This window comes from Triticum urartu, chromosome 4, assembly GCF_003073215.2.
Source record: "Triticum urartu cultivar G1812 chromosome 4, Tu2.1, whole genome shotgun sequence".
Classification (NCBI taxonomy): domain Eukaryota; kingdom Viridiplantae; phylum Streptophyta; class Magnoliopsida; order Poales; family Poaceae; genus Triticum; species Triticum urartu.
This window is the reverse complement of record NC_053025.1, coordinates 334,855,997-334,928,085: the sequence shown is the minus strand read 5'-3', so window position 1 is coordinate 334,928,085 and position 72,089 is coordinate 334,855,997.

Genomic DNA, 72,089 nt, shown 5'->3' with positions numbered 1-72,089 from the left:
CAAAGATCTGTCCGGGGAGAAAAGTTTCTCCTTGGACGGCATCATTATTGACGATTGAAGGGGCCATCAAACCTTTTAGCGATAGCACAGAGGAACTCTCAATGAAAGCACCAATGTCGGTGTCAAAACCGGCGGATCTCGGGTAGGGGGTCCCAAACTGTGCGTCTAAGGTCGATGGTAACAGGAGACAAGGGACACAATGTTTACCCAGGTTCGTGCCCTCTCTATGGAGGTGATGTAGGGTAGGACCCTAATCGCCCAATCTTTCACGAAAGGAGCAGAATCCCGCGATGAACACGAGGAACACAAAGGGGAAAATGAGGGGAAACACAAGGGAAATAGGAGAGCAACACTCAAACCAACAAGATAGTCACACACGTGCTAGGTCCTCGAATACATAGAGTAAGATACACGATCCACGATCAACTAGAGATGATACACGGTAACCGGTCTTCTCCGTGAGGAGGTCTTGATGTTCTTCCCTAAAGAGGGGTCTTGAATCCGCTTGGGCAATCTTCTCCGAGGAGGTGCGATCTCCGAGGAGAAGGTAACCAAGTGGATGAGCAAAGCTCTCACACAATCATGAGCTATCTCTTTGCTAACCCTAAAACGTAGGTAGGAGAAGAGTATTTATAGTCTAGGTGACGAAAGGGTACACGGGCCTTGGCCCAAGTCGCTGTGCGCAGGCAGGGCCAGAAGTTCCGGGCGCCGGAGGTTCCGGGGAGGGTCCGGCCTAACCCGAGCGTTGGCGTGGGTGGAGATGTGTTGGCATCCGGGGGGGCGGGAGGTCCAGGCTGGCCGGAGGTTCCGGGCGCCGGAAGGTCCGGGACGGGGCCCGGGCTAACCCGGGAGTTGGCACGCCTGGGCAAGTCGAAGTCATCGGCGGCCGGAAGCTCCGGGTCGGCCGGAAGGTCCAGGGGCCGGAAGTGCCGGGCTCTGGCCAGAGGTTCCGGGCTGTCCAGAGTGTTGACGCCTGTTTTTTCTTCTACAACCCTCGGCTCCGTGTCTTGAGCGTTGTACCTGATCACACATAGCATCTCGGACTTAGGCAGTAGCCATCTCTCACTTGAAGAGGAGGGAAACTCAAGTAGGAGTGATGTCACCCCAGATTGAATAGCACGTGCCCTACCCCTTGTCATGGGCCCACTTGGAGCTTGGATAGTTGAGGTGGCGTCCATGGGGATGGTCATGGGATGCTCCGCATCATCTCCCCACCCTTGGGGAAGATCCATCCTCGGATCGAATTCTTCATCACCATGGACGGGAGAGAGATCTTTGATGTTGAAGATGTCGCTCACGTTGTATTTGTCGCGTAGGAGGTCGATCTTGTAAGCGTTGTTGTTGTAGCGTGCGAGCACCTTGAAGGGTCCATCTGCTCGTGGTCGAAGTTTAGACTTGTGTTCTTGTGGAAAGCGGTCCTTGCGAAGGTGTAGCCACACGAGATCACCAATGTTGGAGACCATAGGTTGCTTGTTGATGCTGAGCTTGGTCGCAAGGCGTTGCTCTTGGCGCTCGATGGTGTTTCTTGTATCTTCTTACACCTTCTTGAGATGTTTCGCTCGTGCACTTGCATCCAAATTGATGCTCTCTTGGAGTGGTAGAGGAAGAATATCCAATGGTGACAATGGGTTGAATCCGTAGACGACCTCGAAGGGGGACTTGCCGGCTGTTGAGTGTCTTGCCCGATTGTAGGCGAACTCGGCGATAGGTAGACACTCCTCCCACTACTTGATGTTCTTCTTGATGAGTACTCGAAGTAGAGCGGAGAGTGTGCGGTTGGTCACCTCCATTTGGCCGTCGGTTTGAGGATGGTAAGCCGTGGAAAAGAGTAGCTTGATTCCGAGCTTGGCGCATAGAGTCTTCCAAAAGTAGCTAAGGAACTTGACGTCGCGGTCAGAGATGATAGTCTTTGGCGCACCATGTAGACACAATATTTCCCTACAAAAGAGATTAGCAACATATGAAGCATCGTATATCTTGTTGCAAGGAATGAAATGTGCCATTTTAGAGAAACGGTCCACAACGACAAATATGGAATCTTTCCCATTTCGAGTCCTAGGCAAACCAAGTACAAAGTCCATGCTAATGTCTTCCCATGGTTGGTATGGAATTGGTAGAGGCATATAGAGGCCATGAGATTGAGCTTTGGACTTAGCTTAGCGACATGTAGAGCAGCGGTTGGTGAAACGATTGACGTCCCGAAACATCTTGGGCCAAAAATAGTTCTTCGAGGGCGTGGCAAACGTCTTGTCGCGTCCGAAATGTCCCATTAAGCCTCTTCCATGAGATTCCTACAAAAGCAACAAACAAAGAGAAGACTCGGGGATGAAAAGTTTGTTAGCTCGCATAAGATATCCATTTTTGATGTAATAGCGTACCCAAGAGGTGTGCGACAAACACTTGGCATAAGGAGTAGCAAAAGTTGCATCATGCTCATACAAGTTTTTGATATGCTCGAAACCAATGACATCTAACTCAAGTTGTGTAACAAGCATGCATATGCGGGAAAGAGCATCTGCTACGATGATTTCTTTACCCTTGATGTACTTGATGACATAAGGAAAAGACTCAATAAATTCACTCCACTTAGTGTGACGCTTGTTCAACTTGGTTTGGCCCTTAAGATACTTGAGAGTCTCATGATCGGTATGAATGATAAACTCATGGGGACGAAAGTAATGTTCCAATTCATGAAAAACACAGACTAAAGCATATAGCTCTAAATCATAGATGGGGTAATTGAGTTGCGCTCCGAAAAGTTTCTCACTAAAGTAAGCTATGGGGCGCTTCTCTTGCGTTAACGCACCGCCTATGCCATTAGCACTAGCATCGCAATGAATCTCAAAAGGCTTGTCGAAGTTGGGTAAAGCAAGCACGGGAGCATGAGTAAGCAAATTCTTAAGCTCATTGAATGCAGTATCTTGGGACAGTCCCCAAACGAAAGGCGCATTCTTCTTGCTCAAAGCATGTAAAGGTGAAGCAATGGTGCTAAAATCCTTCACATAGAGATGATAGAAACCCGCAAGGCCAAGAAAACTAAGCACTTGTTGCAAGTTGGTTGGTTGCGGCCAAGTCTTAATAGCATTGATCTTGGACTCATCAACATGAACACCCTTAGAAGAAACAACAAAACCCAAGAAAACGAGCTTATCAACACCAAAAAGGCATTTCTCCATATTAGCATAGAGGCGCTCTTTTCTAAGAGTTTGCAAAACGGCCCGGACATGGGAGACATGCTCTTTGATATATTTGCTAAACACAAGAATGTCATCGAAGTAAACCACAACAAATATACCAATGTAAGGGCGAAAGACATGATTCATAAGGCGCATAAAAGTGCCCGGTGCTTCCGAAAGGCCCATAGGCATGACTAACCATTCATACAAACCAAACTTGGTTTTGAAGGCGGTTTTCCATTCATCACCTTCTTGTATGCGGATTCGATAGTAACCACTCTTAAGATCAATTTTGGAAAATATAGTGGCACCACTAAGTCCATCTAGCATATCATCTTGGCATGGAATGGGATACCTATAGCGAATGCTGATAGCATTGATAGGTCTACAATCGGAGCACATGCGAAAGCTACCGTCACGTTTTGGCACAAGAATGAACGGTACGGCACAAGGGCTCAAACTTTCACGCACATGTCCATGGTCTATGAGATGCTTTACTTGCCTTTGTATTTCTTTGGTTTCTTCGGGGTTGACGCGGTAGGGAGCTTTGTTCGGAAGCAGTGCTCCGGGGATGAGGTCGATGCGGTGCTCAATGCCTCGTAGTGGGGGTGTCGGTGTCAAAACTGGCGGATCTCGGGTAGGGGGTCCCGAACTGTGCGTCTAGGCCGGATGGTAACAAGAGGCAAGGGACACAAAGTTTTACCCAGGTTCGGGCCCTCTCGATGGAGGTAAAACCCTTCGTCCTGCTTGATTAATATTGATGATATGGGTAGTACAAGAGTAGATCTACCACGAGATCGGGAAGGCTAAGCCCTAGAAGCGAGCCTATGGTATGATTGTTGTGTATCAATGTGTTGTCCTACGGACTAAAACCCTCCGGTTTATATAGACAACGGATAGGGTTAGGGTTACATAGAGTCGGTTACAATGGTAGGAGATCTACATATCCGTATCGCCAAGCTTGCCTTCCACGCCAAGGAAAGTCCCTTCCGGACACGGGACGAAGTCTTCAATCTTGTATCTTCATAGTCCAGGAGTTCGGCTGAAGGTATAGTCTGGCCATCCGGACACCCCTTAATCCAGGACTCCCTCAGTAGCCCCTGAACCAGGCTTCAATGACGACGAGTCCGACGCGCAGATTGTCTTCGGCATTGCAAGCCGGGTTCCTCCTCCAAGTACTTCATAGAAGATTTTGAACTCAAAGATAGTGTCCGGCTCTGCAAAATGAGTTTCCACATATCGCCATAGAGAGAATAATATTTACACAAATCTAATCTGCTGACGTATTCCATAGTGTGACATCACACCATGGCCAAGCCTTTATTCGAACCGTTTTACTGTCCCATCTCAGCGTGTTATGCGAGGCGGTTTCCTTGGCATGTCTTATTAAAGCAGAGATCGTGTCCCCTTATTCCGGGATTCTCATCAATACGGTCATGGGTAAACCAACCGCGCCATTGATTACGGCACTTGGGAGATAAGCGAGTTTTACCAGGCTAGTGGGGACGCATAGTCGCGTCAACCCATATAAGGGGCTAAGGATCCACCTTTTAACCTACGCCTTCTTCCTCCTTTACCTATCCATTTTCGCGCACTCGAGCTCCAGCGCCCAAGTCCGCACTCCCCACCTCAACCTTCTCCAGTCATGTCCGCAGCGGGAGCCAAGTGGATGGTCTCCTCCGTTACGGAGGGACACAACAAAAGACTAAGGAAGCCCGGATACTTGTCCAACGACATTTCACACCGGCTTCCCGAAGAGGGGCAGCTCATCCCTACCCCTAGGCCCCATGAGAGGGTGGTGTTCCTCCCCCATTTCCTCCGCGGACTGGGTTTCCCTCTCCACCCATTTGTCTGGGGGCTCATGTTCTACTATGGCCTGGATTTCCATGATCTGGCCCCCAACTTTGTCCTCAACATCTCAGGGTTTATCGTCGTGTGCGAGGCCTTCCTCCGCATCCGCCCCCATTTCCGCCTATGGCTCAAGACTTTTAATGTCAAGCCGAAGGTGGTGCGCAGCAACCAGGTGGAGTGCGGAGGCGCCATGGTGGGCAAGATGCCCAACATCTTAAGGCTTGAGGGCTCCTTTGTGGAGACCCTGAAGGGGTGGCAATCAGGGTGGTTCTACATCACCGAGCCGCGCGATCCTAAGTGGGTCGCAACCCCCGAGTTCTGATCCAGACCCCCAATGCGGCTCACGTCCTGGAAAGAGACAGGCCTGTCGTGGTGTAAAAAAGGAGAGCTGACCGGACTCCAAACATGCGTCCAAACCCTGGTGGACAAGCAGCTCAAGCTTGTCAACGTAGTCCAGGTTATGCTCATCCGCCGGATCCTCCCGTGTCAACAATGGGCTTTCAACCTGTGGGAGTTCGACCCGACGCGGCACCGAACTCTGAGCAGGCTCTTTGACACGACGTACGAAGATGCCTGGAAGGTGCTTTTCAAAGGCGCCGAGGCCCCCGCATCCGCTACCGAGGATCGCGGATTCAGCACGCAGCGTCACGCTCGTGCGGTAAGCTATTTTTACCTTCTACAGGGTATCCGTTTTTCATAGTTTGACTCCATGCGGGATCTAAGCTCCCTTACCTTTGACAGGATTGGCAGGAGACGTCCGGACAAATCAACTGTCCGGCTCCTTTGCCCAAAGGCCCAGCGGATGCCTGTTTGGCGAAGCTGCTGGTTCCGGCACCCGATGTGGTGCCGGAGAAGAAGGCCAAGAAGAAGGCCGCGGGGACTCGAAAGAGTGCCCGACGCCAGGAGGTGTCGGATCCATCATCCGACGGCTCCAAGACGCACTCCTCCCATGAAGACGAGGAGGAGGAAGAAGAGACCTCTCCCCCCCAGCGGGGGAAGGGAAGAAAAGGAAGCCCGCCCCAACTGGGGAGGCCGAAGGGTCCAAGAAGGGGAAAACCCTTCCTCCGGACTAGTCCACCGACGCCAACGACGGCGAAGAGGAGTGGCCGCACAGGGCCAAGCCCCTGGCGAAATCGTAAGTATCCGGATACCAGAGTAATTCATAGTATTCCTTTATTGCACAGCTTTCCCTTATGTCGAATACGAATGTGCAGCCCACCAAAAGACTGGCTCGACGTGTCGTCGAGCGGTTCACTGGACTCGTCGGACGTGAATTCGCTTTCGACAACTTCCTCCCCCCGCCATACGGACGACGCCGAAGTGTTGTCCCAACAGGTTCCAAGCCAGGAGGAGGTGGTCCTGGAGGCGCCGCAAGGCGACCTCCCGGACTCCAGAGGTGAAGGGGATAAAATCTCCCAGGGCTCCAAGTCCGGCTCCAGGCCGAACACCGCTCCGGAACCTTTAAAGGTTCCAGAGTCCGGCGGGCGACCTCCTTCCAAGAGGAGCGAGCCCTCCATGCCGGTGACCCCCGTCCAACCGGAGGCACCGGACAATCTGTTGGAGGCGCTCCAAGGCGCCTCCATCGATGAGGAGCACCGCACCATAATGAGTGCGGTGGTCTAGAAGGTTCAGTCCGCCAAGAGCGGACTGACTGAAGCTTGTGCTAGCCTTTTAACAGGCTTTGAGGTAAGTAAAGAATGTGTAAATAATATTACTGCATAGACAGTAGCCCCTGATGCTCTGTTTGGCATTCAGGAAGAAAAGCCGAATAGAGGATCAAATGAAATTCGCAGGAGTCTAACAAAAAAGAGTCAATATGCGTATGCAGGCTTCTCTGCTGGTGTCTGCCGCATAGACTGCGGAAGTGGACATGCTAAAGCAGAACCTCGAGCAGTACGAGCAAGAGCTCGGGCGTGTCAAGAAGCAGCTCGAGGACAAGGAAGGTAAGAAATACCTTGTTTAAATATATATAAAAAGGTGCAATTTCAAAAAATGACAGGATTATCGTGGCTATTGTAGGGGCCATGTCTGAGGTGGCGACCCTTAAGCAAGCGCTGCTCGAGGCCGAGAAGACGGCGGCCACGGAGCGCACCGAGCGGGAGAAGTATGAGGCCGAGGTTGGCAAGGTGCGGCAAGAGCTCCAGGCTCTCATGAAAAAACATGAGAGTTTGGAGCTTGACTCAAAGACGCGAGCGTCCGAGCTCGCGGTGGCTATTGAAAATGCCAAGTCTGCCAAGGCCGAATCCTAGAAGGCCCTCCAGGAGTTGGATGAGGTGAAGAAGATAGCGGTGGGTAAGGCATTCTTTATGCAAAGCAAACACATAAACGTAAGTTACTTGTTAATTACCCGAATCCGGAGCTCTCCAGGAGCGTTCGCAGATCTTCCCCTTAGTGTGTCCGATGCCGTCGCATTCTGTCGGGCCGAGGAGGGCCGCTCGACAGAGAAGGTGTTCTGGTCTCAGTATGCTGAGGCCGGACACCCCTGCCCCTGAGCGACTAGCTGAAGCAACTGGTCGAGCTCCACAAGGCGGCCGAACAGGCCATGAAGGGCCTCATAGTTCGGCTATGGCCTGGATAGGCTCATCCTGGGAGCTATTTCGGGCTGGTGCGGCGGCTAGTGGAGGCCTGTCCAAGGCTCGAAGTCATCAAGCGCTCCGTCTGCATTGAAGGTGCTAAGGTGCACTGGGGCAAGCTGGATGCTGAGAAGCTTGTGAACGATGGGCCACCGCCGGGGAAAGAGCATCGCAAGCCCGAGAATTATTATAAGGATGTTCTAAAGGGTGCCTGCCTTGTGGCGGATGAATGTTCCAGAGATGTAATTTTTGAGTAAAACTCGCTCGTTTTGTCCTGTGCGCTGAAAACTTGTTCATATGCGCTAAGCAATGCTGTTGGAATTTAAAATATTACCTTCTGTGCGGCTGTTTATCAATTCTGAGAGATGGCGAGTCGTCAGCTTCTGCCCCCGTGCCGCTAGTGCTGGGGTGTTCGTGGATAAACCTGAGCACTCTTTTTCCCATGTTTGGGTCCTTCGAGGGAGGCGCTCAGCCCAACGAACAAGGCAATCAGACTATAATGCGTGAACACTCTCACTTAGCCATAGAATTCTATAATTTTAAATTTCGGCGAGGCCCCTGGTATTCGGAAGACCGAGTTCGGGGCGCTATCCACGCCTTGGCCGGACAGAGCCGACTCCTCGTTCTAAGCGACATAAGTCTTTAAGGACTCGAAAAAACCTCTCGAACAGCGACTAGCTCTCGCTTCATCATGACAGTCAGTTTTAGCTTTCTCCACTGAGGTGCTCGACCCAGCTCAACTGGGCACAATCGCAGTGGTTCTCCTAGTGCTACCTTAGCCGATATAGCGGAACATAAGGCACCAAACCATAGGAGCCGAGCAAACCCAACTATTGACCCAAGACATGATTCAGAGCCGATGCATATAATGCTATAAGTTCGGGGTGCCGCACTTGTTAAAGTGTTCGGACTCTCACACCATATTGAGGGGTACTAAAGCCCCTGGCATATTTTGGCCGTACCAAAGTGTACGGGTGCAACATGTCGTTAAGGAACATATATTTACAGAAAAAAGAGTAATGCAAAAATAGACAAAAGCTATGCATTGTTTATTAAAAAGGGCTGCCATCAAAGCAGAACGATACAAATAATGCGAGATGCAAAGGGTTGGACTATTTAACATGTCCGTTCCAGGGGCAGGCTGCGGAATGGTATGTGAAACAGGTATACTGCTCATGATAGAGACCACCTGGGAGTTCCGTAATGCGGCGTGGCTTGTCTGCTTCCCTGGTTCTTGCATCATTTGTGCGGCAATTGAACTGCGGAATAGGCCTTCCGAAGAATGGAGTCCTGAAAGTAAGAGAAAATTAAAAAATCGGCAGCCCCTGGTGCTGTTTAAGCCGTGTTTCGGGCGTGCCGTGATGGTGCCCCTCCCCCTGTACCCATGGTATTTCTAGAGCGTAGTTATGTACGCGAAGCACTGGTGTCGCCTTTTTGCGAGGGCTGGGGTTGGGGCCGCATTGCTACGCCTGATCGGATCGTGCCAGATGGTCTTGTTGTAGGTTACTCCGGGCGCGCTTGACGGTGTCCGGTCGTTTAGTGGCCGGACTGGAGAACTGCCTGGAGAGGCTGCTTTGTACTTCCGCTGCAAGGGCCGCCTTGTGCTCCTCCGTTCGGAGGAACCGTTCGGTGTTTCCATTGACCGTAATTACTCCTCGAGGGCCTGGCATTTTGAGCTTAATGTATGCGTAGTGCGGTACCGCATTGAACTTGGCGAATGCGGTTCGCCCGAGCAGTGCATGATAGCCATTGCGGAATGGGACTATGTCGAAGATTAACTCCTCGCTTCAGAAATTATCCGGAGATCCGAAGACCACTTCAAGTGTGACTGAGCTTGTACAGTTGGCCTCTACACCTGGTATTACGCCTTTAAAGGTCGTTTTGGTGGGCTTAATCCTCGAGGGATCTATGCCCATTTTCCGCACTGTATCCTGGTAAAGCAGGTTCAGGCTACTGCCGCCGTCCATAAGGACTCTAGTGAGATGAAATCCATCAATAATTGGGTCTAAAACCAATGCGGCGAATCCGCCATGACAGGTGCTAGTGGGATGGTCCCTTCGATCAAAGGTGATCGGGCAGGAGGACCATGGGTTGAACTTTGGGGCGACTGGCTCTACCGCGTATACATCCCTTAACGCGCGCTTCCGCTCCCTCTTGGGGATGTGGGTTGCGTATATCATGTTCACCGTCCGCACTTGTGGGGGAAAAACCTTCTGTCTATTGTTGTTCGGCGGCCGGGGCTCTTCATCGTCATCGCTATGTAGCCCCTTGTCTTTAGTTTCGGCATCTAACTTGCCTGCCTGCTTGAACACCTAACAATCCTTGTTGGTGTGATTGGCCGGCTTTTCAGGGGTGCCATGTATCTGGCACAAGCGGTTGACTATTCGGTCCAAACTAGACGGGCCCCTAGGATTTCTGTTGAATGGCTTTTTCCGCTGACCCGATTTATAGCATCTGAATCCGGCATTAACTGCCGTATCCTCAGTATTGTCACCATGAATACCACACTTTTGCTTGTTGCGACGTGACGTGCCACTATTGTCCCTGGTATCCGAATTACTAGGGTTCTTGGTCATATTGTTGCTACGAGCAAGCCAGCTGTCTTCTCCCGCGCAAAAGCGGGTCATGAGTGTCGTGAGTGCTGCCATAGATTTCAGCTTTTCCTGTCCAAGGTGCCGGGCAAGCCACTCGTCACAGATATTGTGCTTGAAGGCTGCTCGGGCCTCTGCGTCCGGACAGTTGACTATTTGATTTTTCTTTGTTAGGAACCGTGTCCAGAATTTCCTGGCCGATTCCTCTGGCTGCTGAATTACGTGGCTTAGGTCATCGGCGTCTGGTGGTCGCACATAAGTGCCCTGGAAGTTGTAGCGACCAGACCTCAAACGGTCTGATCTCTGTGCTCCGGTGTCATCCCTGCATCAGTAATGATGACACCACACAGTACTCGGAGGATTTATAGCAGAGTAGCAATCACACACTTATTACATCGAGTGTCTCAAAAGAGAACTTATTACAGTAAATATGGCTTAAGGCCATCTAATAACGATAACAGCGGATGGCTTGGAAGATGAGTGAGTCCATCAACTCCAACGACATCACTGAGTATAGGACCACGACCTAAAAACTCCTTAATCGTCTTCTGAAAAGTCTGCAACATTAACGTTGCAGCCCGAAAACGGGTCAGCACATGGAATATGCTGGCAAGGTAGCACATAGAGAGTAATGGAATGAAACAACTATACTATATGCAAATTTGGCTGGTGGAAAGCTCTATGGTTACAGTTTTGCATAAAGCCAATTTTTCCCTACTTCAAAGGAATAAATTTATTTAACTATCATGGTAGTTGTTAAACATTGAGAATGGTTGACAGCATTCTCAATCCTAATTAAGCATCATCATTAAACATAACCCAACAAAATTAATTTAGAGTAACATGTTGAGATTCACATGATAATCCAAGTACTAGATACTCAAGATGTCCATAACCGGGGACACGGCTAACCATGATTAGTTTATTACACTCTGCAGAGGTTTGCGCACTTCTCCCCACAAGGCTCGGTCGCCTCCGTTTGGTTTCTCGCACTACATGGTGTTTGAGAAGACGGATGAACGAGACATAGTCTTTCAGAAGCGCTAGCACCTTACGATCGGGTAGACCGTACCACCTACATCCCCTACATCTGCTAATCTACCACTGTAAGAGTTCGCACGACTTAGTCAACTATGCTAGAGCCCATAATAGCTTGTGGCTGCACATGGAAGTTTCTAGTATGAATAGTCTCATGATCCCTTTGAGCCTGGGTGGCGGTCCAAAAGAAAACAGGGAAGTCCTGGAATACCCAGGTGCCTCAATCCACCCAGATGTGTGTTTAAGTTGTCACCTTAGATAAACCATTAATTAACAATCTCACATCTGTCATGGATATCACTCACCCAATCCACGTCTGCTAGCATAGCATGGCATAATAAGCAAACGCAGAAGTAACACCCAAAGGTTTGATAATAACAGGTAATAGGTACTACCTCATCTACTTCCCATCCCACAATTTAATTAGATCCTAATCATGCAATTTGTGAGGATTGATCTAATGCAATAAAACTGGGTTGTAGAAAAGGTATGATCAACGTGTTACTTGCCTTGCTGATGATACGGGAAACCTAACGATTCGAAGTAACAGGCGGCGCACTCCGGGTATTCTATCGCAGACAAACAAACAAGCATACAATAAGTACTCATCTAATGCATAGGTAAAACTCAAATAAGAGATCTAACCAGAAGGTTCAACTTAAGAACTCCAGTTGGCAAAAAGAATCAAATCGAACGAAGCAATGAAAATCAAATGGCGAAAGAAAACAACTTCATTCTAGTAATCTAGATCTAGGGCAAATTTTACAGTAGCAAAATCTTGTTTAAGTTGGTTAAATGGATAGAGGGTTTCGAGCCAAAACTCTAGGCACTTGAATTGCCTGATTCTGATAAACAGGCGAAAAGTTATACTAAAACAAAAATCGGATCAGGAATCGCGATCAGAAAAATCGTGGATTTAATCCGAGAAAAAGAAAAATGACGAACGCTCGCTAGAACGAACGAACGGATGAACGCTCGCTATTTAAAAAAACCGGAAAAGCCAATCTATTTAAAAAATGAATCTAAAAAAACCTACGAAAACCGATATATTTCTTTAAAAAAACCGTTGGCACGGAAGTCGAGGCGCGGCGAACCTCGGCGGCGGCGGCGTCCGGCGACGGCGGCGCGGGGCGGCGCGGTGGCGGGCGGCGGTGGCGCGGCGGCGGGCGCAGGCGGCGGCGGCAGGACCGGGTGGCAGCGCGGCTTGGGGGCTGGGGCGGCTAGGGTTTCCCCGGGGCTGGGCCTCGGCTTATAAAGGCCCCCTCGGGCTGGAGTCCTAGTCGGACACGGCCCGTAGGTCGGTTCGTTTTTTATTATTATTATTCCGCTTGGAAGAAAAATAAAAAGAAATACTAAACGGAAATCAAGCCGCACAAGGTGAACATTTATTTGGGACCTAAATGCAATTTTGAAAAACGCACATTTTTCCTAAATTAAAATAAAACACCGAAAAACTCTGAAATAAAATCTTATTTGATTTTATTATTAAATCCTCAATATTTCTTTATTTTGGGAAAGTCATTTTATTCCCTCTCTCATATTTTTGTAATAGAAATAATTGATGATAAAATAAATAAAGTCAAATGATCCTATCCTCAAAATTTGAGAAAACTCAAATATGAAAATAACGAAATCCCCAACTCTCTCCGTGGGTCATTGAGTTGCGTAGAATTTCTAGGATCAACCAAAATGCAAAATAAAATATGGTATGCATTGATGAACAAATGTATAACATTCCAAATTGAAAATTTGGTATGTTACAAACCTACCCCCCTTAAGATGAATCTTGCCATCGAGATTCGGGTTGGCTAGAAAATAGGTGAGGGCTGTCTTTGAGCAAGTCTTCCTCTCGCTCCCAGGTGGCTTCATCCTCTCTGTGGTGGCTCCACTGAACTTTGCAAAACTTGATAACCTTGCTGCGGGTAACTCGGCTGGCAAACTCGAGGATCTTAATTGGTTTCTCCTCATAGGTCAAATCGTTATCCAACTGAATAGTTTCCAAAGGCACTGTGTCTCTGGTATGTCAGCCATCTCCGCGTGGCACTTCTTTAACTGAGAAACGTGGAACATATCATGAACTCCTGACAATCCTTCGGGCAGTTCCAACTTGTAGGCCACTTCTCCCATACGCTCCAAAACTCGATATGGTCCTACAAATCGTGGTGCTAACTTCCCTTTAACTCCAAAATGCGTTGTTCCCCGAAGTGGAGATACTCGAAGATAAGCTCTATCTCCAACTCCGTAAACTGTCTCCTTATGTTTAGAATCTGCATAACTTTTCTGTCTGGACTGGGCTACCTTGAGCCTATCGCGAATCAGCTTCACCCTCTGTTCAGACTCTTTAATCAAGTCAGGTCCAAAAAACTGGCGGTCTCCAACTTCGTCCCACGACAATGGTGTCCTACACCTTCTTCTGTACAAGGCTTCGAAAGGGGCCATCTTTAAACTGGTTTGATAACTGTTGTTGTAAGAGAACTCTGCATATGGCAAATTATCGTCCCAACTAGATCCATAATCTAGCGCACAAGCTCTCAGCATATCCTCCAAGATCGGATTGACTCTCTCGGTCTGTCCATCTAGCTGTGGATGAAAAGCTGTACTGAATTCTAGCCTGGTACCCAAAGTTTTGTGCAACTGCTTCCAGAACTTTGAGGTAAATTGGGTTCCTCTATCTGGTACGATACTCCTTGGAACTCCATGCAAACATACGATCTTGGTCATGTATATCTTTGCCAACTTAGCACTGGTGTAAGTGGTCTTTACTGGGATGAAATGGGCTACTTTTTTCAATCGATCAACTACAACCCAAATCGAATCATAGCCTGAACGAGTCTTGGGCAATCCCGTGATAAAATCCATGCCTAACTTATCCCACTTCCATTTGGGTATCGACAATGGTTGTAACAATCCTGTTGGCTTCTGATGCTCTGCCTTTACTATCTGACATACATCACAAACTGCTACGTACTCCGCAATATCCTTCTTCATTCCGGTCCACCAGAAAATATCCTTCAAATCCAGATACATCTTGGTATTTCCTGGGTGAATCGAATACGGTGAGTCGTGTGCCTCTTGCAAAATCAACTTCCTGATCTCCGGGTCGTTGGGCACGTAAACACGGTCTTCAAACCATAGTGTGTCGTGCTCATCCTCACGAAATCCTTTAGCTTTTCCTTTGCTCAGTTTCTCCTTTATAGCGGCAATCTCTTTGTCAGCTTTCTGAGCTTCCCTGATTTTATCCATCAAAGTTGACTGAATCTCCAATGCTGCTACATAGCCTCTCGGAACTATTTCCAAACATAGTTCACGAAGATTTTCAGCTAACTCCCTTGGTATTTCTCCCGTCATTAATGTATTGACATAGCTCTTACGGCTTAATGCGTCAGCTACTACGTTAGCCTTTCCAGGATGATAATGCAATTTCATATCATAATCCTTGATAAGCTCCAACCATCTCCTTTGTTTGAGATTTAATTCCTTCTGTGTGAAAATGTACTTCAAACTCTTATGATCCGTGTACACCTCACAATGATTTCCAATGAGGAAATGTCTCCATGTTTTTAGTGCATGCACTACGGCTGCTAACTCCAAATCATGGGTGGCATAATTCAACTCATGGGGCTTCAGTTGTCTTGAGGCATATGAAACAACTCTCCCTTCCTGCATAAGCACTGCTCCAAGTCCTCGATGTGAAGCGTCACAATATACCTCATAATCTTTGGTCTGGTCTGGCAAAATCAACATTGATGAGGTAACCAAACGTTTCTTCAAATCTTGGAAACTAGCCTCACATTTCTTTGTCCATATGAACTTGGTATCTTTCTTCAGCAACTCCGTCATAGGCTTCGCAATCTTTGAGAAATACTCAATAAATCTCCGGTAGTATCCTGCGAGTCCAAGAAAACTCCGGATCTCTCCAACTGTTGTTGGGGCTTCCCACTTCGTCACGGTATCAACTTTAGTGGGATCAACTGCTATACCTTCTCCAGATATAACGTGTCCGAGGAATCCTAGTTCCTTCAACCAAAACTCACATTTGCTGAACTTGGCATATAATTGATGTTCTCTGAGCTTTCCAAGTACCAAACGCAAATGTTCCTTATGTTCCTCTTCATTCTTCGAATAAACCAGAATATCATCAATGAACACTACGACGAACTTATCTAGAAACTCCATAAACACTTTGTTCATCATGTTCATAAAATAGGAAGGTGCGTTAGTCAGACCAAATGACATAATGGTATACTCATACAGCCCATACCTGGTGGTAAAAGTTGTCTTCGGAATATCCTGTTCTCGAATCTTCAACTGGTGGTATCCTGATTGCAGACCGACCTTGGAAAATACCTTAGCTCCTTGCAATCGATCAAATAGATCATTGATCACTGGTAGTGGGTACTTGTTCTTGATCGTTACTTCATTCAGTCCTCGATAATCAACAACCATCCTTAACGATCCATCCTTCTTCTCCACTATTAGTACTGGCGATCCCCAAGGCGAAGAACTTGGGCGAATATATCCCTTATCCAGTAACTCCTTAATCTGCTTCTTAATTTCCACCAAATCCTTTGCTAGCATCCTATATGGTCTCTTTGATATTGGCCCTGTGCCTGGAAATAGCTCAATCAAAAACTCAATATCTCTATCCGGTGGCATGCCTGGCAACTCCTCTGGAAATACATCCGGAAAATCCCTTACCACTGGTACTTCTTCCTGCACAACTCCTGTTAAGCAATTTACTTGAGTCCTCTTTGGCACATGCCGGGATACATACTTGATCCTTCTCCCTTCTGGGGTGGTAAGCAAAATTGACTTACTAGCACATTCAATATTCCCTTCATACTTTGATAACCAATCCATGCCTAATATCACATGCAATCCTTGAGATTCCAATACTATTAGGTCTGAGGGGAAAACATAGTTACCAATCCTTAATGCTAACCGATCACACCATAAACTAGCCACATACTCTACTCCAGGCGAGGTTACTAACATAGGTGACCTAAGGGCTTGGGTTGGTAGGTTATACTTATCCAGAAATCCCCTTGAGATGTATGAATGCGATGCACCAGTATCAAAAAGAACGAGTGCAGTAAATGACTTAACCAAAAACTTACCTGTTACTGCATCGGGCTGAGCTTCAACCTCCTCCACACTAACGTGGTTCACCTGTCCCCTGTTGAAAGGGTTCGGCTTCTTCCTAGAACTTCCATTGCCATTTTGGCCTTCAGGACATTCATTGGCATAATGTCCGGTCTTCTGACACTTAAAATAAGTGACTTGGAATAGGTCCTTCTTGGCTGGGGTTGATGGGTTGGTGCGGTTCTGGCAGTTGCTTCCTCCGTTACTGTTTCCATTCTTGGTGCCATTGTGATTGTGCGAGCTACCTCCGCCATGGGTATGCTGAAAATGTCCTCCCGGTCTAGGGGTAAAACGTGGCTTCTGCTGAGCTCCTGAATTGTAATTCCCTTGTCCATACTTCCTCTTGCGATTCTCAATTTGCTGCTGCTTGCCTTCAATCATAAGAGCACGATCTACCAACTCCTGGTAGTTGTTGAAGGTGGCTACCATCAACTGCATGCTCAACTCATCATTCAGTCCTTCCAGAAACTTCTCCTGCTTAGCTGCATCCGTAGCGACGTCATCTGGTGCATAACGTGCTAACTTACTAAATTCCTCCACATACTGGCCAACTGTCCTTCCTCCTTGGCGCAAGTTGCGAAACTCACGCTTCTTCATGGCCATAGCTCCTGCTGAAACATGGGCAGTCCGAAAAGCCTGCTGAAACTGGTCCCATGTGATAGTGTCGATATGAAATTCTCCCACCATGATGTTGCGGGTCCTTCTAGCTGATGTGCGGCAAACTTCACCTTCTCCGCATCTGTGCATCCTGCTATGGTCAACTCCCTAGCTGTCTTGCAGAGCCAATCATCTTCTACTATCGGCTCGGTGCTACTGGAAAACACCGGCGGATTCAGCCTAAGAAAACGGGCTAAGTGGTCAACAGGTGGTGGTGGTGGGTTGTTGTTGTTGTTCCCTTGATTCTGATTCTGGACTAGCAACTGTATCAATGTGTTCTGCTGCTAGATCAACTGGGTGAGCTCCGGTGGAAAGGAAAATCCAGGGTCACGTCTCGGAGGCATCTGAGGGTTTAGAAAAGATGAGATATAAGAATAGAGGGGGTCTAAAGAGAAAACACTACCCATATGCACATGAGGCAAAAGCAAACAATTCACTTCAATCAATCAAACAAGAGCATACCATCGATCTAACTATCGCAAAAGTGCTCGGACTACTATATTTACATTGTGGACTACTACTACTAATGAGGTGGTCTACTAGAAATATTCTTCGGTTGCAGACTCCATGACATCTGCTCCAGCTTCATCAACATAGTCATCATCGCTACTATCTGGTTCCGAATCGGTGTTGTCGATGATGATGTAGTCTTTCGGGCTAATCTCCTTGGGTTCTTCGTATTCATCTACTGGCGTAGGGCCTCCCATAAATATTCCAATCTTCTTGATCAGGTCGTCATTCTTCTCCACCAATACTTCAATTTCCTCTTCATAATCTTCACGTGTAGCCTTGAGTTCTTCCTCCAGTTCCTTGATTCTTGTCTTAGCCTTCTTCAGATCTATCATGTCGGCGCACATCTGGTTCTCCTGTCATCGAATGTGCTGATTTAACTCCTGGATAAAAGCTGCGATTGACCTATCCTTCCTGGTGCTGATCATCTCCCAGTGCTCATCTCGGCGCCCACAAATCTGGTAGATAGTATCCTTGAGATCCTTGCGGTAGACTTGTCCAATGCGTCCCATGGCGATGTGAGCTGCAATGCTATTTCCTAGACTCCAAGTTGGTGCTTCAGAAGAAAACTCTATGGGCTCAGTAACTGGCATGAACGTCCTTCCTAGAACTTGAACTTGAATCATCCAGCGCTCTTCTCCAGGTAAAGTGGCGTTGTAGGTTCCCGTGAAGCTTGGTACTCCTATGTTCAGATATCTAGTGACTTCCTTCAAGTGATGTCCAAAGGGTGTATCTTCATCCGGTTGTGTGAACTTGTTCCTTGCATCTGCCATCCTAAAGAGTAGAAAAGATGAGAAGTCAGAAGAGAAGAGAGTGAATAGTGATCTAGTGGTCATATCCTACAGTCAGCATGTGCTCTGATACCATCTCTGTAGCAACCAGACCTCAAACGGTCTGATCTCTGTGCTCCGGTGTCATCCCTAGATCAGTAATGCTGACACCACATAGTACTCAGAGGATTTATAGCAGAGTAGCAATCACACACTTATTACATCGAGTGTCTCAAAATAGAACTTATTACAGTAAATATGGCTTAAGGCCATCTAATAACAATAACAGCGGAAGGCTTGGAAGATAAGTGAGTCCATCAACTCCAACGGCATCACTGAGTATAGGACCACGACCTAAAAACTCCTTAATCGTCGTCTGAAAAGTCTGCAACATTAATGTTGCAGCCCAAAAACGGGTCAGCACATGGAATATGCTGGCAAGGTAGCACATAGAGAGTAATGGAATGAAACAGCTATACTATATGCAAATTTGGCTGGTGGAAAGCTCTATGGTTACAGTTTTGCGTAAAGCCAATTTTTCCCTACTTCAAAGGAATAAATTTATTTAACTATCATGGTAGTTGTTAAACATTGAGAATGGTTGACAGCATTCTCAATCCCAATTAAGCATCATCATTAAACATAACCCAACAAAATTAATTTAGAGTAACATGTTGATATTCACATGATAATCCAAGTACTAGATACTCAAGATGTCCATAACCGGGGACACGGCTAACCATGATTAGTTTATTACACTCTGCAGAGGATTGCGCACTTTTCCCCACAAGACTCGATCGCCTCCGTTTGGTTTCTCGCACTACATGGTGTTTGAGAAGACGGATGAGCGAGACATAGTCTTTCAGAAGCGCTAGCACCTTACGATCGGGTAGACCGTACCACCTACATCCCCTACATCTGCTAGTCTACCACTGTAAGAGTTCGCATGACTTAGGCAACTATGCTAGAGCCCATAATAGCTTGTGGCTGCACACGGAAGTTTCTAGTATGAATAGTCTCATGATCCCTTTGAGCCTGGGTGGCGGTCCAAAGGAAAACAGGCAAGTCCTGGCATACCCAGGTGCCTCAATCCACCCAGATGTGTGTTTAAGTTTCCACCTTAGATAAACCATTAATTAACAATCTCACATCTGTCATGGATATCACTGACCCAATCCATGTCTACTAGCATAGCATGGCATAATAAGCAAACGCAGAAGTAACTCCCAAAGGTTTGATAATAACAGGTAATAGGTACTACCTCATCTACTTCCCATCCCACAATTTAATTAGATCCTAATCATGCAATGTGTGAGGATTGATCTAATGCAATAAAACTAGGTTGTAGAAAAGGTATGATCAACGTGTTACTTGCCTTGCTGATGATCCAGGAAACCTAACGATTCGAAGTAACAGGCGGCGCACTCCGGGTATTCTATCGCAGACAAACAAACAAGCATACAATAAGTACTCATCTAATGCATAGGTAAAACTCAAATAAGAGATCTAACCAGAAGGTTCAACTTAAGAACTCCGGTTGGCAAAAAGAATCAAATCGAACGAAGCAACGAAAATCAAACGGCGAAAGAAAACAACTTCGTTCTAGTAATCTGGATCTAGGGAAAATTTTACAGTAGCAAAATCTTGTTTAAGTTGGTTAAACGGATAGAGGGTTTCAAGACGAAACTCTAGGCCCTTGAATCGCCTGATTCCGATAAATGGGCGAAAAGTTATACTAAAACGAAAATCGGATCAAGAATCGCGATCAGAAAAATCGCGGATTTAATCCGAGAAAAAGAAAAACGACAAACACTTGCTAGAACGAACGAACGGACGAACGCTCGCTATATAAATAAACCAGAAAAGCCGATCTATTTTAAAAAAACCGAATCTAAAAAAAACCGATGAAAACCGATCTATTTTTAAAAAAACCGTTGGCACGGAAGTCGAGGCGCGGCGATCCTCGGCGGCGGCGTCTGGCGACGGCTGCGCGGGGTGGCGCGATGGCGGGCGGCGGCAGCGCGACGCGGTGGTGGGCGCAGGCGGCGGCGGCGGGACCGGGTGGCGGCGCGGCTTGGGGGCTGGGGCGAGTAGGGTTTCCCCGGGGCTGGGCCTCGGCTTATAAAGGCCCCCTCGGGCCCGAGTCCTAGTCGGACACGGCCCGTAGGTCAGTTCGTTTTTTTATTATTATTCCGCTCGGAAGAAAAATAAAAATAAATACTAAACGTACTCCAAAAATTCCGATATAAATTTTCACGGGCTTCTAAAATCAAGCCGCACAAGGTGAACATTTATTTGGGACCTAAATGCAATTTTGAAAAACGCACATTTTTCCTAAATTCAAATAAAACACCGAAAAACTCCGAAATAAAATCTTATTTGATTTTATTATTAAGTCCTCAATATTTCTTTATTTTGGGAAAGTCATTTTATTCCCTCTCTCATATTTTTGTAATAGAAATAATTGATGATAAAATAAATAAAATCAAATGATCCTATCCTGAAAATTTGAGAAAACTCAAATATGAAAATAACGAAACCCCCAACTCTCTCCGTGGGTCATTGAGTTGCGTAGAATTTCTAGGATCAACCAAAATGCAAAATAAAATATGGTATGCATTGATGAACTAATGTATAACATTCCAAATTGAAAATTTGGGATGTTACAGAAGTTGTCGAGGAATGCGGCTTCCAGGTCCTCCCAACAACTGATTGATCCTGTTGGCAAGATGTTAAGCCAATGCCGAGCTGGTCCTTTAAGCTTGAGTGGGAGGTATTTGATGGCGTGGAGATCATCGCCGCGGGCCATGTGGATATGAAGGAGATAATCCTCGATCCATACCGCAGGATCTGTTGTGCCATCGTATGATTCGATGTTTATGGGTTTGAAACCCTCGGGGATTTGATGATCCATTACTTCGTCTGTGAAGCATAGTGGGTGTGTGGCGCCTCTGTACTGGGCTATATCCCGACGTAGCACCAATGAGCTTTGTCTACTGTGGTCGGCCCTACCGGATTTGTATCCGGCGTGACGGTTATCGTCTCGACTAGTGGGGCGCCCACGCGATCCGTAGATCGATCTTGTTTGCCTTGCCTTGTCCTGCAACATATCTCGCAAGTCTGGTGCGTTTTCCCGTCCCTTGGTACGGGGTGCAGCTTGAGGGGAGGGCCGAGAGGCCTCTCTGTCGCAGCCACGAGGTGGCCGGTCGACCATATCAAGTGCTTCCTCCTCTAATCGGGGTAGAAACCTGCGCTTTGGGTAGCTCTTGGAGGGGCGTTCGAGTTTATGCTCTTCGGCCGCAAGGACTTCAGTCCATCTGTCGACTAGCAAATCTTGATCAGCTCTATGCTGTTGCTGTTTTTTCTTGAGGCTTCTTGCCGTGGCCATAAGCCTGCGTTGAAAACGCTCTTGGTCAACGGGATCCTCTGGCACGACGAATTCGTCGTCATCGAGGCTTGCCTCGTCTTCGGAGGGAGGCATATGATTATCGTCCTCGACCTCTCCTTCTACCGCTTTCTCATGAGGACTGGTTTCTCCATCCTCCTGTGCTGAATCTTGCTGGAGGGGGTTTTCTTCGGCACTCTCCGGAGTATTATTATCTCCCGTGCTGGAATCGCTGTATTTGTTTTTGCGGGATTTTGAGCGGCGCCGCTGATGCCGGCGCTTAGGCTGTTTCTTGGAGGGGTCATCCTCCGCTGTTCCATCGCCATCTCCTTCTTTTGGGGTGTCCACCGTGTATATGTCATATGACGAGGTGGCTTTCCAGGGCCCGATAGGCGCTGGTTCTTCATTGTCTCCTGCATCGGCGTCCATACCGTCGATGTCTTCGGAGTCGAAGTCGAGCATGTCGGTTAAATCGTCGATAGTGGCTACAAAGTGGGTGGTGGGTGGGTTTTGAATTTCTTCATCGTCCGTATCCCAACCTTGCTGACCACAGTCCGGCCAGGGCTCTCCTGATAAAGAGAGAGACTTTAGTGTCTTCAGAATATCGCCGAAAGGCGAGTGCTGAAAGATGTTCGCGGCAGTAAACTCCATGATCGGCGCCCGATCGGATTCGATCGGCAGGGGCGCGAGGGATTCGGATTTCGGAGAGGAGTCCGGCTCCTTGGAGTCATGGGTTTCGCGGAGTGCGGGGCTGGTGTTCAGCTCGATCACCGTAGGGATCATAGCCCTCGAGGCGGTGTCCAACCACCCGCCCTCGATCGGCGCAGTTGGCTCCGAATTAAGGGTCGAAGCCGATGCGGGTGCGGCCTCTAGGGCACTGTTAGGTGGCAGAGCTAGATCATGCTCGTCATGACAGTGCGGCGCGCTCGGCAGTGGCTCGAATCCGTCGAAGATCAAGTCCCCGCGGATGTCAACCGTGTAGTTTAAACTTCCAAATCTGACCTGACGGCCAGGGGCGTAGCTTTCGATCTGCTGCAGATGGCCAAGTGAATTGGCCCGCAGTGCGAAGCCGCTGAAGAAGAAGATCTATCCAGGGAGGAAGGTCTCAACCTGGACTGCATCGCTACTGATGATCGTAGGAGCCATCAAGCCTGACGGCGACGACACAGAGGAACTCTCAATGAAAGCACCAATGTCGGTGTCAAAACCGGCGGATCTCGGGTAGGGGGTCCCGAACTGTGCGTCTAGGCCGGATGGTAACAGGAGGCAAGGGACATGAAGTTTTACCCAGGTTCGGGCCCTCTCGATGGAGGTAAAACCCTACGTACTGCTTGATTAATATTGATGATATGGGTAGTACAAGAGTAGATCTACCACGAGATCGGAGAGGCTAAGCCCTAGAAGCTAGCCTATGGTATGATTGTTGTGTATCAATGTGTTGTCCTACGGACTAAAACCCTCCGGTTTATGTAGACACCGGATAGGGTTACGGTTACATAGAGTCGGTTACAATGGTAGGAGATCTACATATCCGTATCGCCAAGCTTGCCTTCCACGCCAAGGAAAGTCCCTTCCGGACACGGGACGAAGTCTTCAATCTTGTATCTTCATAGTCCAGGAGTCCGGCTGAAGGTATAGTCCGGCCATCTGGACACCCCCTAATCCAGGACTCCCTCAGGGGGTAGCCCCGGAGGTAGCTCGTCGGGGAAAACATCGTGAAATTCCTGCAAAAGAGAAGACAACACTAGAGGAAGATTGTGAGAAGTGTTAGTTTGTGGTGCATTGTCCTTGCACACAACAACGTAGTTTAGGACACTAGATGGGTTCTCACACATTCCTTGTATCTCACTTTTGGTGGCAAATAGGACTAAGTTCTTCTTTTCGCTCATTGTGGAGGTGTTCGATTTGGGCTTGTGGCGCTCACTCTCTTTTTGGTGGCTCACTCTATCACTATTCTCTCCACGATGGGTGTCTTGCTTGTCGGCGATCACTTGACTTGGGGGCATGGGATGAAGTACATACTCCTTGCTCTTCATCTTGAAGATGTAGTGGTTCGTTCGACCGTTGTGGATGACTCCTCTATCGAATTGCCATGGCCGTCCCAGGAGAAGATGACAAACGGACATTGGAACGACGTCCCACCACAAGGTGTCTTCGTAGGCGCTGATTTTGAAGGAGACTTGTACTCGGTGCTCGACTTGGATGGTGCCAGAGTCACTAAGCCACTGCACTTTGTATGGATGTGGATGCTTCGTCTCGGGCAATTGGAGCTTGGAGAAAAGCTCTTCGCTTGCAAGATTATGACAACTTCCTCCATCGATGATGACGTTGACGGATCGTCCATTGATGTCGGCCTTGGTGTGGAACATGTTGCATCTTTGGTCTTCTTCTTGGTGATGTTGGAAGGTCAAGACTTTGGAGACAACGAGTGCGGGACTTGAGTCTTCATCGCAAAAGACTTGTTCTTCTTCATTGTTCACATGGCGGTGCATGGAGGACTTGCTCAAGGACTTCCATTTCGCCTTCACTCATGGAGTCATAGGTGCCATCGTCGTTGAAGACCATGGTTCGCTTGTTGGTGCACTCGTAGGACTTGTGGCCTCGGCCTCCGCAAATGAAACACTTGAAGGAACTCGTCTTGATGGTCTCATCGGTTGGGGTTGATGATGATGAAGCTCTCAGCTTGACATTGCTCGTAGTAGGATGGTTTGTAGTTGACGAAGCTTTCTTGGAAGTCGACTTGTCGATGTTGGTAGAAGAAGGATTTGTAGTCGGTGTTGGAGTCGTTGAAGCTTGGTTGTTGGAGAAGCTGTAGGACTTGGATGAGAACTTGGCATACTTGAAGTCATCTTGCACTTGGTGTTCCGGTTTGGTAGCTTGGTGCACTAGCTCGATGAGATTGGAGTATGGTTGGAAGTCGGCGATCTTCTTGATGGGATGATTGAGTCTATCCAAGAAGCGTGCCATTGTTTGCTCATCATTTTCCGTGACATTAGCTCTTATCATTGCAATCTCCATCTCCTTGTAGTATTCTTCAACGCTCTTGGTTCCTTGTTTGAGTTGTTGGAGTTTCTTGAAGAGGTCGCGGTTGTAGTAGGTAGGTACGAAGCGTGCTCTCATGACATCCTTCATTTGTGCCCAAGTAGTGATGGGTGGTTCACCTCTTGCCTCTCAGCGCTCTATGATTTGTTCCCACCAAATGAGCACATAGTCTTGGAACTTCTTCTCTTCTTCATAATTGTGCAAATGGAAGATCTTGTCAACTTTCAATGCCCATGAAAGGTACTCTTCGGGATCGTTGCTTCCGTTGAACTTGCGCATGGTGAACGTGACTTTGCCGTAGCATTGCTCTTCATTGTGTTGGGGTCGGGGATGATGACGCCCATGTTGTTCATGATTGTTCAACTCGTGGTGCTCTTGGCACGGAGGGTTGTCAACCACGTGTTGCTCTTGTCGTGGGGGATCTCCATTGTCTTCATGATCTTGAGGAACTGGTTGTTCTCGGCGTGCTTTTGGAGGATCTTCGCGAGCGCGAGGAGGAACTTGACGGTGCACACGAGCTTGATAAATCCTCTCGCGGACTTCTTCACGAAGTGCTTCGGCATGGTCACGAGCTTGTCGGCCTCGGTCGGCTACGGCTCGACTTGAATCACGTAGAGCTCATTGTGCCTTCAAGTGCTTGAGTTTCACGGAGTTGTTATTCTTGACGTTGTGCCTCGGCATCTTGTGCATTTTGGTGTAGACGCGCGTGTTCTTCCTCTACATGTTGGCGTTGTCGTTGCCGTTCTCGTGCTAGCGCAAAGGCTTCTTGCGTTTGACGTCGTTGGTGCTCTTGCGAGTCGGTGTCGTGTAGAGGATTGAGGCTTGATTGACGATCATTGCGCGCGGCTCGGCGAAGAGTGTTTGATGTCGGTGTACTGGAGCCGGAGAGGGTGAAGTCGGAGTGGCGGCTTGAAAGGCTCCTTCTTGAAGTGGAAGAAGAGCGGTTGAGCAACAAAGCGCGAATCTCATCCATCCTTGCGTCATTCTCTTGCTTGTGATCGTCGAGCTTGTGGTCGAAGTAGTCCTTTATACGTTGCTCGGAGAGTCGCAAGTCGGTGGCGAGGTTGTTGATGCGGTCACTCATGGCTTGTTGTTCTTGATGCAAAGCACGTTGTGCACCATAGAGGTGACTCTTGGTGACGAAGGAGTTCATGTCATCGTCTTGCTCCATGACGAGTGGGTTGGTAGAAGTACTTGGCCTATCCATCATTCCAAGAAAAATGTGAGTGGTAGAAAGAGAAGAACGAATACAAATGTACCTTGACCGAATTTGAAAGTGGATCGATGATCACTCTAATGTAGGACAAGGAAATAGCACGATTGGTACCAATTCTTGTCGGTTTCTCACACTTACACAAGTAAAAGCTTATGGTGGAGCTTGGTTAGGATGGTGGCACAAAATTTGATGCAATTTGTAAGTGAGCTTCAATAATGTTGGAAAAGATTCGCAAGATGCAATGTAACAAGTAGACTAAGCATATAAGGTACACGGAAACACACACGCAAAAAAGATAAGTGGGGCTGTGCAACCAAGGGTGAGCCAAAATGTGGAATCCACAAAAATGCTCTTGTTGCACAACACTAGAGAGACGCTAGAACGATTGCACAATAGGTGGATACAAGAACTTGTGCACAACCTACTTAGCAAAAATGCAATGACTTCTATCCCAAGTATGTTCTATGCAAAGTGTTCCGATGATATGATCCAAGATGATCTAGTATGACAATCTTAATGTTGTATGATGCTATGGTTCTTGCTTAAAAGCTCTTTGCTTATCTTTCCGTTTTACTTAAAAGCTTGTTTGGCTCTTTGATGTTTGAGCTCTTTTCTCATGCAATGCTTGACGAACCAAGATAGCGATTGTGTATGCAGAAACAACTTTGTGACACAAGTCTCATTGCTGGCAATACTCAAAGGCTAGTCTCGATGGGTAACCAACGCAAAGGAGTAAGGCTATGAAGGCTATCAATGTAATGGCAAGAGTGATATGTCCAATACCAAGATGAGGTTATCGTTCTTTGTCGGTGTCAAAACCAGCGGATCTCGGGTAGGGGGTCCCGAACTGTGCGTCTAAGGCAGATGGTAACAGGAGGAAGGGGACACGATGTTTTACCCAGGTTCGGGCCCTCTTAATGGAGGTAAAACCCTACGTCCTGCTTGATTTATTCTTGATGATATGAGTATGACAAGAGTTGATCTACCACGAGATCGGAGAGGCTAACCCTAGAAGCTAGCCTATGGTATGATTGTATGTCATCCTATGGACTAAAACCCTCCGGTTTATATAGACACCGAAGAGGGTTAGGGTTATACAAGGTCGGGTACAAAGGAGGAGATATCCATATCCGTACTGCCTAGCTTGCCTTCCACGCCAAGTAGAGTCCCATCCGGACACGATACGAAGCCTTCAATCATGTATCTTCATAGTCCCACAGTCCGGCCAAAGGATATAGTCCGGCTGTCCGGAGACCCCCTAATCTAGGACTCCCTCAGTAGCCCCTGAACCAGGCTTCAATGACGATGAGTCCGGCGCGCAGTATTGTCTTCGGCATTGCAAGGCGGGTTCCTCCTCCGAATACACCACAGAAGAGTTTGAATGAAAGAAAGTGTCCGACCCTGCAAAATAAGTTCCACACACCACCGTAGAGAGAATAATATTTCCACAAATCTGATCTGCTGACACGTTTTGGCAACATGACATCATGCCATGGCTCGGCGATTATTCGAACCATTTTTCTTTAACCAGCCCCGCACATAACGCGAGGCGGTTTCTTGACACATCTTGTCGAAGCAGAGATCGTGTCCCCCTTATTGCGGGATTCTCATCAATATGGGCGTGGGTAACCCAACCGCGCCATCAATCACGACGCTTGGGGGATAAGCGAGTTTTACCAGGCTAGTGGGGGTGCATAACTTCGTCCGCCCTTATAAAGGGATAAGGTTTAACCTTTTTCTACCCACGCCTCCTTCCTCCTTGCTCATCCATTCTCATGCACTCGAGCTCCAACGCCCAAGTCCACATCTTTCTCCTCAACCTTCTCCAAACATGTCCGGAGCGGGAGGAAAGTGGATGGCTTCCTCCGTTACGGAGGGACACATCAAAAAGCTACACGGAGCCGGATACTTAGCCGCGAATATCGCGCATCGGCTGCCCGCTGTGGGGCAGATCGTCCCTACCCCGGAACCTCATGAGAGGGTAGTTTTCCTGCACCACTTCCTCCGAGTACTGCGGTTTGCCCTTCATCCATTCGTCCGCGGTCTCATGTTCTGCTACGGGCTGGACTTCCATGATATGGCCCCAAACTTCATTCTCAACATTTCGGCGTTCATCGTCGTCTGCGAGGCTTTCCTCCACATCCGCCCCCACTTCGGCCTATGGCTAAAGACCTTCAATATCAAACCGAAGGTGGTGGGTGGCCAACAAGCAGAATGCGGCGGAGCCATGGTGGGCAAGATGCCCAACGTTATATGGCTTGAAGGCTCCTTCATGGAGACCATAAAGGGGTGGCCATCGGTGTGGTTCTACATCACCGAGCCGCGCGACACCAAATGGGTGGCTGCCCCCGAGTTTCGATCCGGATTCCCTACACAGCTCACTTCCTGGAAAGAGAAGGGCTTGTCGTGGGGTTCATCGGTGGAGCTGGACGGACTCCAGAAACGTATCCTGAACATGACAAGCAAGAAGCTCAAGCTTGTCAACATAGTCCAGGTCATGCTCATCCGCCGGATCCTCCCGTGTCAACAACAGGATTTCAACTTGTGGGAGTTTGACCCGGCCCAGCACCAGACTCTAAGTGAGCTCTTCGACACAACGCACAAGGATGTTTGGAAGGTGCTGTTCAAGGGCGCTGAGGTCCCTCCCTCCCTGATCGAGGACCGTGGGCTAAGCGCGAAGCGCAGAGCGCATTCGGTGAGTTCTATACATCCGGTAGGATATTTTATTCCCTAGCTTAATCATGTGCGGGTCTGATCTCCATGCCTTTGACAGGACTGGGTGGAGACGTCGGGGCAAATTAACTGTCCGGCCCCTCTGCCCGAAGACACTGCGGACGCTCTCCCTGCAGAGATGCTGACTCCGGCCCCTTATAAGGTGCCAGAGAAGACCAAGAAGGCCAAGGGAACCCGAAAGAGTTCCCGACGCCAGGTGTTATCGGACTCATCGTCCGGTAACTCTGCGGCACACTCCTCCCCCGAAGATGAGGAGGAAGAAGAAGATGCTCCCCCTTCAGTTGGGGGAGACAAGAAAAGGAAGGCCGCCCCAACCGGGGGGGCAAAGGGTCCAAGAAGGGAAGGACTCTCCTTCCGGACTACTCTACCACCGCGGCCGAAGGCGGAGATGAGTGGCTGCTTAGGGCCAAGCCCCTGGCAAATTCGTAAGTATTCAGATGCCAGAGTAACTCATAGCATTCATTTGTCGCACTGTTTCCTCTAACGCCGAATTATGATTGTGCAGACCGCCACGAGCCCGTATCGACGTATCGTCAGACGACTCCCTGGGCTCGTCGGATATGGATAGCGATCCACTTCTCCCCGCCACCTCCCCCTGCCCTACGGACAACGCCGAGGTATTGTCTCAAGAGGCACTTGGTCGATGGGAGACAATCCCGGAGGCGCCTCAAGGCAACCTTCCGAACTCCGGGAGCAAGGCTCCCGAGGGCTCCGAGTTCGGCCCTCGGCCGAACACAGTGCCGGAACCCCCAGTGGTTCCAGACTCGGGCTGGCGACCTCCTTCTAAAAGGGGCAAGACGCCTGTGGCAGTGACCTCTGTCCATCTAGAGGCACCAGATAGAATGCTGGGAGCGCTTCGCAGCACTTCCATCGACGAAGAGCACCACACTATTATGAGTGCGGTGGTCCAGAAGGTTCAGTCCGCCAAGAGCGGAGTGAATGAAGCCTGTGCCAGCCTTCTAACAGGCTTTGAGGTAAGATTATAGGAAAAATATTACCGCATAGATAGTGGCCCCTGATGCTCTGTTCGGTGTTCACAAAGAAAAGCTGAACAGAGGATCAAATAATATCGCAGGAGTCTAATATAAGTATGTCTATATGCATATGCAGGCTTTGCTGCTGGCCGCTGCCGCACAGACTGCGGAGGTTGCCGCATTGAAGCAGGACCCCGAGGGGTCCAAGAAAGAGCTCAGCCTTGCCAAGAGGCAGCTCGAGGAGAACAAGGGTAAGTAATACCCTGTCTATAGATATGTATACATAAAAGAAGACGCGAATGCAAAATGACAGGATCATCGTATATTTTTTAGGGGCCACGACCGAGGTGGCGACCTTGAAGCAAGTGCTATCCCAGGCCGAAGACAAAGCGGCCAAGGAGCACACCGAGCGGGAAAGGCAGGAGGCACGGGTAGGCGAGGTGTAGCAAGAGCTCCAAGCTCTCGTGTCGAAGCATGAGGCGTTGGAGCGTGACTTGAAGACGCGAGAGTCCGAGCTTGCCGCGGCCCTCGAAAGCGCGAAAAATGCCAAGGCTGAAGCACAGAAGGCCCTCCAGAAGATTGATGCGATGAGGAAGATAGCGGCGGCTAAGGCATTCTATATGCAAAGCAAGCATGTGAAAGTAAATTACCTGTTACTTACCCGAATCTGGAGCTCTCCAGGAGCATTCGTAGATTTGCCCCGCAGAGTGTCAGATGCCGCACGTTTTTTCTAGGACGAGGAGGGAAGCTCAACGGAGAAGTTGTTTTGGTCTCAGTATACTGGGACCGAACACCCGATGCCTCTGAGTGACTAGCTGAAGCAACTGGTCGAGGTACACAAGGCAGCTGAACAGGCCATGAAGGGCTTTATAGTCCGACTGTGGCCTGGCGACGCCCTTCCGAACAGCTACTTCGGCCAGGTGAGGCGGCTTGTGGATGCCTGCACAAGGCTGGAAGTCGTCAAGCGGTCCGTCTGCATCGAAGGTGCACGCCGGGCTTTCGCCCGTGTGAAGGTGCAATGGGCCAAGCTAGACGTCGTGAAGATGGTCAAGGAAGGGCCGCCGGAGGGCAAGGAGCATCGCCACCCCGAGATGTACTATGAGGGTGTCCTGAAGGGTGCTCGTCTCATAGCGGACGAGTGTACCAAACATACAATATTTGAGTAAACCCGCTCGTGTAATCCTGTATTCATGAAAACTTGTTCATGTGCGCTGTGCATCGCTTGTTTGAATTTAAAATATTACCTTTTGTTCTGCTGTTTATCAAATCTGAGAGATGGCTAGTCGTCGGCTTCTGCCCCCATGCCACGAGTGCTGGGGTGTTCGGGATAAACCTGAGCACTCTTGTTCCTATTTTTGGGTCCTTCGAGGGAGGTGCTCAGCGCAACGAACAAGGCAATCAGACTATAATGCGTTATCACTCTCACTTAGCCATAGAATTCTATAATTTTAAATTTCGGCGAAGCCCCTAGTATTCGGAAGGCCGAATCTGGGGCGCGATACATGCCTTAAGCCGGACAGGGCCGACTCCTTGCTCTAAGCGGCATAAGTCTTTAAGGACTCGAAAACCTCTCGAACAGCGACCAGTCTCTCGCCTTATCATGACAGTCAGTTTTAGCTTTCTCTACTGAGGTGCTTAACCCAGCTGAACCGGGGCACAATCGCAGTAGTTCTCCCAGTGCTACCTTAGCCGATATAGCGGAACATAAGGTACCAAAACATGGGAGCCATGCAAACCCAACTATTGACCAAAGACATGATTCGGAGCTGATGCGTATAATGCTATAAGTTCGGGGTGCCGCACTTGTGAAACTGTTCGGACTTCTCACACCATATTGTGGGGTACTTAAGCCCCTGGTGTATTGGCCGTAACAGAGTGTACGGGTGCTGGATGTCACGAATGAACATATATATATATAAGGTAGAATGTGATAATAGTCTTAATGCTATGCATTGTTTATTCAAAAAGGTGCGTTAAAGCAGAATGATACATGAAGTGCAATAAGCAAAAAGTAGGACTATGTCCCCTCCAAGGGCAAGCTGAGGAATAATATTAAAGCAAGTATTTCACTCGTTATCATAATCCACCTTGGAGTTCCGTGGTGTGATGTAGCTTTCTGCCTCCTTGGTTGCCGCATCATGTGTTTGACAATCATGCTGCCGGACAGGGTTTCCAAAGATTAATGTCCTAAAAGAGAGAAAAATAACAAAGCGGGAAGCCCTTAGTGTGTTTTAAGCCTCGTCTTGGGGCGTGCCGTAGTCGTGCCCCCTTTCCCGCCTGTGCCCATGGTATTTTTAATGCGTAATTATGTACGCGCGGCACGGGTTTCGCCATTTGGCTGGGACCGGGGTGGGGGCTGCATTGCTATGCGAGCTTGGAATGTGCCAGGCAGTCCTGTTGCCGATTACTCCGGGCGCGCTTGAAGGTGTTCGGATCCTTAAACGCCGAACTAGTGGATTGCCTTAAGAGGCTGCTTTGCGCTTCCGCTGTGAGGGCCGCAGTGTGCTCCTCCGTTCGGAGAGAGCGCTCTGTGTTTCCATTAACTGTAATGACCCCCTGAGGTCCTGGCATCTTGAGCTTGAGGTATGCATAATGCGGTACCGCATTAAATCTCGCAAATGCGGTTCGCCCGAGCAGTGCATGATAACCAATGCGGAATGGGACTATATCGAAGATTAACTCTTCACTTCGGAAGTTATCCGGGGATCCGAAGACCACTTCTAGTGTGACTGAGCCTATGCAATGGGCCTCTACACCTGGTATGATGCCTTTAAAGGTCGTTTTTGTGGGTTTGATCCTTGAAGGGTCTATACCCATTTTGCGCACGGTGTCTTGGTAAAGCAGGTTCAGGCTGCCGCCGCCATCCATAAGGACTCGAGTGAGGTGAAATCCGTCAATAATTGGGTCTAAGACCAGTGCAGCGAATCCGCCATGACGGATACTAGTGGGGTGGTCCCTGCGATCGAAGGTGATCGGACAGGAGGACCATGGGTTGAACTTTGGGGCGACTGGCTCCAACACATATACATCCCTGAGCGCACGCTTCCCCTCCCTCTTGGGGATGTGGGTTGCGTATATCATGTTCACCGTCCGCACTTGTGGGGGGAACCTCTTCTGTCCTCCGATATTCGGCCATCGGGGCTCCTCCTCGTCATGACCCCTTATCTTTGTTTTCGGCAATTAACTTGCCGGCCTGCTTGAACACCCAACAATCCCTATTGGTGTGGTTGGCTGGCTTGTCGAGGGTGCCGTGTATTTGACACGAGCGATCGAGTATACGGTCCAAACTGGACGGGCCCGGAGTGCTTCTTTTGAATGGCTTTTTCCGCTGACCGGTTTTAGAGCCTTTGAATCCGGCATTGACTGCCGTGTCGTCGGTATTGTCGCTGTTAATGCGGCGCTTATGTTTGTTGCGGTGTAATCTGCTACTGCCGTCCTTGGTATCCGAAGTACCATGGTTCTTTGATATGTTGTTACTGCGAGCCAGCCAGGTGTCTTTTCCCGCACAAAAGCGGGTCATGAGTGTCGTGAGGGCTGCCATAGATTTCGGCTTTTCCTGACCAAGGTGCCGGGCTAGCCACTCGTCGCGGATGTTGTGCTTGAAAGCTGTTAGAGCCTCTGCATCCGGACAGTCGACGATTTGATTTTTCTTTGTTAGGAACCATGTGCAGAATTGCCTGGCCGATTCCTCTGGCTGCTGAATTATATGGCTCAAGTCATCGGCATCTGGTGGTCGCACATAAGTGCCCTGAAAGTGGTCGAGGAATGCGGCTTTCAGATCCTCCCAACAGCCAATGGACTCTGCTGGCAAGCTATTGAGCCAATGCCGAGCTAGTCCTTTGAGTTTGAGTGGGAGGTATTTAATGGCGTGTAGATCATCACCACGTGCCATGTGGATATGCAGGAGGAAATCCTTGATCCATACCGCAGGATCTGTTGTGTCGTCGTATGATTCTATATTTACGGGTTTGAAACCCTCTGGGATTTGATGATCCATTACTTCGTCTGTGAAGCATAAGGGGTGTGCGGCACCTCTGTACTGGGCTATATCGCGACGCAGCTCCAATGAGTCTTGCCCGCTGTGTTCGGCCCGGCCGGATTTACTTTTACTGTATCCGGTGTGACGTTTATCATCTCGCCTAGTGGCGCGCCCTCATGATCCGTAGATCGATCTTGCATGTTTTTCTTTGTCCTCCAATACGTCTCGCTGGTCTAGCGTATTTCCCCGTGCCTTTTTATTTGAATGGCGTCAGGGTGCAGGCTGAGCTTTTGGCTGGAATGCCTCTCTATCGCGGCCACGAGGTGGCCGATCAGCCGCGTCATACGCTTCTTCCTCCAGTCGGGGTAGCAACCTGCATTTTGGGTAACTCTTGGAGGGGCGTTCGAGTTTATATTCCTCGGTCGCGAGGACTTCAGTTCATCTGTCAGCTAGTAGATCTTGATCAGCTTGAAGCTGCTGCTGCTTTTTCTTAAGGCTATTTGCCATGGCTATAAGCCGGTGATTGAAGCGCTCTTGTTCGACGGGATCCTCTGGCACGACGAATTCGTCATCGTCGAGGCCTGCCTCGTCTTTGGAGGGGGGCATGTAATTATCATCCTCCGCCTGTCCATCTGCCGCTCTCTCTGGTGGGCTGGCCTCTCCATCCTCCTGTCCTAAATCGTGCTGGAGGAGATTGTTGCCATCTTCGGCACTATCTTCGGCACCATCTTCGGCACTATCCTGTGCCGGTATCACCACTTTTGCTTTGGGGGGACATAGAGTGCCGCCGCTGACGTCGGCGCTTGGGTTGCTTCTTGGAGGGGTCATCCTCCGCTGTCTCGCCGCCATTGCCTTCTTTGGGTGTGTCCACCATGTATATATCATATGATGAGGTGGCTGTCCAGTGCCCTGTGGGCAGTGGTTCCTCTTTGTCTCCCGCATCGTCGTCCATACCGTTGATTTCTTCGGACTCGAAGTCGAGCATGTCGGTTAAGTCGTCGACAGTGGCTACTAAGTGGGTGGTGGGTGGGCAGCGAATTTCTTTGTCGTCCGCATCCCAATCCTGCCGGACATAGTTCGGCCAGGATCCTCCTGACAAGGAGAGAGACCTTAATGAGTTCAGTATGTCGCCAAAGCGCGAGTGCTGAAAAATATCCGCGGAGGTAAACTCCATGATCGGCGCCCAATCGGATTCGCTAGGAATGGGCACAGGTGGTTCGGAGTCCGTGGCCGGAGAAGGATCCGGCAGTCTGACAACATGGCTCTCGTGTAGGGTAAGGTCGATGTTCGGCTCGATCGCCGCTGAGGGTAAGGCCTCTGTGGCGGGGTCCATCCACCCATCGATGGACGGCGCAACTGGCTCCAAATTGAGGGTCGGAGCGGCTGCCGGTGCGATCTCTTGAACACTGTCTGATGGTAGAGCTAAATCGTACTCATCGTGACCGCGTGACGCACAAGGCAGTGGCTCGAATCCATCGAAGATCAAGTTTCCGCGGATATCGACCGTGTAGTTTAAGCTTCCAAACTTGACCAGGTGGCCAGGGGCGTAACTTTTGATCTGCTCCAGATGGCCAAGCAAGTTGGCCCGCAGTGCGAAGCCGCCGAATACAAAAATCTGTCCGGGGATAAAAGTCTCACCCTGGACTGCACCGCTAACGATGATCAAAGGAGCCATCAAGCCTAACGGCGATGACACAGAGGAACTCTCAATGAAAGCACGAATGTCGGTGTCAAAACCGGCGGATCTCGGGTAGGGGGTCCCGAACTGTGCGTCTAAGGCAGATTGTAATAGGAGGCAGGGGACACGTTGTTTTACCCAGTTTCGGGCCCTCTTGATGGAGGTAAAACCCTATGTCCTGCTTGATTTATTCTTGATGATATGAGTATTACAAGAGTTGATCTACCACAAGATCGGAGAGGCTAACCCTAGAAGCTAGCCTATGGTATGATTGTATGTTGTTCGACGGACTAAAACCCTCCGGTTTATATAGACACCGGAGAGGGTTAGGGTTATACAAGGTCGGTTACAAAGGAGGAGATATCCATATCCGTACTGCCTAGCTTGCCTTCCACGCCAAGTCGAGTCCTATCCGGACACGAGACGAATTCTTCAATCTTGTATCTTCATAGTCCCACAGTCCGGCCAAAGGATATAGTCTGGCTGTCCGGAGACCCCCTAATCCAGGACTCCCTCATTCTTGCTTACGATTGAAGGTTTCAAAAGGATGAGATTGTAGTCATTGTCGTAGTGCACGGTCTTCAGTACATTGGCGAAGATGCCGCTGAACCGTGTGCGGAGTTGTCGAAGTAGCGGAAATCATCGAAGATGTGTGAACTTTCTATCTAAGCCGGACGGTCCGGGGTCTGGAGGTTCCGGTGTGGCTAGAAGGTCCGGTGGTGGAAGGTCCGGGCGTGGCCGGAAGGTCCGGGGGTAGCGAAACTGGCAAGAACAAGGAAGTGGGGATCGTGGACTTGGGCGGAAAAACATGAGGAAAAACCCAAATCCGCAGGGGAAAAGCAAGGAAATTGGTGGAAAAGAAGGGTGGGGAGGCTAGATCTACGAGCCACACACAAAATTCACGGATCAAATCCAACAAAACTTCAACACACCTGCAAATCACAAAAAAATTGGGGCTATCTTTGGTGGGGATTTTCGAATTAGGACGAAAAACAACAAAATTAGGCTAGAAACACAACGGGGAGGCTCCGAAATCGTGCTCAACGTGGCTCATGATACCAAGATGATGTAGGGTAGGACCCTAATCGCCCGATCTTTCATGAAAGAGCGGAATCCTGCGATGAACACGAAGAACACAAAGGGGAAAACAAGGGGAAACACGAGGGAAATAGGAGAGGAACACTCAAACCAACAAGATAGTGACACACGTGCTAGATCCCCGAATACAGAGAGTAAGATACACGATCCATGATAAACTAGGGACGATACACAGTAACCGGTCTTCTCCGTGAGGTCTTGATGTTCTTCCCTAAAGAGGGGTCTTGAATCTTTTTGGGGAATCTTCTCTGAGGAGGTTCGATCTCCGAGGAGAAGGTAACTGAGGGAGTCCTGGACTAGGGGGTATCCGGACAGCCGGATTATATCCTTCGGCCGGACTATTGGACTATGAAGATACAAGATTGAAGACTTTGTCCCGTGTCCGGATGGGACTCTCCTTGGCGTGGAAGGCAAGCTTGGCAATACGGATATGTAGATCTCCTTCCTTGTAACCGGCCCTGTGTAACCCTAGCCCCCTCCGGTGTCTATATAAACCGGAGGGTTTAGTCCATGGGACAACAACAATCATACCATAGGCTAGCTTATAGGGTTTAGCCTCTCTGATCTCATGGTAGATCAACTCTTGTACTACTCATATCATCAAGAACAATCAAGCAGGCCGTAGGGTTTTATCTCCATCAAGAGGGCCCGAACCTGGGTAAACATCGTATCCCCTGCCTCCTGTTACCATCCGCCTTGGACGCATAGTTCGGGACCCCCTACCCGAGATCCGCCGGTTTTGACACCGACATTGGTGCTTTCATTCACAGTTCCTCTATGTCGTCATCATTAGGCTTGATGGCTCCTTCAATCATCGATAGCGATGCAGTCCAGGGTGAGACCTTTCTCCCCGGACAGATCTTTGTATTCGGCGGCTTCGCACTGCGGGCCAACTCGCTTGGCCATCTGGAGCAGATCGAGAGTTATGCCCCTGGCCACCAGGTCAGGTTTGGAAGCTTAAACTAAACGGACGATATCCGCGGAGACTTGATCTTCGACGGATTCGAGCCCCTTCCGAGTGCGCCACATGGTCACGATGATCATGATTTAGCTCTACCATCGGACAGTGTCCAGGAGATCGCACCGGCAACCGCTCCGACCCTCAATTTGGAGCCAATTGCGCCATCCATGGACGGGTGGATAGACCCCACCACGGAGGCCGCATCCTCAGTGGCGATCGAGCCGAGTATCGACCTTACCCTTCACGGGAGCCGTGAAGCCGAACTGTCGGATTCTTCCCCGACCACGGACTCCGAACCGCTTGCGCCCGTGCCTATCGAATCCGACTGGGCGCCGATCTTGGAGTTCACCTCCGCGGATATCTTTCAGCACTCGCCCTTCGGCGACATACTGAACTCATTAAGGTCTCTCTCCTTGTCAGGAGAGTCCTGGCCGAACTATGTCCGGTAGGATTGGGATGCGGATGACGAAGAAATTCGCTGCCCACCCACCACCCACTTAGTAGCCACTGTCGATGATTTGACCGACACGCTCGACTTCGACTCCGAAGACATCGACGGTATGGACGACCATCGGGAGATGAATAGGAACCACTGCCCACAGGGCACTGAACAGCCACCTCATCATATGATATATACATGGTGGACACACACAAAGAAGGCAATGGCGATGGGACAGCGGAGGATGACCCCTCCAATAAGCAACCCAAGCGGCGCCGCTCTAAGTCTTGCCAAAGCAAAAGCGGTGATACCGGCACAGGAGATAATAGCACTCCGGACAGTGCCGAAGATGACAGCAATCCCCTCCAGCAAGATTTAGAGCAGGAGGATGGAGAAGCCATCCCTCCCGAGAGAGTGGCAGATGGAGAGGCGGAGGATGATAATTACATGCCTCCCTCTGAAGACGAGGCAAGCCTCGACGATGACGAATTTATCGTGCCTGAGGATCCCATCGATTAAGAGCGTTCAAGCACCGGCTTATAGCCACGGCAAATACCCTTAAGAAAAAGCAACAGCAGCTTCAAGCTGATCAAGATTTGCTAGCTGACAGTTTTACTGAAGTCCTTGCGGCCGAGGAATATGAACTCGGACGCCCCTCCAAGAGTTACCCAAAGCGCAGGTTGCTACCTCGACTAGAGGAGGAAGCATTAAAACCTACATCTCTAGCGTATGACGCGGCTGATCGGCCACCTCGTGGCCGCGACAGAGAGGCATTTCAGCCAAAATCTCAGCCCGCACCCCGACGCCACTCAAATAAAAATGTCAAGGCATGGGGAAACACGCTAGACCTGCGAGACGTATTGGAGGACAAAGCAAAACACGCAAGATCGATCTACGGATCACGAGGGCGCGCCACTACGCGAGACGATAACCATCACGCCAGATATAGTAAAAGTAAATCCGGTCGGGCCGAACATAGAGGACAAGACTCATTTGAGCTGTGTCGTGACATGGCCCAGTATAGAGGCGCCGCACACCCCCTATGCTTCACAGACGAAGTAATGGATCACCAAATCCCAGAGGGTTTCAAACCCGTAAATATCGAATCATATGATGGCACAACAGATCCTGTGGTATGGATCGAGGACTTCCTCCTGCAGATCCACATGGCCCGCGGTGATGATCTACACGCCATCAAATACCTCCCACTCAAGCTCAAAGGATCAGCTCGGCATTGGCTCAATAGCCTGCCAGAAGAATCCATTGGCTGTTGGGAAGATCTGGAAGCCACATTCCTCGACAACTTCCAGGGAACTTATGTGCGACCACCAGATGCTGATGACTTGAGCCACATAATTCAGCAGCCAGAGGAATCAGCCAAGCAATTCTGGACACGATTCCTGACAAAGAAAAATCAAAGCATCTACTGTCCGGATGCAAAGGCCCTAGCACCTTTTAAGCAAAACATCCACGACGAGTGGCTCGCCCGGCACCTTGGCCAGGAAAAGCCAAAATCTATGGCAGCCCTCACGACACTCATGACCCGCTTTTGCGCAGGAGAGGACAGCTGGCTGGCTCGTAGCAATAATATATCAAAGAACCATGGTACTTTGGATACCAAGGATGGCAATGGCAGGTCACGTGGCAACAAACACAAGCGCCGCATCAACAACGACAATACCGAGGATACGGCAGTCAATGCCGGATTCAGAGGCTCTAAACCCGGTCAGCGGAAAAAGCCATTCAAAAGAAGCACCCCGGGCCTGTCCAGTTTGGACCGTATACTCGATCACTCGTGTCAAATACACGGCACCCCCGACAAGCCGGCCAACCACACCAACAGGGAATGTTGGGTGTTCAAGCAGGCCGGCAAGTTAAATGCCGAAAACAAAGATAAGGGGTCATATAGCGACGATGAGGAGGAACCCCGGCCGCCGAACACCGGAGGACAGAAGAGGTTCCCCCCACAAGTGCGGACGGTGAACATGATATACACAACCCACATCCCCAAGAGGGAGCGGATGTGTGCGTTAAGGGACTTATACGCCTTGGAGCCAGTCGCCCCAAAGTTCAACACATGGTCCTCCTGTCCGATCACCTTCGATCGCAGGGACCATCCCACTAGTATCCATCATGGCGGATTCGCCGCACTGGTCCTAGACCCAATCATCGACGGATTTCACCTCACTCGAGTCCTTATGGACGGCGGCAGTAGCCTGAACCTGCTTTATCAGGACACAGTGTGCAAAATGGGTATATAGCCCTCAAGGATCAAACCCACAAAAACGACCTTCAAAGGCGTCATACCAGGTGTAGAGGCCCATTACACAGGCTCAGTCACACTGGAAGTGGTCTTCGAATCCCCGGATAACTTCCGAAGCGAGGAGTTAATCTTCGATATAGTCCCGTTCCGCAGTGGCTATCATGCATTGCTCGGGCGAACCGCATTTGCGAGATTCAATGCGGTACCGCATTATGCTTACCTCAAGCTCAAGATGCCAGGACCTCGGGGGGTCATCACAGTCAATGGAAACACAGAGCGCTCTCTCCGCACGGAGGAGCACACTGCGGCCCTCGCAGCAGAAGCACAAAGCAGCCTCTTCAGGCAATCCACCAGTTCGGTGATTAAACACCCGGACACCATCAAGCGCGCCCGAAGTAATCTGCAACAAGACCGCCTGGCAGGTTTCGAGCTCGCATAGCAATGCGGCCCCCACCCCAGTCCCAGCCAAACGGCGAAATTCGTGCCACGCGTACATAATTACACATTAAAAATACCATGGGCATAGGTGGGGGGGCACGAGTACGGCACGCCCCAAAACGCGGCTCAATCGCACTAGGGGCTTCCCGCTTTGTTATTCTTTTCTCTCTTTCAGGACTTTACTCTCCGGAAACCCCGTCCGGCAGTATGATTGCCGGACACACGATACGACAACCAAGGAGGCAGAAAGCTTCGTCGTACCATGGAACTCCCAGGTGGTCTCTGATAACGAGTGAAATACTTGCTTTAAATACCATTCCTCAGCTTGCCCTTGGAGGGGACATGTCAAATAGTCCTACTTTTTGCTTATCGCACTACTTGTATCATTCTGCTTCGACGCACCTTTTTGAATAAACAATGCATAGCACTAGACTATTACCTCATTCTCTATTCTTTATATATATATATATGTTCATTCATGACATTCAGCACCCGTACACTCTACTACGGCCAATACGCCAGGGGCTTAAGCGTACCCCATAATACGGCATGAGAAGTCCGAACACTTTCGACAGTGCGGCACACCGAACTTATAGCATTATATGCATCAGCTCCGAATCATGTCTTGGGTCAATAGTTGGGTTTCCCCGGCTCCCATGTTTTGGTACCTTACGTTCCGCTATATGGGCTATGGTTGCACTGGGAGAACTACTGCGATTGTGCCCCGGTTCATCTGGGCAAGCACCTCAGTAGAGGAAGCTGAAACTAACTGTCATGATAAGGCGAGAGATGGTCGTTGTTCGAGAGGTCTCGAGTCCCTAAAGACTTATGATGCTTAGAGCGAGGAGTTGGCTTTGTCCGGCTTAAGGCGTGTATAGCGCCCCGAATTCGGCCTTCCGAATACTAGGGGCTTTGCCAAAATTTAAAATTGTAGACTTCTATGGCTAAGTGAGAGTGATAAAGCATTATAGTCCGATTGGCTTGTTCGTTGTGCTGAGCACCTCCCTCGAAGGACCCAACAATGGGAAAAAGAGTGCTCAGATTTATCCCGAACACCCTAGCACTCGTGGCATGGGGGCAGAAGCCGACGACTGGCCATCTCTCAGATTTAATAAACAGCCGCATAGAAGGTAATATTTTAAATTCAAACAAGTGTTGCGTAGCGCATATGAACAAGTTTTCATAATACAGGATCACACGGGCAAGTTCATTCCAAAATTACATCCTTCGCACACTCGTCCGCCACAAGACGGGCACCCTTCATGACACCCTCATAATACATTTCGGGGTGGCGATGGTTCTTGCCCTGCGGCGGCCCCTCCTTCACCAGCTTCTCGGTGTCCATCTTGGCCTAGTGGACCTTCGCACGGGCAAAAGCCCGACGTGCACCTTCGATGCAGACGGACCGCTTTATGACTTCCAGCCATGGGCAGGCATCCACAAGCCGCCTCACCAGGCCGAAGTAGCTGTTGGGAAGGGAGTCGCCAGGCCACATCCGGACTATAAGTCCCCTCATGGCCTGTTCGGCCGCCTTGTGCAGCTCGACCAGTTGCTTCCGCTGGTCGCTCACAAGCATCGGCTGTTCCGTCGTAGTATACTGAGACCAGACAACTTCTCCGTCGAGCTTCCCTCCTCGCCCTGGTAATACTTCGCGGCATCCGACACGCTGTGGGGCAAATCTGAGAATGTTCCTGGAGAGCTCCGGACTCGGGTAAGTAACAAGTAATTTACTTTCACATGCTTGCTTTGCATATTGAATGCCTTACTCGCTGCTATCTTCCTCATCACCTCAATTTCCTGGAGGGCCTTTTGGGCTTCAGCCTTGGCATGCTTTGTGCTCTCGAGCGCCGTTGCAAGCTCGGACTCTCGCGTCTTCGAGTCAAGCTCCAAAGCCTTGTGCTTCTTCACGAGAGCCTGGAGCTCTTGCTGCACCTCGCCCGCCCGTGCCTCTTGTTTTTCCCGCTCGGTGCGCTCCTTGGCCGCTTTGTTTTCGGCCTCGGACAGCGGTTGCTTCAGGGTCGCCACTTCGTTCGTGGCCCCTAGCACATCCATGATGATCCTATCATTTTGCAACCGCATCTTTATATATATATACATATATATATAGACAAGGCATTACTTACCTTTGTTCTCCTTGAGCTGCCTTTTGGCAAGACCGAGCTCTTTCTCGGACAGCTCGAGGTTCTGCTTTAGTGCAGCGACCTCCGCAGTCAGTGCGGCAGAGGTCAGCAGTGAAGCCTGCATACGCATATAGACATACTTATATTAGACTCCTGTAGATATTATTTGATCCTCTATTTGGCTTTTCTTTGTGAACACCAAACAGAGCATCAGGGGCTACTGTCTATGCGGTAATATTTTCCTATATTTTAAATACTTACCTCAAAGCCTGTTAGAAGGCTGGCACAGGCTTCAGTCAGTCCGCTCTTGACGGACTGAACCTTCTTGATCACCGCACTCATAATAGTGCGGTTCTGTTCATCGATGGAAGCGCCGCGAAGCGCTCCCAGCAGGTTGTCCGGTGCCTCTGGATGGATAGAGGTCACCGGCACGGGCGGCTTGCCCCTCTTGGAAGGGGGCCGCCTGCCGGAGTCTGGAACCACTGGAGGTTCCGGCGCGGCATTTGGCCAGGGGCCGAACTTGGAGCCCTTGGGAGTCTTGCTCCCTTCGCGCCTGGAGTCCGGAAGTTTGCCTTGAGGCGCCTCCCGGACTATCTCCCCCCCGGCTCGGTGCCCCTTCAGACAGTACCTCGACATTGTCCATATGGCGAGGAGAGGAGGTGGTTGGAAGTGTATCACTATTCATATCCGACGAGTCCAAGGAACCGTCCGACAAGGATACGTCGATACGGGCTCGGGGCGGACTGCATAATCATATTCGATGTTAGGAGAAGCAGTGCAACAAAAGTATGCTATGAGTTACTCTAGTATCCGAATACTTACGACTTCGCCAGGGGCTTGGCCCTGCGTAACCACTCGTCTTCGCCATCGGCAGCGGTGGTGGAACAGTCCGGAAGGAGAGTCCTTCCCTTCTTGGACCCTTCGGCCTCCCCGGTTGGGGCGGCCTTCCTTTTCTTGTCTCCCCCGACTGGAGGGGGAGATTCTTCATCTTCCTCCTCCTCGTTTTCACGGGAGGAGTGCGTCTCGGAGTTATCGGACGATGAGTCCGATACCATCTGGCGCCGGGAACTCTTTCGGGTTCCCGTGGCCTTCTTCTTGGTCTTCTCCGACACCTCATAAGGAGCCGGAGTCCGCATCTCCGCCAGGAGAGCGTCTGCAGGGTCTTTGGGCAGAGGGGTCGGACAGTTAATCTGCTCCGATGTCTCCACCCAGTCCTGTCGAAGGCATGGGAGCTCAGACCCCGCACATGGTTAAGCTATGGGAAATAAATAACCTACCAGATGTACAGAACATACCGGATTTGCAGGGCACTTCGCGCTTAGCCTGCAGTCCTCGGTAAGAGAAGGAGGGACCTCAGCGCCCTTGAACAGCACCTACCATACGTCCTTATGCATCGTGTCGAAGAGCTCGCGTAGAGTCTAGTGCTGGGCCGGGTCGAACTCCCATAAGTTGAAAGCCCGTTGTTGACACGGGAGGATCCGGCGGAAGAGCATGACCTGGACTGTGTTGACAAGCTTAAGTTTCTTGCTTATCATGTTCCAGATACACTTTAGGAGTCCGTCCAGCTCCATCGATGAGCCCTAGGACAGGCCCTTCTCCTTCCAGGAAGTGAGCCGCGTGGGGATTCCGGATCGAAACTCGGGGGCCGCCACCCAGTTGGTGTCGCGCGGCTCGGTGATGTAGAACCACCCCAATTGCCACCCCTTTATGGTCTCCACGAAGGAGCCCTCGAGCCATGTAACGTTGGGCATTTTTCCCACCATGGCTCCGCTGCATTCCTCTTGTTGGCCGCATACAACCTTCGACTTAATATTGAAGGTCTTCAGCCATAGGCCGAAATGGGGCCGGATGCGGAGGAAAGCCTCGCACATGACGATGAACGCCGAGATGTTGAGGATGAAATTCGGGGCCATATCATGAAAGTCCAGACCATAATAGAACATAAGGCCGAGGACGAATGGATGGAGGGGAAACCCCAGTCCGCGGACGAAGTGGGGTAGGAAAACCACCCTTTCATAAGGTTCCGGGGTAGGGACGATCTGCCTCGCAGCTGGCAGCCGGTGCGCGATATCCGCGGCTAAGTATCCGGCCCCACGTAGTTTTTTGATGTGTCCCTCCGTGACAGAGGAGACCATCCACTTGCCTCTCGCTCCGGGCATGTTTGGAGAGAGTTGAGGAGAAGGATGTGGACTTGGGCGCTGGAGCTCGAGTGCGCGAGAATGGATGAGCAAGGAGGAAGAAGGCGTGGGTAGAAAAAGGTGAAACCTTATCCCTTTATAAGGGCGGACGAAACTATGCGCCCCCACCATCCTGGTAAAACTCGCTTATCCCCCAAGCGATGTAATAGATGGCGCGGTTGGGTTACCCACGTCCGTATTGATGGGAATCCCGTAATAAGGGGACACGATCTCTGCTTCGACAAGACATGCCAAGGAAACCGCCTCGCAAAACATGCTGAGATAGGTTATGAAAAACGATTCGAATAAAGACCTGACTGTGGTGTGATGCCATGCTACGGGGTACGTCAGCAGATTAGATTTGTGGAAATATTATTCTCTCTACGATGGTATGTGGAACTTGTTTTGCAGAGCCGGACAGGATCCTCGTGTTCAAAATGTTCTATGAAGTATTCGAAGGAGGAACCTGCCTTGCAATGCCGAAGACAATCTGCGCGCCGGACTCATCGTCATTGAAGCCTGGTTCAGGGGCTACTGAGGGAGTCCTAGATTAGGGGGTATCCAGACAGCCGGATTATATACTTTCGCCGGACTGTTGGACTATGAAGATACAAGATTGAAGACTTTGTCCCGTGTCCGGATGGGACTCTCCTTGGCGTGGAAGGCAAGCTTGGCAATATGGATATGTAGATCTCCTTCCTTGTAACCAACTCTGTGTAACCCTGTCCCCCTCGGGTGTCTATATAAACCAGAGGGTTTAGTCCGTAGGACAACAACAATCATGCCATAGGCTAGTTTCTAGGGTTTAGCCTCTCTGATCTCGTGGTAGATCAACTCTTGTACTACTCATATCATCAAGAACAATCAAGCAGGACGTAGGGTTTTACCTCCATCAAGAGGGCCCGAACCTGGGTAAACATCATGTCCCCTACCTCCTGTTACCATCCGCCTTAGACGCACAGTTCGGGACACCCTACCCAAGATCCGCCAGTTTTGACACCGATAGTAAACAAGTGGATGAGCGAAGCTCTCACACAATCATGAGCTATCCCTTTGCTAACCCTAAAACATAGGTAGGAGAAGAGTATTTATAGTATAGGTGACGAAAGGGTACACGTGCCTTGGCCCAAGTCGCTGCGCGCAGGCAGGGCCGGAAGTTCCGGGCGAAGACGGAAGTTCCGGGCGCCGGAGGTTCCGGGGAGGGTACGGCCTAACCCGAGAGTTGGCGCGGGTGGAGATGTGTTGGCATCCGGGGGGCGGAAGGTCTGGGCTGGCTGGAGGTTCCGGGCGCCGGAAGGTCCGGGACGGGGCCCGGGCTAACCCGCGAGTTGGCACGCCTGGGCTGGTCGATGTCATCGGCGGCTGGAAGCTCCGGGTCGGCCGGAAGGTCCAGGGGGCGGAAGTTCCGGGCTCTGGCCGGAGGTTCCGGGCTGTCCAGAGTGTTGACGTCTGTCTTTTGTTCTACAGCCCTTGGGTCCGTGTCTTGAGCATTGTACCTAATCACACATAGCATCCCGAACTTAGGCAGTAGCCATGTCTCACTTAAAGACGAGGGAAACTTAAGTAGGAGTGATGTCACCTCGGATTGAATAGCACGTGCCCTAGCCCTTGTCATGGGCCCACTTGCAGCTTGGATAGTTGAGTTGGCGTCCATGGGGAAGGTCGTAGGATGCTCCGCATCAGGAGGTAATACCCTACATCCTTCTTGATTGATATTGATGAATATGAGTATTACAAGAGTTGATCTACCTCGAGATCGTAATGGCTAAACCGTAGAGGTCTAGCTTGTATGGCTATGATAATGAGTCTCTTATCCGGACTAAGTCCTCCGGTTTATATAGATACCGGGAGGATCTAGGGTTACACAAGGTCGGTTACAAAGAAGGGAATCTACATATCTAGTCGCCAAGCTTGCCTTCCATGGCAAGGAGAGTCCTATCCGAACATGGGTGCAGTCTTCGGTCTTCGTATCTTCATAGCCCATCAGTCCGGCCCATGGCTAACAGGCCGGACGCCCGAGGACCCCTTAGTCTAGGACTCCCTTAGCGGCCTCACCAGGATGGCTCCCGAGGAGCGGAGATATCAAGTCGAGGTGCACCTCGCGAGGTTCACATGATGTGAGCCATGATGACCAAGGCCAGGCGGGTGCTAGTGGGCGTAGCGTACCAGTTTCCCCTTTGGTGCCAAGGAGGCAAGCGCAGGCGCGGAGTCCCGAGGAATCAAGCAAATGTTTCCATATCGGTGCAACAAGACCAAGACCGCTAGGATGACAGGACGGAGGTCATCGCGGAGCCCGCAACAGCGTCACCACCAGAGCCTTTTGCAGGCGAAGACTACTTTTGTTAGGATAGCTTGTACTAGTTGTCCCTCTTCAAATTTGGCCGTTGTGGGATCCCTTCCTGCCTACAGTTGGGAAGAGGACCAAGCCCACTATAAATAGGACTTAGCCACCACCATAGAAAGTGGGATCATTCAGATCATCCTCTCATCCACCAGCTCATCGATCCTAAGAACACCTCACCTCCTGAGGCTATTCCACCACTTTACTAGTTCATCCTCAGCCCCTCGAGGCAATCCACCACAAAGCTGGAGTAGGGTATTACACCGCAAGGTGACATGAACCAGGATAAACCACTGTGTCTCTTGTCCCTTGGGTTCGTCGAGCTAGGCCGTGGAATCATTGAGTAGGCAGACTAAGAGGGGAGTGTTCTTCGCACGCACCCCAGTGTTCGAAACTCTGAAGGGTCTGCAGAACCTTGAATCCGACAAACCCATGATTTGTTTTGTCGTGCCTCTTCACAGGGGAAACCCATGATTTGTTTTGTCAAGTCCTTTTTGTAGTGTAGTGAGAATATGTCCAGTTTTAATTGCTATATTTGGTTGTTTGCAGTATGCCTTGTTTCTTTCAGTTGTTCACAATGTGATGCTCTATATGTGCAATTATTTACTGTGCAGTACATTTCATCAATCCAGTTTTAAACATACCGATAGGAATGCATATATTTTCTTGTTGTTAAGCCTGTTATAGCTAGGATATCCCTCTTTTAAAGTTTTTTGATTGTTTGGTTGTTTGTAGGTAGCATATGTCTAGTTTCAAATGCTATCTTGGGTTGTTCGTAGTATAAATGCCTTGTTTATTCCAGTTATTCAACGTGATGTTCTATATGTGCAAGTATGAACTATGCAGTTCAATTTCATTCTAAACAATACCACTATGAATGACTACATTTGGTTGCTGCATCTTGAAGGTAACACACCTTTTCCATTTTTATTTAAGAATAACCAGTGTACTTAGACCAGCACAATACCAGTCTGAATGACTATGTTTGCTTGTTGTTAAATGTTAGGCGTGTTGCAGCTAACACACCTTTGCACTTGTTTTGCTTTACTAGCATGCTTAAACCTACACACTGAAGCTATATTTTGGAGATTATTTTGTCTGCCATGTATAATTTTGGTTGATGTTTAGCCTGTTGTGCTTAACATGCCTCTCAATGTACCTACACTGGACAATTTTGGGAATGACTGTTGTTTTCCATCGAGGTTAGTTTCATCACATGGCTTATATATACTCACTGTTCAGGATATCGGTAGCTGGTGCCATGTAGGTCGGGGGCTGATAAGGGACAAATCAGTGAATCAGACATTTAATTGAATATATCTATAACCCATTTATCATTAGGTTAACTAGGGCTATATGTAATATATCTAAGGCTACATAGCAAGATGCACTGCACTTAATGTCTAAATATGCAATCCTAGGCTACATAGCAACAAGGAAGAGTGTTACCTTAATGTTCTAATGATGTCTAGATATACGTATAAGAGCACCAGCAACAACAACAACAACAACACATAACTATTGGCATACTCAACTTAGCTAGAGGTTAGAGTTAGTTTCTAGCTCATGACTAACCCTGAACTAACTCCATCCAAAGAGGTGTTTGGATGACAGGGTTAGATTGACAATAAATGCACTAGGAGAACTAGCTCCAATTAGCACCTCTTGGGTTGGATAGTTTTTTTGGGTCGGTTATATGCAACTAGCTCAAACTAGCCCTCATGGTTGGATATACTTTAGGGAGATTTGAGCCTGAACTAGCACAAACTAACTCTAACCCATGGACACAGCAGTAGTTAATCAGCCGATAATTTGTAAGAATGCAATAAACTCCTTCCGCCCCATAATATAAGATGTTAATTCATCGAATATGTGAGTATATTGGATGTTATAAGATATTATAAATGAGTGTTGTACTACATCATTGTGCAATTGTTGTTTAGCTTCTAATATTAACTCGGTGCTTTTAGGTACATAAGTAATTGGGAAAGATCCGCGCTTCGACCCTTTCTGCATACGGGGCAATGAGATATCGATGAACCAGCATCAAGTGAGGAAACTCATAAAGATTGTTAGTAAAATTTGTCAAAAGATGGCAATTAAACTATTTGTTTACACTTTTACCCAAGATAACATCAAACTGCACGATGGTAAGTAAGAACTCTGCAGCCTTCTTTTTACTGCCCATAATAAGTTGTGTTACATGACAATGTCTGAATCTTTTTCCTTTGTAGTGGTTGCGAAAGCAGTTTACTCAAGATTACCCCTGAAACTACATTATTGGTGGGCATGCAAAGGTTAAAGTATTTCTACTAGAACACGATGATTATCTAGATGTTTTCATGAAGACCGTGAAGGATGGGCGGTCGGCCATCACAAGGGGTTGGACTAGAGTCATGCATGCCTTCTGCACGGAGGAGGGCACAATAAGGGCATTCCACTTCACCTTGTTCAGCAACCAGAATGTATTTCGCCTCCTTATTTAACGTCTTTAATAGTACAAGTATACAACTATGGTTCATCATTCTTTATTTGGTTCTTATGTAATTCTTGAACATATGTACCTATGAATCGAATAATGCATTGGCTGTTTGAACCTCATGGATATGAATAAAGCTATAGGATACATGCAAATTCAAATTCAAATACAAATCCGGTACAATTTGAAATAACACCAATTAAATTACGATGAAATTACGCTCTCCAGGTCGTTACGGTACACAAGGTTGGTAAAACACAACCGTTTGCGATATACATCATAGTCTGACACGGTTCACAAAGAGGAAATGTGTGCAAGCATGCGCACTGTTGCCGTTTGCAAATCGTGTGTGATGTCAGACAATATCACAAACGGTGCGGGAAAACTAAACGTTTGTGATAGTTGCCTTATCGTACACGATTCGCAACCATGAATTGTTTCTGATGAAGTACGCATCGTAAGCGTTGCACCACAGAATAGTGTGTGCAACAGTTGTCGTGTACGACGATGTTAGACGGTCCGATGTTTCGTAATCCTGTCCGACACTCGTACGACGATTAGCTAATCTTCTTAATTATTTATCGCATATGGTTTGGGAAAAGTGAATGTGTGTGATTGTATGCTTATCATAAATGTTCAATAATACTGAACCATTTGTGATGCGCCGTGCATCATAAATGCAGCACCATAGAATACCGACTACGATGGCAATGCGAGCACAAACGAGTAGGAGTACTATATATGCATCTTGGCTCCCTATCCCCGACGGTTTCTGCATCAAGTGGGAAGGACCCCCCTATCACCCACATTTACTTGGCGACGGTTCGAAATGCCGCCGTCGAAAGGGGTTAAAAACTGTTTGCATAACACCGATGCGTACCAGTGTAACGATAACAGTGATAGCAATAGTTTGGTAGCAAGTGTAACGGTAACAGCAGCAGTAGTAACTTAGCAAGAACAATATAAGATAAATTCGTAGGCATTGGATCAGTGAATTTGTTGGATGATATTCATCATATAATAGTCATAACCTAGGGTGATACGGCACTAGCTCCAGTTCATAAATATAATGTAGGCATGTATTCCGTAAATAGTCAAACTTGCTTATGGAAAGAACTTGCCTCACTTCTTTTGTCCTATCCTCCCGTGGCAGCGGGGTCCATATGGAAACTAAGGGATATTAAGGCCTCCTTTTAATAGAGAACCGGAACAAAGCATTAGCACAAAGTGTATACATGAACTCCTCGAACTACGGTCCCTCACCGGAAAGTATCCCGACTTCTGTCACTACGGGGTTTATGGATCATAACACGTAATAGGTGACTATAACTTGCAAGATCGGATCTAGAACATAGATATAATGGTGATAATAGAAACGGTTCATAACTGAAATCATGGCGCCCGGGGCCAAAGTTACAAGCATTAAGCATGGCAAAGTAATAGCAACATCGATCTCAAAATATAATGGATACTAGGGATCAAGCTCTAACAAAACTAACTCGATTACATAATGAATCTCATACAACTCCTCATCGACGAGCGAAGCTACAAAGGAATTACTCACTCCTAGTGGGGAGCATCATTGAATTGGCGATGGAGAATGGGTGGTGATGACGAAGATCGAAGATCCCCCTCTTCGGAGCCCCAATCGAACTCCATATCTGGCCTGCCGATGAAAAACAGGAGGTGGCGGCTGCTCCATCTCATGAAGCGCATCACTGATTTTTTCTCCAAAAATAGGATTTTATGGAGTTGGAATCAGGGCCTACGGGGCTAACAGGTGGGCACAACTGTGACGACCCGATACCGACGCTTCAGATGCCTTCCATGTTTTGCGTGTCAGCTTTGCTATTTATTTGTTTCTTGCAGTTCATAATGTCATCATGAGCATTGCATCCGCATGTTTTTATAAAACTTGCATCCGTTCGTAGTGGCCACTTCTCCTTTGTCTCAGTTCGCCTTTATCAAACCAACCGGGTTTTCGATTCCCTCTTGTGAAACCACCTAACTCCTATTTGCATAGTGCATCAACCCCTCGCGTTTGTTCGAAACTTCCCCGAACCAGACCCGAGCAGTCATTACCGATGGGTCTGGATCATCCCCAAACATCTGTAAAATATCTTTGGTTCATTGTTTGGACATCCTAACCTATTTATTCTGGGCCATCCGATTACGATAGGAGGGTATGATCTAACCCTCTTTTGGACTTCCTACTATATATAGACCAACCTCTTAGGCAGCAACCCTAAAATCTAGCCCTCTCGTCCCATCGCGCCGCCACCTACCTGCCTTCTCTCTCTTGGGATCCATCCCGCCGACACCTGGTCTCTCCTTGGTTCCAACGCTAGCCAATCGCCATCGGATTCCTTCGATCCAACCATGCAACTATCCATCCCACCACCACAGCCCACGCAGACCTCCCCGTTCCCCTCGTCGCGAGGCAGGAAGAGAAGCTCCCTACAGCCTCCCACCTCGTGCCGTCCCCGCCGTCCACTAGTAGCAGCAGTGCCCGAGCGCTCCTCCACCTCGCGCCGACGCCTCGTCAGCTTTGGCCACAACTCCATGTTCCTCTAGGACGGACTTCCCCCTGGCGCCCTTTCCTTCTTTCCCTTCTTCGTTTCCCATCTCATCTCTCTTTGTCCAGGAGCTTGGCGCCAACACCATGGATGGCCTCCCGTAACTCCAGCTCGACGCGCCACCATGGTCCGTGCCAGAGAGCCTCAGATCTGTCCTTTCCCATCATCCATCGACACTGGAGCCCCAGTTCGCCTACCGCGCCAAGTCCCTCCAGCCTATTCGGCCCCCTTCGCTGCATCAAGTAGTAGCAGTTCGGACAGAGGAGGAGGACACCTCTGCCTCGACCACTCGCGTCGCCCAATGTCGTCAAGCGCCGCCCCCGTCCGGATCTTTCGGGCCCTGCCGTCCCCGACATCCCCCGCGGTCCACCTCGCCTCACCGTCGCCATCATCAAGTCCAGGCACTGACATCACCCCCTGCATCCTCTGCTTCGAGTAGGAGGACGACCGCACGACCGCGCATCGCCTGCGCTGTTGACCTGTCTCCGTGCTAGGGGGGCTACCTCCTTGCTCGCAGCCCGCGCATGTGTCTAGCTGGCCAGATTCGGCCCGATGTGAGCATCTCGTGTAACCCTCACCAGGCGTGCATATTTTCTATGTCGCGCTCAGCTCTATTCAGGCCCAGTTCCAGCAGTTTCAGCCCATAGACATTTTTTCCGTTCTGCGAATTTATCAATTAACCTGGTCATTGCATATTTACAGGAAATTCTATCATATTGATATGCTCACAACTAAATAACTGTGCATCGATTTAAAATGTTTTAAACATGTAAAATGCTTAGAATTTTGTCTAGTTTCATAATATGCAACTTTCATCCATGTTAAAAATGTTTAAAATGATGTTTGCATTTAATTTGCATAGTGACGTGCTAAAATGGTTTATTTCATAACTAAATAACCGTAGCTCCGAATCTAATAATATTTATATGTAAATGGGGTAGAAAATGCATAGTTTAACATGGTGGCATTACTTTGCATGTTTAGCAACTCTAAAATAGTGTATAGGGAAGAACAGTAGAAAATTTGAAATATGCACATGGGGTTTTCCCGAATTGTTGCTTGTTGTTCCGGCCTCATTTAAACTGGCCTAGATAGGTAGTTTTATTATGCTTCACCCTCTTGTCATGTTTAACAACATTTAATATTGCTGCGTACATAAACGAGAGCGAACTAAATGATTGAACGTGGTGTTTTGTCAATATGCAACTCATTGCATATTGAGCTCCACATAACTTGTAGTGTTGTTTGTTGCACTTTGCCATGCCATGCCTCATTAAACCGGACATGCATCATACTTGATTGTGCATCATGCCATGGTTATGATATGTATGTTTACCATGATGTTTGCTTCTTTCCGGTTGTGCTTCTCCTTGATAGTTCCAGTTATGTTGCGAGTGTGAGGATTCGTTCGGCTACATTGGTTTGACTACTTCATGGACTTGGTGTTCTTCCTAGAGAGATTTCAGGCAAGATGACCGCCACCTTGGATCTCACTACTATCTTTGCTTTGCTAGTTGTCTCGATTGTATTGCTATGTCGCGCTACCTACCAGTTGTTATCAAGCCTCCGAAATTGCCATGATAGCCTCTAACCTTTTCCACCATCCTAGCAAACCGTTGTTTGGCTATGTTACCGCTTTGCTCAGCCCCTCTTATAGTGTTGCTAGTTGCAGGTGCAGTTGCAGGTTGTTCCATGTTGGAACATGGATATCATGGGATATCATAATATCTCTTATTTAATTAATGCATCTATATACTTGGTAAAGGGTGGAATGCTCGGCCTTTTGCCTGGTGTTTTTCTCCACTCTTGCTGCCCTAGTTTCCGTCATATCGGTGTTATGTTCCTTGATTTTGCGTCCCTAACATGGTGAGAGTTTATGGGCCCCTCTTGACAGTTCACTTTGAATAGAACTCTTTTAGCAAGGCCCAACATTGGTTTTACCATTATCCTTATAACAACTAAAACTTGAATAGGGACCGGCTAGCACCCGAGGTCTCTTAATCAACCCCCGGGCCAGTGCTCCTCATGTGTGTTGGTCCATCTGCCTAGCAGTAGGCGCTGCCACCTCAGGGCAACGTGATGGTATTATTGGCTATCTTCCACTATGCATCGACGGTGTTGTCCTGAGAATGAGATACGCACGGCTCCTATCGGGGTATCGATGCAGCGGGTGGTCTTGCTGGTTTTATTTTACCATTGTCGAAATCACTTGTGCACTGGGATTCCGAGTCTGATCAAAGGGTCCCACGATGGAGGATTGTCACTGCGGATCATGAGCTTGTCATGGGCTAAGTTGGGACACCCCTGCAGGGTTTAAACTTTCGAGAGCCATGCCCGCGGTTATGTGGCAGATGGGAATTTGTTAATATCTGGTTGTAGCGAACTTGAAGTAAACTCAACTAAATACACCAACTGCATGCGTAACCATGATGTCTCTTTTCGGCTGCGTTCGAGAAGAGAACACGGTTGGGTTATGTTTGAACGTAAGTAGTTTAGGATCACTTCTTGATCATTACTAGTTTGCAACCGTTTGCATAGTTTCTCATCTTATTCTTGTACTTGTAAGTTAGCCACCATATTATGCTTAGTCGCTTGTTGCATCCTCACCACTTATCCATTCCATACCCATTAAGCTTTTCTAGTCTTGATACCCATGGTAATGGGATTGCTGAGTCCTCATGGCTCATGGATTACAACAACAACAACAGTTCCAGGTACAAGTAATGCGATGACTTGATGCGAGTGCGATGCTTGATTGTTTGGAGTTCTTCTGCTTCTTCTTCTTCGATCAAGGGATAGGTTCCGGGTCGAGGAACCTGGGATTAGCAAGGTGGATGTCGTTCTTCTTTTTCATTTGATTTCATTCGTAGTCGGATCCTGCTCTTTGGTATGATGGTTGCTATGTATTGATGTACTGTTGTATGAATGTTGTAACTTGTGGTGAGTGTAAGCTTTTATCTTGTATTCTCATCTATTCAGTACATGGTATGTTGTAATGATATCCACCTTGCTATGTGCTCAAAATGCGGTTGTGCCCCAATCATGAATTCATCACGTGATTGGGATAGAATCGAAACTTGGGCGCTACAAGTTGGTATTAGAGCCTTACCGACCTTAGGAGCCCCCTTGATTGATCGAACCGCTGCCGTTGTTGAGCCTAGAAAAAACTATTTTGTGTCTAGTTATATCGGAGAGTAGGAATTCTTTTTACTCCTTATCCCTTCATCACTTTGGTGAGGACTCCTGACGTAGATGTTTTGACTTCACTCTCCTCCTTTTCACTCATTTTTTTAGGATCACGCAGGTATTGTTGGATCATTGCGATATCATTGTGACGGGAATTTTGTCTTGGTGCCTCCTGACATTTAGGAGTTGTGGAAGTGTCCCGGGGAGTTGAGCTCCAAGGTGTTTTTGTCACAGTGCTAATCATTTCAGTTCCGAAATACCAGAGGTCGCCGACAACGAAAACGCTTCTATACTCTTTGTGGTGAGAGTAGTTTGACGGCACCCAGTACTGGGGAGAGCGATCAAATATATTGCCACATATAGTATATCGGATGTTTTCGAAGGTCTGAGGTACACAATTTTTGAAGGTTTCTTGGTTATGTGTTGAAGGATTGATACAGTTGGAGCGTACGGCTTGTTAGTTGTGTGAGATATTTGTGCCTCCGTGTATCCCCAACACTACATTGCATAACCAGAAAGTTTCGGGAGTTAATAGGTGGGAATTCAAGTAGTTACCCAGGATATCTTTTTGACAAATGCATGATATGAGATTGGGGTTCGGCGTCTAGTGGTCCCCCCATCCATGGTTAGTTTTACAGTGGTCTCATTGTTTCTTAAAGAGTCATTGTCTATGCGGACTCGGGGATGCTTCGTATGTAATGTGCACTGCCTTGTACACGATGGTGTTGTACGATCGAGCCCGTGTGGGCCCCACCACGAAAATTTCGGAAGAAATCACTATCATATGTTTGTTTCCGGCTTATTCTGCAAGCCAAATCCTTTGTTTTGTTTTGAGTTGTGGTATTCGAGTTGCTTCAATGTCAAGTGTTGATTCCATACCTTTCCTAAGCGGTGTTCTCATATTTCTATGTGATTACTAATCCTTCATGATAATCAAGATTGTCATGTCAATTCTTTTCCAACCAGCGTGCTTCTCTTCAAGTGCATCTGATCATTTCAACATTCGTGAGATCAATTCGTAGTTCTTTGCAACTGTGTTTGTTTCATCTGTCCCAAGTTGCATTTGTTTTAGCCACCCTCTCACCTTTTTTCTTCAAGGACTCAGATTTCTTAATCAAGTATCCATCTTATCGATGTGAAGTCTCTTCATTCTTTTCTTCTATGTTCTTAGCCGATGGATTCAATGCAATCTTTCGGTTTTGATCATATCCCTTTCCTTGTTTCAAATGCTTCCCCATGCCGGTGCACCTCTTAATCATTCACCTCTGTCTATTCGTATCTGAAGTGGTGAAGATATCTTAGAAGATTCACATTTGCATTCTTAATCCGTTAAAGCTAATTCGAGGTTGTTATCTCATTCAAGCCATTTAAATCAACTGGTGCAATCTCCCTTTCAAGTAATCGTTCAACGGTGTTCTCTTTTGAGTGGGCCCTAACCCACGGGTCTTTTCCCAGGATCTTACCCGACTCTTCTAAAATTTTCGGAGTTATTCTCAAATTTGTTTAAAGTTTGACGTCATATTCCTTCTCCAAGATTGCCTTCAAAACATTTTCATCGTTGGTTCAACAATTATATTCTCCATTCTCAATTTCAGCTTGTTCTCCAAATCTTACCGGTGCTTCGTTCAACTAATCTCTATTAAGCTCATGATTTCTTCGTTCTCTTGGATCTGAATCCCTCAAGTATCTACGTTGTTTCCTAATTCTTCCCGGCAATTCGTTCTCTCTCTTCAATCGTTTTCAATTCTTACGGTGGTTCGTTCAAGATTCCTCTTCATTTGTTCTCATATCAATTAATTCATTCTTTACAAATCCTACCAGTGGTTTGTTCAAATTTTTCCCAAGTTTGTGCTATATCTCTCCTCAATCCTTGCAAGAAGAATAAGTAGTATACCAAATCCATTGTTTGCCATCAATTTAAGTTGATGAAGGATAAACATAAAATAATTCTTATTCTTCTTTCACCCAAGTGATTAATCCATTCCTTCGGAGTTTGTCCATGATGAGGAAATTCCCTATTCCAAGTGATTCATCTTTCTTTCCGGAGTTGCAACACTTCGTGGTTATATCGGCACGAAGCTTCATCTAAATCATTACAAGGCTTCAATCTTACTATTTTCATCCTTCACATCTTTCTCATCATCCGTTTATTATCGGAGTTCTCACAAAGGCTCTACATGGTGGTTCATCAAATATTTCATTCCTTGTTCTAGTGTTCGTCAACATCCTTGTGGGAGGAGATCAAACATTCTTCATCGTGCATTCTGAAATGCAATCCTTTCTATATTATCCTTTGAGGTGGTGTTATGTCATTTTTGACAATTTCCTTCATGTTTTTTAGATTCACATGTTGTCAAGAACGATGTATTTTAAATCCATCAATCTCTTCGTTGGAGTTATCTTGGTAAAGATTTCCCCTAAAGCCTTCCCTAAGGAATGTTCCTAATTGGGGTGCTTAATAATTATCCAAGTTATCTCTTTATCATCTTGGTGGAAGAAGTTTTTCATCTCTTTGGTGCTCTCAATCAATTCTTTTTCCCGTGAGTGGCAGGTTGTCACATCATAATGTTGAGATGTTTTCATAAGCCCAGTACAAGCTTATTCTTTTCGTTGTTAGTTTTCCAACAACTCCGTTCTAACCAACTTGTAAGGATGCTTTCCAAATTCAATTGTGGTAGAAGTTGTCATTCCCTTCTCCATTCTCTTATTCCGACAATCTAGCATCTATTCATTCATTTCCGAGGCATTGTGTCGGGACCTCGATACCAAGTCACATCGATCTAGCCGGTAACACCTCATATCACTTTGCGGCCTCCCGCACGGTATCCCCACGGGTGTTGCCTTACCCTGGCCCGGGACCATTTGCACCTTTTGGCTCACGTATATGATTGTGTCGCTAGCATCCATATGACAGAGAACCCGGGCCGACATGGCTAGTCGTGAACCCAAAAGGGCACTAACCTATGGGGACAGGCATACATGATTCACATCGAGCATGTCGGTCAGCAGCATGTGAATCCGAGCTGTAGCACTGGACTAACAGGACTCCGGGAACCCGAGCTGTAGCAGGCTAGGCAGGACTCCGGATGTCACCGCGTGACATTTCCCCGAAGGGACAGACACAGGAACGAAGTGAAACACATGCCAGCCAGTCAAGTGTCCTGAGTAGTAGTGCTAGGCTAGCAGGACTCCGGTGATCCGGGCTATAGCGGACTACTATGGCTCAAGGAAGCACTAGACTACATTTCCCCATAAGAGAGGCTGCCAAGGATAAACAACTAGATTGCCGGATCCCACACATAGCAATACACGTCACAGTACGCATAACATGCAAGTATGTGCTGTACAACATGGCATCACAACATAACGCAAACTCATATAGATAAAGGCCCAGAAGAGCCACATAGCATTAAATACAAACAGGGGTCACATGACCCATCATTCAGAGCATACAAGCAACTGAAGCATTGCATGTCTGAGTACAGACAACTACAAAAGAAAAAGGCTGGGAAGGCTGACTATCTACAAGTCCCTCCCAAGGGCACAAGATCGTAGCTGACGTAACAAGCTACTCGTCGAAGTCCAAGCGGTACTACTAGTGAGACAGATGTATCAAGAAGGTACTCAGCAAGACTTACATCAGATCCTATCATACATGCATTTGTATCAAGAAGGTAATGTGGGGTTTAGTTGCAGCAAGCCAGCTTTGACTCAGTGGCTATCCTGTTCTACGACAACGAGAAACTTCTTTGAGATGAGGCAGCGCACACGAGTCCACTAATCACCACATCAATACACTACTATGGATTCATCCCTGTCTCTCCACGAGAAGGCCATCCGTAGCACTCACACTTGTCTTGAGCATTTTAGAGTATCCACTTTAAGTTTTCTATGTACCATGTAAGCATCCAAGAAGTCCATAACCGAGGACACGACTATTTGAATAGATCATGATAACCCTGCAGGGGTGTACTTCTTCACACACGCTCTCACCACTTATCACCATATACACGTCATGTATCTCGGCAACCTTCAAGAGGAAGCCTGGCGAGGGTGTCGGCCACGACCTGACTAACCAAACAAGACTCTAATCCCGGTTTATCGCCTATTCGGGTTCCATCCGCAAGGAGATCCGGCCGGGGTTTCGCTCACGGCCCCAAATGATGTGTATAGGGTTCCCGAGCCCACCATCCGGGTGCCACTCGATACACCGGGCCACGTGTGCCTAGTCTGTCCCAAGTCCACCCTGCCGGGTGCCACTCGGTAGAAAAATAGCATTACCTATAAACACTAGAAACTATTTGCAACTCCTGGATAGAGATCAAGTTGGCTAATAAGTCGAGAGGGGTCGAGTTACCGGAACCCAATACGTGGTAGTAGCTAGTCCTTGGACAACATACACAAAACTCAGTTCTTAGGGACGGTTCCAGTGAGAAAACCCACCATGTACTCCTACATGGCCTCTCACCACTACCTTTACCAAATCGTGTTCACATGCTTAACTCTCAACATCAGAACATAGCACTCTACTCCAATTCATTCCCAATGGATCAGACCTGACATATGCTAAGCAATAGCAGGCATGGCATGGCAAGAACACAACATGGCTCAAGCAACTCCTACACATGCTAGTGGGTTTGAACTATTTACTATGGCAATGACAGGTCATGCAGAGGGATGGGTTCAACTACCACAGCATAAAGTAGCAGTTGAATCGTTGTTGTTCTAATGCAGTAAAAGGGAGCAGGAGCGAGAGAGTGGGATTGTATCGGAATGAACAAGGGGCTTTGCTTGACTGGTAGATCAACAGGGGGCACCGCTCCTCTGACAGGTACTCTGGATCGATCTCTGGGCAGAACCTATCGAGAAGGAACGGTGTCGAAAATCAAACACAAGTATATGCAACAATATGATGCATGATCATGGCATGAATATGTGATATTGTTTGAGTTAAAGCCTCTAGCAATTATTTGGTTGAAGTCCATTTGAGCCAAGGGTTCAAATACAACTCCAAATTAAGCTCTTAAATATGCCATAAGTGTGTTTTCATATATACAGCATGTATAGGTTGGTTTGTCATGTATGAAAATGGTACAGATGGATAGATTGAATTTTTCTGATCATTTTTCATATATAAATTATTTCAATCTGAGCTACGGTTGAATTTCTATGAATTTTTGAAGTTTATATCAATTTCTGGAATTCTTTGAATTATTTAAAATCCACAAAAAATCATTATTGCGTCAGCATGACATCACAGAGGCGTCAGCAGGGCTGACCAGGTCAAACCTGACGTGTGGGAGCCACACGTCAGTGACACCGGGGCTAAACCCGAGTCAAACCCAGCTGACCAGGGTTTGACCGAGCACTGGGGCCCATAGTCAGTGGCTTAGGGGGGTGGATTAAGCGGCAGGGTTAGCAGCTAATCACGCGCCACGTCAGCTGCCGGAGTTTCGTCGGCGACGACCTTGAGCCATGGCGGAAGTTCGCCGGAATGAGCTGGAGGCCATGGTTTGGCACACGGAGGCCACCGGCGGGTAGCCCATGCATGGGCGCATCTAGTCGCGCTCAGGGGAGGCCGCGGGAACGGCGGAGCTCGCTGGAGCAGAGCTCGCGGCGGCGGCCGGAGCTCGGGTGGGTGTGGGGTTAGCGCTGCAGCTTGCAAACAAGCTGGCTGTCACGCTAGCGTTGCTGCATTGGTCGTTGCGAGTGCAACGGACACACGCGCGGGGCCATTTGGTCACCGGGGCATCGCCGGCGACGAGCCCGTGCGGCGGAGCGGCTCGGCTCCGGTAGAGGAGGCGGCTAGAGGAAGCGTACGATCGCGGGGAGCAGGGGAGAAGATGGCGGAGCTCACAGGGAGTCGGATGGGCGGCTCGTTTGGCTCGGGGAAGCGTCGGAGCGAGCGGGTGGCGAAGGGGATCTCCGGCGGACAGAGGTTGAAGAAGAGGTCGGGGGAGCCGCTGCAGGGCGCGTCCGCTCTCGTGGCTTGGCGGAGAGGTTGCGGAGCTTCTGGACACACCGGCGAGGCGAGGGGAGCACGGTGGCTGCGGCTACGGCGTGCGGCGGCGATGGCAGCGCTCGGGCGTTCGCGGGGGAGGGCGAGAGAGAGGAGGGGAGGCCACTTGAGAGAGGGAGAGAGGTGCGGGGCGGCGCGTGGCGTCGTGCGGGGCATCCAGGCGACGAGGAGGAGGACAGGCAGGCAGGTGCCGTGGCGCGCGGAGCGCGCGCGCCGGGCACACGCCTCGCCTACTGGCGCGAGGTGGAGGACGGTGCGGTGGCCAGTGGGCCGGGCCAGCACAGTTGGGCCGGCACAGTGCCAGGCCGCAGGTGGCCCAGGTAAGGCATTTTTCCATTTTGTTTTCTTTTCTATTTTCTGACATTTGTTTCCGATTTAGTAAAAATACTAAATCATTTTATTTAATTCTGTCAAATTTTGCAGGGACCTAAGGACTTAATCCAAAGCCCCTCACCAAAATTCAGAATTATTGGACAATATTTTGTATATATAAAAATATTTATCCAATGCAAATAAATACTAGATTAATTCCAAATGCCCAAAATAATTACTTATGAGCTCTTTAAAATATTGGTTTCATTTTTATCTCTGTCCAATATTTTCAGAGAGCAACATGAGCATTTTCTTGGACCCTTTTGGAGCAATTTTTACTTGGGTCATTTTCAGAAATGATTTCTGAGGGTTTCACAAATCCCCATTTCAAAGTTAAATGGAATTTAAACATGATGCAAACATGAAGGCTAGCCTAGGTCATACCAGAACTAGGGATGTGACAACTCGCCCCCACTCGGAAAAATCTCGTCCCGAGATTCAAGAGTTGGCAGAAAGAAAGCGGGGTACTCAAGTCGAAGACGATCTTCACGCTCCCAGGTAGCTTCTCTCTCGGAATGATGAGACCACTGAACCTTGAGAAACTTGATGTTATGACATCGAGTGACACGCTCTGCTTGATCAAGAATGTGAATAGGGTACTCTCGATAGGTGAGCTTATCTTGGAGATCAAGCGTTTCGTGGTCCACTCCGCGGATGGGATCCGAGAAGCAATGCCTGAGTTGAGAGACGTGGAAGACATCATGAACTCGAGAAAGATGTGGGGGTAGTTCCAATTGGTAGGCAACCTCTCCTCGTTTAGTGAGAATGAGAAAGGGACCAATGTAACGAGGAGCCAACTTGCCCTTGATACCGAATCGATGGGTACCCTTCAAAGGGGTAACCCGAAGGTAAGCTTTGTCGCCAATTTCATAAGCCACTTCCTTATGACTATGGTCATACTGGCTCTTTTGATGAGATTGGGCTCTCTTCAAATTCTCACGAATGATGCGAACTTGCTCTTCTGCCTCCTGGATCATATCCGGTCCAAAGAATTGTCTTTCACCGGTTTCTGACCAGTTCAAAGGTGTTCGACATCTTCGTCCATACAGAACCTCAAAAGGAGCTTTCTTGAGGTTGGATTGGTAGCTATTGTTATAAGAAAACTCGGCGAAGGGAAGACACTTCTCCCAATCCATAACGAATGAGATAACACAAGCTCTAAGCATGTCTTCGAGAATTTGGTTGACCCTTTCCACCTGACCACTTGATTGAGGGTGGAAAGCGGTACTGAAGGAAAGATGGGTGCCCATGGCAGTTTGGAAACTCTCCCAGAAATGAGAAGTGAAGAGACTACCACGGTCTGAATTGATCTCTAGTGGGACACCATGAAGTGACACTATTCGAGAAATATATAAGTCAGCGAGCTGACTAGCAGTGATACTCTCTCGAACAGGTAGGAAGTGAGCCACTTTGGAAAGACGATCAATGACTATGAAGATAGCATTATTCCCTCTCTTGGTCCTGGGAAAGCCGGTGATGAAGTCCATACCAACTTTATCCCATTTCCACTCAGGAATAGCTAAAGGTTGAAGGGTGCTAGAAGGCCTTTGATGTTCTGCCTTAACACGACGACAAACGTTGCAGTTTGCAATAAACTGAGCAATTTCTGTCTTCATCCTAGTCCACCAGAACCTCTGGCGTAGGTCCTGATACATCTTAGTACTACCGGGATGAATCATGAGAGGAGATTCATGAGCCTCCTTAAAGATTAATTGCCGAAGATGCTGCTTCTTGGGGACCACTAGGCGATTCCCGAAGAAAACAACACCTTGATCATCTATAGAGAAACTACCAGCAATGCCCTTAGCAATGTTTCTCTTGATCCGGGTAATCCCCGTATCATGCTTCTGGGCTTCTATGATATGATCCACAAGAGTAGGTTTCGCCACCAAGGTAGAAAGGAATCCATGAGGAGCAATGTGAAGGTTAAGCTTACAGAATTCCTCATGAAGAAGTGGTTGGCCCTGCTGCAACATGAGATTGTTACAATAGGACTTACGACTTAGTGCATCAGCCATGACATTTCCCTTGCCTGGGGTGTAGGTAATCCCTAAGTGGTAATCTGAGATCAACTCCAACCAACGTCTTTGCCTAAGGATCAAATCTGGTTGGGTGAAGATATACTTGAGGCTCTGGTGATCGGTGTAAATCTCGCAACGTTTACTGAGAAGGTAATGTCGCCAGGTCTTAAATGCATAGAATATGACTGCAAGCTCTCGATCATGTGTAGGATAGTTCTCCTCATGTGGATGCAACTGTCGAGATGCATAGGCAATCACATGGCGATCTTGCATAAGAATGCAACCTAGTCCCTGTCGTGAGGCATCACAATAGATAACAAAGTCCTTAGTGAAATCTGGTGGCACAAGTATGGGAGCAGAAGTCAAGTGTCTTTTCAGTTCCTAAAAACTATGCTCACACTGTGGGGACCACTCAAACTTTTTCTCTTTCTTAAGAAGTTCCGTGAGAGGTTTGGCCACTCTGGAGAAATTCTCAACGAAGCAGCGACAATAACTGGCTAATCCAAGGAAACTCCTAACTTGCTTAACTGTTTTAGGCGGAGTCCAATCAAGAACGGCCTGAACTCTCTCGGGATTGATGGAAATGCCCTTACCTGAGATCACGTGGCCTAGGTAGGTCACTTCTGGCAACCAAAATTCGCACTTGGAGAACTTGGCATAAAGGCGATGCTCTCTGAGTTTTTTAGCACAAGTCTAAGGTGTTCAGCGTGATCTTCCTTGTTTTTTGAGTAAATAAGAATATCATCGAGGTAAACCACGACGAACTTATCTAAGTACTCCATGAAGATCGAGTTCATCAAGCGAGAGAATGTAGCTGGAGCATTGGTTAGACCAAAGGACATGACGGTGTACTCGTACTGGCCATAACGAGTGACAAAAGCTGTCTTAGGAATGTCCCCATTTCTGATCTTGATTTGGTGGTAGCCTAACCTCAAATCCATCTTGGAAAAGACTGAGGATCCAGCGAGCTGATCATACAGGTCGTTGATCCTGGGGAGCAGATACTTGTTCTTTATCGTGACCAAATTAACGGGACGATAATCTACAACCATCCGGTCCGTACCATCCTTCTTCTTGACGAAGAGAACGGGGCAAGCCCAGGGAGAAGAACTAGGACGGATGAAACCCTTTTGCAAGGATTCATCAAGTTGTTTCTTAAGCTCAGCTAGTTCTAAGGGTGCCATCTTGTAAGGTCTCCTAGAGATAGGAGCGGTTCCTAGGATAAGATCTATGACAAATTCTACATCTCTGTTAGGTGGAATACCTGGCAGTTCCTCTGGAAAGACATCCAGAAAGTCACGGACTACCAGAATATCTTCAAGGTCTGGAAGAGGGTTGGCATTAAGAGAATAGACCTGACGCTTTGCAACTCTAGTGGAGACGGTGACTATCTTGCCAGATGGGTGTGTAAGTTGAACAGACCTTGTGTAACAATCAATCTTGGCATAATGAGCTTTCATCCAGTCCATACCCAAGATGATGTTAATATCTGTAGACTTGAGGGCTATAAGTGATGCAAGGAATACAAGTCTGTCAACAAGGATTTCATTACCATGGCTTATTCTGGTAGTTTGCCATCTAGACCCTGGAGTTTGGATTTCAAGTGGAGTTGGCATATCACAAAATGACATGTCATGCAAACGAGCATAGCCTTCAGAGATGAAGGAGTGAGATGCTCCGGTATCGAACAGAACCGAAGCTGGATGACATTTGACAAGGAGTGTACCAAGAACGACATCCGGATCATCATGAGCGTCTTTAGCTGAGACGTGATGCACACATCCACATTTAGTGGGAGCTGACTTGACACTAATCATCTTGCATGATGGCTTACCACGGCCAACAGACTTCTCAGGTTGGGGTGGAGCATAATTGGTTTGAGAGCAGTCACGTGCATAGTGTCCTGGCTCTCCGCAGGTGAAACAAGTCCCTGAAGTAGGGGACCCGCTTTGAGAAGCGGTCTATCAATAGGCCTGGGTGGAGCATGTAACTGAACTGGGTGAGGTGGCACACAACATGGCCTTGGTGTATAACCGGGTGGAAGAGCGGAATTCAGAACCCAAATCCGGCGCTTCTGCGAAGTAGAACCGGAAGAAGAACCCAAACCACGAGTGTGCTTACGAGACTCCTCGTAAGTGAGTTGAGCTGTCTCTGCATTAATGGCCTTGTTCACAAGAGCCTGGAATGTATTGCAATGATGCAAGTGGAGATCATGACGCAACTTGGGGTTGAGACCCTTCCGGAACCTAGCCTGCTTCTTGGCGTCCGTGGACACCTCTTCTGTAGCATAGCGGGCAAGGTTCTCAAACTCTCTACTGTAAGCATCAACAACCATCTTACTCTAGGTGAAACTACAGAACTCTTCTCTCTTGCGATCAATGAGGGCTTGAGGAATGTGATGTTCACGAAAGGCTTCAGTAAAATCTCTCCAGGTAGGTATCTGGCCAGCTGGAAGCATAGCCTCATAGTTCTGCCACCAAAGACTAGCAGGACCTTCCAGATGATAAGCAGCGTAGGTGACCTTGTCACTTTCAGCTACGTTCGCAGAGCGCAGCTTGTGTGTGATACTATGTAGCCAGTCATCTGCATCGAGTGGTTCAATGGAATGATGGAAGGTAGGTGGTTTCAGACCAATGAAATCATAGATGGACGCTGACTCTTTGTGCTGATGGGAGGTGTTCTCCTCAATACGTGCTACCAAGCGGTTAGACTCTCGCTTGTTCTTCTCCATCTCTAACATGAACTCTGCCAATGAAGGCTGGTCGGGAGGATCCTCATCCCTACCATCTCCGTGGTTCCGTCTAGGAGCAACAAAACTTCAGTTAACTGACGACATCCTGAAGAACCAACCAAGGAAACAAGGATGGATTCAGCATCATCATAAGGATGTAGAATATAGTACGAGGAAAAATACTATCTCTTGAACTCCTAGGACAATTCCGGCAGCATAACGGCAGTAAAATGCTCGAAATGAGACATTCTGCAAAAGACGGGGTAGCACCATACTCAACATCATCACTCAAGGTTCTGAGATATTGCTAAACAGGCCACACCGGAGGTACTCAAACTGGGATATGACTCAGATCAACCAAACCTTAGAGACTACGGAGTAGTAACACGTGATCCTGATAGACGGAAGAGAAATCCTAGTTCCTTAACCCCGTAGGAAAGATATGACGACTCAGATCAAAAGGGCATGAGGTATAAGGAGTAAAAAGAGCCTTGTGTTCCCTTCCACAATCAATTCCCCTATATAGCTAAAGAATTTCTAGACCCAACTTCGACCAGGTTGGCTTGGCAATCCTACAGGCAGTCAGGCTCTGATACCAAAGCTGCCGGGACCCCGATACCAAGTCACATCGATCCAGCCGGTAACACCTCATATCACTTTGCGGCCTCACGCACGGTATCCCCACGGGTGTTGCCTTACCCTGGCCCGGGACCGTTTGCGCCTTTTGGCTCACGTATATGATTGTGTCTCTAGCATCCATATGACAGAGAACCCGGGCCGGCATGGCTAGTCGTGAACCCAAAACGGCACTAACCTATGGGGACATGCATACAAGATTCACATCGGGCATGTCGGTCAGCAGCGTGTGAATCCGGGCTGTAGCACTGGGCTAACAGGACTCCGGGAACCCGGGCTGTAGCAGGCTAGGCAGGACTCCGGATGTCACTGCGTGACATTTCCCCGAAGGGACAGACACATGAACGAAGTGAAACACATGTCGGCCAGTCAAGTGTCCTGAGCAGTAGTGCTGGGCTAGCAGGACTCTGGTGAACCGGGCTGTAGCGGACTACTATGGCTCAAGGAAGCACTAGACTACATTTCCCCATAAGAGAGGCTGCCAAGGATAAACAACTAGATTGTCGGATCCCACACATAGCAATACACGTCACATGTACGCATGACATGCAAGTATGTGCTGGACAACATGGCATCACAACATAACGCAAACTCATATAGATAAAGGCCCAGAAGAGCCACATAGCATTAAATACAAACAGGGGTCACATGACCCATCATTCAGAGCATACAAGCAACGGAAGCATTACATGTCTGAGTACAGACAACTACAAAAGAAAAAGGCTGGGAAACCTGACTATCTACAAGTCCCTCCCAAGGGTACAAGATCGTAGCTGACGTAACAAGCTACTCGTCGAAGTCCAAGCGGTGCTACTAGTGAGACAGATGTCTCATCTGCAAAACATAAATAAAGCAAACGTGAGTACAAAGGTACTCAGCAAGACTTACATCAGATCCTATCATACATGCATTTTTATCAAGAAGGTAATGTGGGGTTTAGTTGCAGCAAGCCAGCTTTGACTCAGTGGCTATCCTGTTCTACGACAACGAGAAACTTCTTTGAGATGAGGCAGCACACACGAGTCCACTAATCACCACATCAATACACTACTATGGATTCATCCTCGTCTCTCCACGAGAAGGCCATCCGTAGCACTCACACTTGTCTTGAGCATTTTAGAGTATCCACTTTAAGTTTTCTATGTACCACGTAAGCATCCAAGAAGTCCATAACCGAGGACACGGCTATTCCAATAGATCATGATAACCATGCAGGGGTGTACTTCTTCACACATGCTCTCACCACTTATCACCATATACACGTCATGTATCTCGACAACCTTCAAGCGGAAGCCTGGTGAGGGTGTCGGCCACGACCTGACTAACCAAACAAGACTCTAATCCAGGTTTATCGCCTATTCGGGTTCCATCCGCAAGGAGATCCGGCCGGGGTTTCGCTCACGGCCCCAAACGATGTGTACAGGGTTCCTGAGCCCACCATCCGGGTGCCACTCGGTACACCGGGCCACGTGTGCCTAGTCTGTCCCAAGTCCACCCTGCTGGGTGCCGCTCGGTAGAAAAATAGCACTACCTATAAACACCAGAAATTATTTGCAATTCCTGGACAGAGATCAAGTTGGCTAATAAGTCGAGAGGGGTCGAGTTACCGGAACCCAATATGTGGTAGTAGCTAGTCCTTGGACAACATACACAGAACTCAGTTCTTAGGGAAGGTTCCAGTGAGACAACCCACCATGTACTCCTACATGGCCTCTCACCGCTACCTTTACCAAATCGTGTTCACACGCTTAACTCTCAACATCAGAACATAGCACTGTACTCCAATTTATTCCCAATGAATCAGACCTGACATACTCTAAGCAATAGCAGGCATGGCATGGCAAGAACACAACATGGCTCAAGCAACTCCTACACATGCTAGTGGGTTTCAACTATTTACTGTGGCAATGACAGGTCATGCAGAGGGATGGGTTCAACAACCGCAACATAAAGTAGCAGTTGAATCGGCTTTGTCTTAATGCAGTAAAAGGGAGCAGGAGCGAGAGAGTGGGATTGTATCGGAATGAACAAGGGGGTTTGCTTGCCTGGTAGATCAACAGGGGGGCACTGCTCCTCTGACAGGTACTCTGGATCGATCTCCAGAGCAGAACCTATCGAGAAGGAACGGTGTCAAAAATCAAACACAAGTATATGCAACAATATGATGCATGATCATGGCATGAATATGTGATATTGTTTGGGTTAAAGCATCTATCAATTATTTGGTTGAAGTCCATTTGAGCCAAAGGTTCAAATACAACTCCAAATTAAGCTCTTAAATATGCCATAAGTGTGTTTTCATATATACAGCATGTATAGGTTGGTTTGTCATGCATGAAAATGGTACAGATGGACAGATTGAATTTTTCTAATCATTTTTCATATATAAATTATTTCAATCTGAGCTACGGTTGAATTTCTATGAATTTTTGAAGTTTATATCAATTTCTGGAATTCTCTAAATTATGTAAAATCCAGAGAAAATCATTATTGCGTCAGCATGACATCACAGAGGCGTCAGCAGGGCTGACCAGGTCAAACCTGACGTGTGGGGGCCACACGTCAGTGACACCGGGGCTAAACCCGAGTCAAACCCAGCTGACCAGGGTTTGACTGAGCACTGGGGCCCATAGTCAGTGGCTTAGGGGGGTGGATTAAGCGCAGGGTTAGCAGCTAATCACGCGCCATGTCAGCCGCCGGAGTTTCGTCGGCGACGACCTCGAGCCACGGCGGAAATTCGCCGGAATGAGCTGGAGGCCATGGTTTGGCACACGGAGGCCACCGGCGGGTAGCCCGTGCACGTGCGCATCCAGCCACGCTCAGGGGAGGCCATGGGAACGGCGGAGCTCGCCGGAGCAGAGCTCGCGGCGGCGGCTGGAGCTCGGGTGGGTGCGGGGTTAGCGCTGCGGCTTGCAAACAAGATGGCTGTCGCGCTAGCGTTGCTCCACGGGTCGTTGCGAGTGCAACGGACGCACGCGCGGGGCCATTTGGTCACCGGGGCTTCGCCGGCGACGAGCCCGTGCGGCGGAGCGGCTCCGCTCCAGTAGAAGAGGCGGCTAGAGGAAGCGTACGAGCGCAGGGAGCAGGGGAGAAGATGGCGGAGCTCACAGGGAGTCGGATGGGCGGCTCGTTTGGCTCGGGGAAGCGTCGGAGCGAGCGGGCGGCGAAGGGGATCTCCGACGGACCGAGGTTGAAGAAGAGGTCGGGGGAGCCGCTGCAGGGCGCGTCCGCTCGCGTGGCTTGGCGGAGAGGTTAAAGACGAGGTGGCGGAGCTTCTGGACACAGCAGCGAGGCGAGGGGAGCACGGAAGCTGCGGCGGCGACGGCAGCGCTCGGGCCTTCGCGGGGGAGGGCGAGAGAGAGGAGGGGAGACCACTGGAGAGAGGAAGAGAGGTGCGGGGCGGCACGTGGCGTCGCGCGGGGCATCTAGGCGACGAGGAGGAGGACAGGCAGGCAGGTGTCGTGGCGCGCGGAGCGCGCGCGCGCCGGGCACACGCCTCGCCTACTGGCGCGAGGTGGAGGACGGTGCGATGGCCAGTGGGCTGGGCGCACAGTTGGGCTGGGCCAGCACAGTTGGGCTGGCACAGTGCCAGGCCGCAGGTGGCCCAGTTAAGCATTTTTCCATTTTGTTTTCTTTTCTATTTTCTAACATTTGTTTCTGATTTAGTAAAAATACTAAATCATTTTATTTAATTCTGTCAAATTTTGCAGGGACCTAAGGAATTAATCCAAAGCCACTCACCAAAATTCAGAATTATTGGACAATATTTTGTATATATAAAAATATTTATCCAACGCAAATAAATACTAGATTAATTCCAAATGCCCAAAATAATTACTTATGAGCTCTTTAAAATATTGGTTTGATTTTTATCTGTGTCCAATATTTTCAGAGAGCAACATTAGCATTTTCTTGGACCCTTTTGGAGCAATTTTTACTTGGGTCATTTTCAGAAATGATTTCTGAGGGTTTCACAAATCCCCATTTCAATGTTAAATGGAATTTAAACATGATGCAAACATGAAGGCTAGCCTAGGTCATACCAGAACTAGGGATGTGACACATTGTGATGTTTCTCTCTTCGTCCCATCATCTTGTTTTGCCAAGATCATATTCTTTCATTTGCTTATCCATTTGACCAGAGTGTTGTGTCATCTCTTCAATTTCTTTTCATCATATCAAGTTTTGCTCCTCTTATCAACCGGAGTGCTACCGAAATTCGTTCTTTCACATTCCTTGTACATCTCATTTCAACCAGAGTGGTTTCAATTCATCCTTGCCATTTGTGTTCTTTTCATGTCTTTGAAACCTTTAAGGTTTGTGGTTTCACTCGTTTGTCGAAGAAGCAACTTAGTTTACCTCTTCTCTCCCTATTCCGTTTGTCATCCCTAGATCTCAGGGCGAGATCTCTTGTAAGTGGTGGAGAGTTGTGACGACCCGAGACCGACGCTCCAGATGCCTTCCATGTTTTCCGTGTCAGCTTTGTTATTTATTTGTTTGTTGCAGTTCATCATGTCATCATGAGCATTGCATCCGCATGTTTTTATAAAACATGCATCCGTTCGTAGTGGTCACTTCTCCTTTGTCTCAGTTCGCCTTTATCAGACCAACCGGGTTTTCGATTCCCTCTTGTCAAACCACCTAACTCCTCTTTGCACAATGCATCAACCCCTCGCGTGTGTCTGAAACTTCCCCGAACCTGACCCGAGCAGTCATTACCGATGGGTCCGAATCATCCCCAAACATCCCTAAAATATCTTCGGTTCATTGTTTGGACTTCCTAACCTATTTATTCTGGGCCATCCGATTACGATCAGATGGTCTGATCTAACCCTCTTTTGGACCTCCTACTATATATAGACCAACCTCTTAGGCAGCAACCCTAAAATCTAGCTCCCTTGTCCCATCGCGCCGCCA